Here is a 64,823-nt window from a genome sequence, read left to right as displayed (position 1 = left end):
CTGCAACCTCATTCGTAAAAATGTAAAATATGAAACGGAATTGGGTGACCCCTCTAGTATTTGGCGAAATATTTTTATAACCGATTTTACTTGATTTGTGATTAAAAAATACTCAAAATTCCTTGAAATTATCCCAAAAACAAATAAATAAAAAAGCCGGATTCCGAATCATTCTCCAATTCCCGCAAAGGTACTTTTGGGGAATTTGTGTTCCTCAAAAGTACCTTTACGTGATATGCGTTTTAGGAGTATGTTCAATTGGATTTGATGTTACAGATTATCCTGGCCCTTCTGAGCCTTTTTAAAAAGACCTAATTATTTTGAAGACAAATTTGTCATTAAATTATTACCAATAGGAATCCCGCTGCAACCCCACTCGTAAAAATGTAAAATATGAAACGGAATCGGATGACCCCACTAGTATTTGGCGAAATATTTTTACAACCCATTTTTCTTGATTGATGATTAAAAAATACTCAAAATTCCTTGAAATTCTCCCAGTCACAAACGAATAAGGAAGCCGGATTCCGAATCATTTTTCAATTCCCGCAAAGGTACTTTTGGGGAATTCGTGTTCCTCAAAATTACCTTTACGTGATATTAATTTTAAGGTTATGTTCTATTGGAAATGATGTTACAGACAATGCTGGTTTTTCTGAGCCTTTTTAAAAAGACCTAATTATTTTGAAGACAAGTTTGTCATTAAATTATTATCAATAGGAATCCCACTGCAACCTCATTCGTAAAAATGTAAAATATGAAACGGAATTGGGTGACCCCTCTAGTATTTAGCGAAATATTTTTACAACCGATTTTACTTGATTGGTGATTAAAAAATACTCAAAATTCCTTGAAATTATCCCAAACACAAATAAATAAAAAAGCCGGATTCCGAATCATTCTCCAATTCCCGCAAAGGTACTTTTGGGGAATTCGTGTTCCTCAAAAGTACCTTTACGTGATATGCGTTTTAGGAGTATGTTCAATTGGAAATGATGTTACAGATTATCCTGGCCCTTCTGAGCCTTTTTAAAAAGACCTAATTATTTTGAAGACAAATTTGTCATTAAATTATTACCAATAGGAATCCCGCTGCAACCCCACTCGTAAAAATGTAAAATATGAAACGGAATCGGATGACCCCTCTAGTATTTGGTGAAATATTTTTATAACCGATTTTACTTGATTGGTGATTAAAAAATACTCAAAATTTCTTAAAATTATCCCATTCACAAACGAATAAAAAAGTCGGATTCCGAATCATTCTTCAATTCCCGCAAAGGTACTTTTGGGGAATTCGTGTTCCTCAAAAGTACCTTTACGTGATATCAATTTTAAGGTTATGTTCTATTGGAAATGATGTTACAGACAATGCTGGCCTTTCTGAGCCTTTTTAAAAAGAACTAATTATTTTGAAGACAAAGTTGTCATTCAATGACAATAGGAATCCCGCTGCAACCCCGTTCGTAAAAATGTAAAATATGAAACAGAATCGAGTTACCCCTCTAGTATTTGGCGAAATATTTTTATAACCGATTTTACTTGATTGGTGATTAAAAAATTTTTAAAATTCCTTGAAATTATCCCAATCACAAACGAATAAACAAGCCGGATTCCGAATCATTCTTCAATTCCCGCAAAGGTACTTTTAGGGAATTCGTGTTCCTCAAAAGTACCTTTCCGTGATATCAATTTTAAGGTTATGTTCTATTGGAATTGATGTTACAGACAATGCTGGCCTTTCTGAGCCTTTTTAAAAAGACCTAATTATTTTGTAGACAAAGTTGTCATTAAATGACAATAGGAATCCCGCTGCAACCCCATTCGTAAAAATGTAAAATATGAAACGGAATCGAGTTACCCCTCTAGTATTTGGCGAAATATTTTTATAACCGATTTTACTTGATTGGTGTTTAAAAAATACTCAAAATCCCTTAAAATTATCCCAGTCACAAACGGATAAACAAGCCGGATTCCGAATCATTCTTCAATTCCCGCAAAGGTACTTTTGGGGAATTCGTGTTCCTCAAAAGTACCTTTACGTGATATCAATTTTAAGGTTACGTTCTATTGGAAATGATGTTACAGACAATGCTGGCCTTTCTGAGCCTTTTTAAAAAGAACTAATTTTTTTGAAGACAAAGTTGTCATTCAATGACAATAGGAATCCCGCTGCAACCCCATTCGTAAAAATGTAAAATATGAAACAGAATCGAGTTACCCCTCTAGTATTTGGCGAAATATTTTTATAACCGATTTTACTTGATTGGTGATTAAAAAATTTTTAAAATTCCTTGAAATTATCCCAATCACAAACGAATAAACAAGCCGGATTCCGAATCATTCTTCAATTCACGCAAAGGTACTTTTAGGGAATTCGTGTTCCTCAAAAGTACCTTTACGTGATATCAATTTTAAGGTTATGTTCTATTTAAAATGATGTTAAAGACAATGCTGGCTGTTCTGAGCCTTTTTAAAAAGACCTAATTATTTTGAAGACAAGTTTGTCATTAAATTATTATCAATAGGAATCCCGCTGCAACCCCATTCGTAAAAATGTAAAATATGAAACGGAATCGTGTGACCCCTCTAGTATTTGGCGAAATATTTTTACAACCGATTTTACTTGATTGGTGATTAAAAAATACTCAAAATTCCTTGAAATTATCGCAATCACAAACGGATAAACCATTCTTCAGTTCTCGCAAAGGTACTTTTGGGGAATTCGTGTTCTTCGAATGTACCTTTACGTGATATCAAATTTGAGGTTATGTTGTATTGGAAATGATGTTACAGAGTATGTTGCCCTTTCTGACCCTTTTTATAAAGACCTAATTATCTTGAAGACATAGTTGACAATAAATTATTATCAGCATGAATCCCGCTGCAGCCCCATTCTTAAAAATGAATGAACGAATGGGAATCTGATTGGAATAGCATAAACATAACCGACATAACCAAAAAATCTTTTTGATGTCATCTCAAGTTAAAAAATTCGGTCATTGCCAATTACGAGACAAAAAACCACAAGTGCTTTTCAATTGTTTTATTGCCAACAGACTCTGTCATTGTTCATCACGTGAAAATAGAAATTGATGTGTCTGAAAATAAAATTTTTTTCACAAATTGTTTGTTTACAATTTATGAAATTTAATCCACGGTTAATGGGTGCAGTTTACGTCCAAAGGAGTCCAGGGGTTCTTTTTTCTCAACAGTACCAGTCTGAATGTGCATTTCAACACCTTACTGTACATTATATACAATAACACACCGATACGTTTTAATTATTATTATTTAAATAAAACAAAATGCATATTTTATTTTCAGTAAACAATCAACTGCTTGTTAGAAATACTTCTCAAAACCTAAAAAATTAACATTTATTTCATCAAAGTACAAGATCGTTCCTAAAAATCTTGCCCGACTTACTCCTTCTTACAACACCTAATTAGGCCCCATATTTTAAACAAAGGATACATTACATTTCGATTCTAAATCTATAAATAGTTCATTCTCTGGAAATCAGGATCAAGCACCGATCAGGTATTCAACATCGCCGTCCTTGCAATGGCTTGCAATAAAAATATTATGGTTATTTACAAATTACTACAGCTAAAATATACAGCGTGTTTGTTTAATATTCCTCCACATTATGTTAATGCAAAATACAATCAATTTTCCCTCAATCATTTTTGCCTTAAACCTGAATTTCATTCTCTATTAAAAAAATGTTTGCAAACAACTGATTTTTTTTGCTTATGACTCACATTAAGCCGGAAGCCAAGTATCAGTTTTACAATTCTTGAGGTTATATAGGTATGTTCTACTGGAAATGATGTTACATACTAGGCTGGCCTTTCTGAGCCATTTTAAAAAGACTTAATTATTTTGAAGACAAAGTTGACATTAAATTGTTATCAACAGTAATCCCGCTGCAACCCCATTGTATAAAATGTTAAATGTGAAACGGAATCGGGTGGCCCTTCTAGTATTTGGGGAAATATTTTTTTCAACCGATTTTACTTGATTGGTGATTAAAAAATACTCAAAATTCTTTGAAATTATCCCAATCAGAAACGAATAAAAAGCCGGATTCCGGATCATTCTTCAATTCCCGCAAAGGTACTTTTGGGGAATTCGTGTTCTTCAAAAGTACCTTTACGTGATATCACTTTTAAGGTTATGTTCTATTGGAAATGATGTTACAAAGAATGCTGGCATTTCTGAGCTTTCTAAAAAAAGCCTAATATATTGTAATTAGCATGTACAACATCTCTTCGGTGCAGGCGACTTTTTTTTTTTTTTTTTTCATTGTGTGGATGACAGACAATACTTTTTTTTTTCTTTATCCTCGAACGCTACACTTCCGGATTTGCAATTTTTCAAGTTCGTACATTGTCAAAGTGAAATCCGTTAATTCAGTAATTGAATACATAGGACGCTGCAGTTCCGGATATTTTAATCATTTTACGGAAATATTCAATAAAATTCTGGAAGTACCGCGTTCACGAAGACAAAGTTAACATAAAATTATTGTCAACAAGAATTTCGCTGAAACCCAATCTTAAAATTATTAAATATGAAAGAAAATCGGGTGACCCCTAATTTAAAATATCCTTTTCAGACGACCACTGTGAAATATGACACACTTCACACGGTTTCTCCTTAGTGAAAATTGAAAATTGCAAACGATTTCAACACGAACACGAACGAACAGCCTAACCGTGTACAATGAAAAATTTGAGAAATCTGATTGGCCGACAGCTGTGTGTTTTTATATTGTACACGGGCCGATGATTAACGATGTCTATCTCCCCGCAACGGCATAATTATTTTGTCCGCAGCTCTGTCGAATGATATTTGAAGTTTGAAGGGATGCCTAATATTAGCGTTTTTTTTTTGTGGTCGTCGGAAAAATATCGTGTATACCACGTGTTGAAAATTCGATTTCACACTCGTTTGCTTAAGCCACGCGCCTACGGCTTGTGGCTCAATTCTGCAAACTCGTGTGAAATCTTTCATTTTCAACTCTTGATATACAATATACTATTCAATGGTTAATTATAAGAGAATGCATGTTTTTTGTAACAGCTATTGGCTCCCATTTGCTATTTAAATTCTTTAAAATGAGGGTTGCCAATTGCTTCCTAATGACATTTTAAGGTCAACTTTCTCATTAAAATATGTCTTCTAGAAAATAGAATTTGATCTGTCCGAAGATTGTTTTTCAAAAATTGTTTGTTTGCATTTTTTCGAAATTAATCCACCTTTTATGGGCGCACTATACATCCAACGATACTTTCAAGGAGTTCTTGTTTCTCAACAGTACCAATCTGTATCTAGGGGTTGCGCAACAAATTTCGAAAATATAATTTTATGTAAAATTTAATATTTTATAAATTGACGGGGGATGGGGTGTGGAACGTGTGCGGTGGAAGTCCTAAAATACTTTTCATTTTGTTCATGTCATCTCCAATTAAACAGTTTATAAGCGTAGTACAAAAATAAATCAAAAATGCTACATCAACGGGAGTGGTAAGAATAGCGTAAACATCGGGAAAGGCTCCATTTCAAGCGTTCCCACAGCGAAACAAAAAAATCGCGCGGGAAAGTTTTACAACTTCGGCGAAAACTGATCGTTTGATTTAATGACGCCGGCTATACAATATGTACTTATCAGGCCTGGAATGAAGATTACGTTTTTAAGATAAACAGAAAACACGATCTTAATATTACTTGAAGAGCCAATTCTATGCACTAATATTTTTGTCGAATTAATTTAATTAAAAATAAATAAATTAATCCAAACACATTAAAACACAATCTTGTCCGGGTTAATTATACAACTAGTAATACTTCTTATAATAATGAATTAATAATTAATTGAGAACGAAAGACCAACAATTCCACAATTTCAGAAGAATTGGGATAATATCAATACCAAACGAATAATTGCCAATGACTTAAACTTTAAATCACCTAGAGACTTGGCTCGTTATAAAGGCGGCCTTACACCAAGGCAACAATTGGCAACATGTTGCCTGCAACATTTTCTATTAATCTTGCCGGTGATTACTAAAAAATGTTGCGGGCAACATGTTGCCAATTGTTGCCTTGGTGTAAGGCCGCCTTTAGGCTTTGCAATGCCGAAAATCTTGGTTACATGCAATACCTTCTCCTAATATTGGTACTCTTTTAGATAACACTTCCTTCCAAGTTTGTATTCGTTTAATATTGGGTTGTAATCTTTGTACACCTCATATTTGCAAATGCACGAAAGTTGACTAAATTGGCATCCACGGTCTAAGTTGTTCAAAAAGCAGTGGTAGATTATCCTGACACACTGAAATTAATTCTATTATCAACCGGGCTTTGACTTCTATTCATGTTAATTCAACTTTAGAACCAAACGGACTGTCTCGGGATGACGGAAAACGCCCAGATGGGATTAAAGGTTTGGGACGTTACTGTTGTAGATACACTTGCAGATAGTTACGTTTTGAAAACTTCTGAAGTTTGCAAACGCAAACATAGCAAATATAGTTCAATTATTTCATCAAATTATGTATTTAAAGGTTTAGCCTTTGAAACCTTAGACCCTTGGTGCAAAGAAGCCATCGATTTCATTAATGTCATCGGAATCCGCAAAGGTACTTTTGGGGAATTCGTATTCTTCAAAAGTACCTTTACGAGATATCAATTTTAAGGTTATGTTCTATTGGAAATGATGTTACAGAGTATGTTGGCCTTTCTGAACTTTTTTATAAAGACCTAATTATCTTGAAGACAAAGTTGACATTAAATTATTAATCAGGAATCCCGCTTCAACCTCTCTAGTATTTGACGAAGTATTGCTTACAACCGATCCTACTTGATTAGTGATTAAAAAATACTAAAAATCCCTTGAAATTATCCCAATCACAAACAAATAAATCATTCTTCAGTTCTCGCAAAGGTACTTTTGGGGAATTCGTGTTCTTCAAAAGTACCTTTACGTGATATCAAATTTGAGGTTATGTTCTATTACATAGTATGTTGCCCTTTGTGAGCCTTTTTAAAAAGACCTAATTATCTTGAAGACAAAGTTGACATTAAATTATTATCAAAATTAATCCCGCTACAGCCCCATTCTTAAAAATGAATGAATGAAAGGGAATCTGATTGGAATAGCATAAACATAACCGGCATAACCAAAAATCTATTTAATGTCATCTCAAGTTAAAAAATCCGGTCAGTGCCAATTACGAGACAAAAAACCACCAGTACTTTTCAACTGTTTCATTGCCAACAGACTAAGAGGTCGATTTCAAGTTGACTTGCAACTTGTATTGTCATGGTAACGGCACAAAATTGCAAATTTGAGAAAGATGACGCATATTAGTAATTAATGTGTACGACAAAGATAGCTACACATTTGCGCTGCACCACCTATTTGACACCCTGACTTGAAATCGGGCTCTCAGTCATTGTTCATCACGTGAAAATAGAAATTGATCTGTCCGAAGATGATTTTTTTTACAAATTGTTTGTTTGCATTTTATCGAATTTAATCCACGGTTTATGGGTGCACTTTACATCGAAAGGAGTCCAGGGGTTCTTACTGTACATTATATAAAATAACACCGAGACTTTTTAATAAAAAAATAAAATAAAAATAACACCCTGGATAAAATAACACACCGATACGTTTTAATTGTTATTATTTAAATAAAACAAAATGCAAATTTTATTTTCAGTAAACAATCAACTGCTTGTAAGAAATACTGCTCAAAACCTAAAAAATTAACATTTATTTCGTCTGAGTACAAGATCGTTCCTAAAAATCTTGCCCGACTTAATCCTCCTTACAACACCTAATTAGGCCCCACATTTTAAACAAAGGCTACATTAAATTTCGATTCTAAATCTATAAATAGTTCATTCTCTCGAAACCAGGGTCAAGCACCGATCAGGTGTTCAACATCGCCGTCCTTGCAATGGCTCGCAAGGTACTTTTGGGGAATTCGTGTTCCTCAAAAGTACCTTCACGTGATATGCGTTTTAGGAGTATGTTCAATTGGAAATGATGTTACAGACTGTGCTGGCCTTTTTGATCCTTTTTAAAAATACCTAATTATCTTGAAGACAAAGTTGACATTAAATTATTATCAACAGGAATCCCGCTGCAATCTCATTCTTACAAGTGTTAAATATGAAAGGGAATCGGGTGACCCCTCTAGTATTTGGCGACAATTTTTTACAACTGATATTACTTGATTAGTGATAAAAAACACTAAAAATGCTTGAAGTTATCCCAATCACAAACGAATAAATAAGCTGGATTCCGAATCATTCTTCAATTCTCGCAAAGGTACTTTTGGGGAACTTACGTTCTTCAAAAGTACCTTTACGTGATATCAATTTTATCGTAATCACAAACGAACAAAAAAGCCGGATTCCGAATCATTCTTCAATTCTCGCAAAGGTACTTTTGGGGAATTCGTGTTTTTCAAAAGTACCTTTACGTGGTGTCAATTTTGAGGTTATATAAGTATGTTCTACTGGAAATGATGTTACAGAGTAGGTATGTCCGCCTCTCTGAGTTTTTTATAAAGACCTAATTATTTTGAATACCAAGTTGACATTAAATTATTATCAACAGGAATGCCGCTGCAACCCCATTCTTAAAAATATTAAATATGACAGGGAATCGGGTGACCCTCTAGTATTTGGGAAATGTTTTTTACAACGGATGTTAATTGATTAGTGAAAAGAAAAATACTTGAAATTATCCCAATCACAAACGAATTAAAAAGCCGGATTCCGAATCATTCTTCAATTCTCGCAAAGGTACTTTTGAGGAATTTATGTTCTTCAAAAGTACCTTTACGTCATATCAATTTTGAGGTTATATAGGTATGTTCTACTGGAAATGATGTTACAGAGTATGACGGCCTCTCTGAGCCTTTTTAAAAAGACCTAATTATCTTGAAGGCAAAGTTGACATTAAATTGTTATCAACAGGAATCCCGCAGTAACCCCATTTAAAAAAAATATTAAATATGAAATGGAATCGAGTGACTCTTCTAGTATTTGGCGAAATATTTTTTACATCCGATTTTACTTCATTAGTGATTATTAAACAGTACTAAAAATACTTGCAATTGTCCAAATCACAAACGAATTAAAAAGCACTGATTCCGAATATACCTTCGATTCTCGTAAAGGTACTTTTGGGGAATTCGTGTTCTTCAAAAGTATCTTTACGTGATATCAATTTTTTAAGGTTATGTTCTATTCGAAATGATGTTACATAAACATGAATTTATATTATTAAAAAAACAAATCTTGAAGACAAAATTGACCCTAAAATGATATTAGAAACTAGAAATTATAAATAGAAAATGGAGTCGACTAACCTTTCGTTTAAAAAGTCTTTTCAAAGTTTTTGATTCAAATCTTTTTTGTAAGTATAGACCACCTGGAGTCTCCTTGACATAGATTAAAGATTGCAAAAGTGGATAAAGTGTCTCTCAATAATTGAAATTTATTTTAATTCTTTACTTGCATTTTTTATTTTCTTTACAGTTTTCACAAAAATAATTTTTAATTTTACAAAATTTACAAAAGGAGTAGTTTTTCAAATGGTTGAATGCAAAACGACAAAAAAATATCCTTTCCCGTAAGGGAACAGAAACTCCTTGAAAGTATCATTAGATACAGTCAATGAAGATTATGTACCTAATGAAACTTTCAGGGAGTTTCTGTTTCTCAAAAGTGCCAATTCGTATGTAGAGGGTTGCGGCACAGATTAGTAAGGCAGTTATGAGGAAAACAAAATTTTTGATTAGCCATTAATGTTGTGACAGTTTTTAAGATGATTGCATCATTTTAAAAAACTTCTACGAGATTTTGGATTTTGAAAAAAAAAGTGGAGGGTCAAACTTGAAAAAAAGTTACTGTTTGTTCGTCATCTGAAATTAGACAGTTAAGGTTTGTAGTATTTTCCTTTTTTGTACATAAAAAAGTTTGGGGGTTGAAAGGGGGTGGGAGGGTATTTTCTTGTCACACTGTTAACATTAAAACTACGAATTCTTAGTGTGAACAATCAATGCTAAAAACAAAAAAATTATGGGAGCAAATTTACAAAAGGGGGTAGTTTTTCAAAGGGTTGAGCGTAAAACAACAAAAAAATATAATTGCCCTTGATAATAGAGTTTATGTATCTAATGATACTTTCAAGGAGTTACGGTTTCTCAAAAGTACCAATTCGTGTGTAGGGGGTTGCGGCACAGATTTGTAAATAAGCCAGTTATGAGCAAAACAAAATTTTTGATTAGCCATTAATGTTGTGACAGTTTTTAAGATGATCGCATCATTTTAAAAAACTTCTACGAGATTTTGGATTTTGAAAAAAAAAGTGGAGGGTGAAACTTGAAAAAAAGTTACTGTTTGTTCGTCATCTGAAATTAGACAGTTAAGGTTTGTAGTATTTTCCTTTTTTGTACATAAAAAAGTTTGTGGGTTGAAAGGGGGTGGGAGGGTATTTTCTTGTCACACTGTTAACATTAAAACTAAGAATTCTTAGTGTGAACAATCAATGCTAAAAACAAAAAAATTATGGGAGCAAATTTACAAAAGGGGGTAGTTTTTCAAAGGGTTGAGCGTAAAACAACAAAAAAATATAATTGCCCTTGATAATAGAGTTTATGTATCTAATGATACTTTCAAGGAGTTACGGTGTCTCAAAAGTACCAATTCGTGTGTAGGGGGTTGCGGCACAGATTTGTAAATAAGCCAGTTATGAGCAAAACAAAATTTTTGATTAGCCATTAGTCGTGTTGTGACAGTTTTTAAGATCATCACAACACTTTAAAAAACTTTTACGACATTTAGGAATTGTGAAAGTTAACGCAGGGGGTGAAAATAAAAAAAAATACCGTTGATCATTATCCGAAATTAGACAGTTAACGTTTGTGGTATTTTGCTTTCACAAACATAAAGAAAGGTTGGAGGGTAACTTCTTATCAAAATTGTTAACATTAGAACTAAAAATTCTTGGGGTTAACGAAAAATATTGCAAAAAAATATTGATTATTCATTGGATTTATTTCACAAAAAGAGGTAGTTTTACAAATTGTTGATTAAAACGGGAAGAAGGATATGATTGATCATGTGGAAGAACTTATTTAAAGGCAGATTTTTATTATGCCGAAATAAGAATAATAATAATAATTTATAAACATTTTGTCAATTAAAATAAGGGTTGAAAACCAGTTTTATGGCAATGAAATAGCTGTCCAAATTTGAAAATAATTTCGTAATGTATTTCACCACCTAGGGGACAATAGCCAAGTTAAACTCATTACAGTGTCGATACAGTGTTAGTTCATGTAGTGGGCAGCACATACCAATGAGATCTTGATACCTCAAAGGTACCTTTCCGTTGCATGGAATTTCGAGGAGCTCCTCGAAATTCCCAAATTCTCCTCGAAAGTACCATTCCGTGCTACAAATCTCCTCAAAAGTATCTTTCCCCATACATATTAAATATACAGGGTGATCCAATTTTTTTTTAAATGCTCTAGCAACTTTATTTTTTGCCGATTTCAATAAGGGATATATCAAATAAAAAGGCGTTTAAGGGACTATGAACTGCCATATAAAATTGATTTTTTAAAGAAGCAGTTTAAGTGGGGTGATATTTAACTTTCTTATTTTAAATTGTAACATATGTTTTTCATTACTTATTTTTAAAGTCACTATTTTTCTAAACATTGCTGTATAAAAATATTATTTGTTTTTTGAAAAGTTATGAAGAAATAAAAATGTTTAATAAATAATAATTGAGACATTTTAATGAAAAAGCGAATAAAATCAAGTTGCTTTCTACAGCATTTGTTACGCAAAGAATTTGACAAGTTGTTAAAATTGTATTTCCTCGTAATCGTGAGTAAAAATGAATACCTTTGAAGAAATGACCGACATGCTACAAGCGTATTTTGAGTGTGAAAAAAGTGCACAGGCCGCTGAATTGTCAAATTCTTTGTGTAACAAATGCTCTAGCCGACAGGTCTCACAAAGCAACTTGATTTTAATCGCTTTTTCATTATGTCATTTTTATTTCTGATTTTTTTTTTTAAACAAATAATATTTTTGTACAGCAATGTTTATAAAAATAGTGACTTTAAAAATAAGTAATGAAAAACATATGTCACTATTTAAAATAAGAAAGTTAAATATCACCCCACTTAAACTACTTCTTTAAAAAATAAATATTATATGGCAGTTCATGGTCCCTTAAACGCCTTTTCATTTGATATATCGCTTGTTAAAATCGGACAAGAAATAAAGTTGCTAGAGCATTTAAAAAAAATTGGATCACCCTGTATATTCGCAAAAATTATACACATGAATTTAGCAGTTAAATTCAGATTATTAAAGGATACACAACCACATAATATTTATAAACCAGAAAGTTGTTTGGAAAATGACAATTACAAATTATATTTTGATCGTACCGTTTTAACTGACATTCATATTCAGCATAACAGACCAGACATTATTATTTTAAATAAACAACAAAAGCAAGCATATCTTTTAGATATAGCTGTTCCAAATTCACACAATATAACATAAACATACAAGGTGATTCACGAGGAATAATGAATAGCAAATGCAATCCACAATACATTGCAACAAAAAGCCGGACATCGAAGCGGTAAATGTCCGGGTTTTTCTCCTGATGAATTGCGGGTTGCATTTTCTATTCATTACTCCTCGTGAATCACCTTGTATAATACAAAAATTAATAAATATTTAGAACTGTCCGTTGCTATGAGAAATCTTTGGTGTTAAGAAAAAAATTCGATTTTACCATTTATAATTTCAGCAACGGGAATAGTACCGGAATCTCTTTTTAAAAATTTAAAAATTTTGGACTTAGAGAACACATTGGTGGTTGAAATTCAAAAAGGTATATTATTATACTCATGTCATATCGTGAGGAAATACCTTAACATTGACACAGAACATAAAACACAAAAAAGTCAAAATGTGGAGGCGAGACGCCGTTAATTATGTTAACAAGCACTGCACTATTACTTGATAATATTATCCGCAATAGTGTATGTACTCCGGCAAAATTGCCGTGCCGCCGGGTGGTGGAGGGTTAAGAGTTAAATTACAAATAAATTTTTATTTTATTAAAAAAATCAAAGATATTGTTAAGCTTGTCAAACATTTGATGGAGTTATTGCTAACCATTATTTTGATTATTTCTCATCAACGGATAATATTGTTTCGAGTTTATTAGTTTTTATAATAATCAGCACACTCCACTACAATATTTGTTTGACATATATCTATTAAGTTATTTCAAAACATGACAGATACATCATTTTGTTAGCTATTTTATTTTACTTCTCACATTTATTATTCGTGGAGTATTACTCTTGAAATTTTGATTATTCCAGTAATGAACTAAAAATGGTTTGGACTACAATAGACGACAAAGATGAAGACGTTAATGTAAATACAAATTGTTCTACAATACCTTGTAGAAACATATTTTAAAATTTTAGATACCTGGAAGATGTGTTCCTGGTCAACAACTTGAAGCTGTCATGGCCAACACTATGTTGGATCATTTGTGCCTCCTCAACATTAGTTCTAGAGCACCAGTGGAACGTCTTTCCGGAATTATATGTGTCATCGGTGACAAACATAATTAATGCAAAAGATTTTAACATAACATGTTAGTAAATTAAAGGAGCTGCCTCACGTGAACCTGAAGTCTTAGAAAAGATGATTGAAATGGGAATGAATATTGCTTGTTTAAATTTTTCACATGGTAGTCAGCAATATCACGCGGAGGTTCTGGAGAATATAAAAACAGCTACAGCAAATTATAACAAAAAAATTAGAATGAAATGTCCTTTGGGTATTGCTTTGATCACGAAAGGACCAGAAATTAGAACAGGCTTTCCTATAGGAGTGAGTAGGTACTTTAATTCTATCGAAGATTTGCCTGACAACTAATGTGAATTAGGGTCGTCTAGAATTTAATCTTGACGAAGGAGATACCGTTCAACTGACTTCAGACGTAGAATATATCATTAAAGCGGATGACCCAAACATAGTGCATGTGAACTACGACAATCTTCATAATATACTGCAAGTAGGCAACCAAGTATACATTGATAACAAGCGCATTTTTCTTGAATGTACCTCTATCGAAGGATTGATAATAACTTGCAGAGTAATGCGAGGTGGATATTTAAGAACGCGGAAACGTGTACATCTACCAGGTATACAGGTTGACTTGCCGGCTTTATCCGACAAAGACAGGGCTGACTTGCGTTTTGCCATCGAACATGATGTCGACATGATTTTTGCGTCATATGTTCGAAGTGCTGACGCAGTCAAAGAAATTCGTGACACTCTTGGACCAGATGGAAGCAACATACTGATCATTTCACAAATCGAAAATCAACAGGGCCTAGACAACGTTGATGATATTATAAAAGCTTCTGATGGTATCATCGTGTCGAGAGGTGATTTGGGGAACGAAATGGACCAGGAAGAAGTATTTTTAGCACAAAAATCAATCATTGCTAAATGTAATAAAGTTGGTAAACCTGTCATCTGTACTACGCAGATGCTCGAATCAATGGTAAAACATCCAAGACCGACACGTGCAGAACGTTGTGATGTTGCAAATGCTGTATTAGATGGGGCAGACGGTATAATGTTAAATCATGAAACAGCGATAGGAGATTATCCTGTTAAAAGCATAAGAGATGCAGCTAGAATCTGCAAGCAAGCAGAAGCAGCTGTTTGGCAGAGACAGTTGGTTATTGATATTACTGACGAAGTAAGAATTGCAAAAATAGTATGTATATAAATAGTATATAATTAGCTATAGTTTATATCCGAAATATATGGAGTGACGTCACGCCTGAATCAAGAAGACGACATACCGTTCGTCCGTATTTGACACCAAGGCATAATTTCTGCCAATTTAAATTTAAATTAAAGTATTTTCTAATGTTGGGCTTAATCGATAAATGTACCTATTTCAATAATCGAATGAATCGAAATAATCGCTTTGAATAATCCAAATATATTCAATTTTCCTATAATTATGGATGATGCCAAGGCGATCTACATTTACCAGGCCATGACACTGACCAAAGACAGTGTGCTATGGAATGGCCTACCACAGTCTGACAACATTGCTTCACTAACATTTAGTGAAAAAAATCAAAATCCACTAAACCTGTCATTGTATTTACATTTGTCAAATATGAGTGATCTAATTTTACGACAGTTCAAAAATGCGTAATCGCATTGTAACATATACCTAGTTTAAAACCACCTTAGGGACAGAAAAATAACGGTGCTCATTACTGATAAAATTTCAGATGCTCTGCTGTGTTCCGGACTATTGAAACTGTTTGGTTATAAACTAACGCGAGGTAATATATCACAATTTGTTCTCCCCATTGCCTAAATCCCATCCCATTTCTTGTAACTTGCTTCCCAGTCTCATTTCAATATTCGTTTTTAAAACCGAAAGATTTTCTCCAGTGATTGTGTCGTCAGTATTAATTTTGATTATTTCTTCCCAAAGTATAATTTCTTCGCAAATAGAAGTTATTGGAACCGCGTTTGGCACAAGTCGCTTCATTTTGTCCCCATTCATAAATAACTGTTCCGCTAAAATCTTTAGCACAAGCATGGCTACTTTTGCGAATTCTTCACTCTTCGATTTTTAAAATCTCTTTCCAAATTGGCTTCGTTTCCTCATTTGATGGAAACTTAAATAAAAGTATTTAGCTACCTACGTAATTTGAAAAGAAGACGCATAATTTGAGTTGCAATTTGGTACGCAACACTTAAATGACATTTTTAATTCAGTTTGACGAATTTGACCAAGGACTTGTCAAAATTTATTTTAAATGTCGAATTTGTTTCAAAATTTTAGGAACACCGTAGGTCATGGAATGGCCTACCAGGGAATGTGGCAACACAGCCAGTGTCCAGGCCTGTAACTTAAGACCGCCTTGATGATGCGCATGCGCAGTTTTGCATTTATCTTACGCCGTCCCGAGTCCGACAGATGTCAATAGTTCTATGTTACTCAGATTGACGGTTTAGAGTGAGATGCATAGAGCGACCATCTTAATAGCGAACGTAGCAAAGGCAACGAACTTGTTTGACATGTGTTGAAAAGAGATAGCTACGTACACGTAGTTCGTGGTACAAACTGATACTACTGCATATATTTTGAGAATAAACTATAGGTACAGTTAATTTCAAAATTATAGAGCACATCTAACAAATTAAGAACTTGATTTATTACAGTTTTTTCCACATGTAAAGATGCCTTTTTGAAATTTGAACGTCATATTTTTTATATAGGTTAGGTAAGTTTGACAACATAAAACGTCGCTGATATTTTACAACACCATAATATTGTCTGTTTTATCCTCTGCACGGTGTTCTAGGCGATGTTATAATACTGGGCTACCCTCCGGATTGACCACCCTTCTTCTAATTTGGAAAGAATGAGCACTTTCGCGTTTTCGGTTAGATTAGGCATTTTGTTTGTCAAAATTGACATTGATCATTGACAAAAAATGTAAGTGCATTTCACAGTGTAGGAAACTAGGTGTACTCTATAATTTCGAAATTAACTATACTTAAATTTGTCTATCAACGTTAGGTAGTTATTGTATATAGCAACAATACCAACTGTAAGAAAATTTAAAAAGATGTAGAACAATACTTGATAATGATAATCCAACGACGAATTCGTTGAGGTATATTTTTTTCTATGAAATTTATAATAAACTAGGCGAAAATGAATAAGGAATTTTTCCTTTTGTGAATTTTTTATAACTATAGTTTAAAATTTGTAATGAAAAGTGTTAGAAATATCGAGCGATCAAATTAATTTGTAATCGAGTTATCCATGAATTTGAAATCGTATGTCGATTCTTGAACAAAAAACAGCTTAAAACACAGGTTAGATCTGGGCATATCAATCGAAAAGACATACGGATTCAAATCCATGGATGACTCGATTACAAATTAATTTGATCGCTCTTTATACAGGGTGATTCTGAAATAAGTTTGGAAAAAAAAACCGTAATTGGTGATAATGAAAAGAAGTTATAAACAAAAACAAAATCTTGTAAAAGTTTTTTCGTTTTCGAGATACAAATGATTGAAAATTTGGTCAAAATTTCTAGTACGCTGCTGAGTTAAAAGTAATTACCTGATTATCTTGGTAGTTTAGCAACAAACGTAACATTATTTCTTTTGATCATTTCCATAGAAACATTTACAAAACAGTGTACTTGCACCTACGACTTTATTGTGGAGTTGATGTAACAATGGTTGCTAATGAAGTGAACAAACTCGGACAAATTTTCCCTATTCATAGGCGTTGAAAATCAAGAATACAGGGTAATTTCCATCCTTTCGATTTCACCTCCAAAAGTCATTTACGCAGAATTAATTTTGTCTGAAGGATACTCCACATTTTTTTCCAAACTTATTTCAGAATCACCCTGTATGTATAAATATGCACATTAAATGTAATGTTTCAAGTATACCTATAACATTTTAAATTTATCTAGTGTTTAAGAATACGTGGGACGATTGGGGCAATTATTTTGCTTTCCAAGAAAATTGTGGCATTCCCTATTCATTTTTGTCTAAAGTCCATTCAAAAATCAAAAAACCACCACCTGTTGCTTTAGTTTGGTAAAATTTAAAAAACCCTAGGTAGATATTTTTTCATACTATGTTGGTATATCCTGTTCACGTTGGATTGAACATCAGGGGGGCAAATCGCACACATTTGGCATTAACTTTTATATGAGTTGTCATAGTAACAGGTCCGGTCATTTGCACCATTGATGTTCATTCCAACGTGTAACAATCCTTTGGGTATAAATTATGGCATTTATTTCATTCAAAATAAAATTCAATTGCTTTGAATTTCGTTCATATTGTTTTATTAGTAGTACGTTTCATTTATTTATTGATTCTTATTATTTTTACTTAAACATGCCCAGAAAAACAAGACACTTAATAAACATTTAACCTCAAAATTACAATTCTCACCAAATTGCCGATAGTAATTATAGAGGAAAATGCGACGTTGGTGGTTTTTTGATTTTTGAATGGACTTTAGTTTATTTGTGCTTAACATTAGTCTCCTACTCCCATATTGTATAAAATAATTTGATTCTGTCACGTTGTCACTCATATCGTCTAAATTTTAAATTAATGGAAACTTGTTAAAAAAAATTGCAACGCAACAGTAATAATAATAGTAATAGTACCTGTGTTATTCAATGACCGAATAATGATGGCTATTATCCGTGAGGATGATTTTGTGTCACAAGCCGCAGGCGCGTTGCGTAATTCATTCGAGCGAGTAATAGCCATTATCCGCGAATAAAATACGACTATGAAGAGAAATTGATATAGTATATTAAAATAAAAGTTGCAGAAGGCATCTATTCAAGCTCGAATTTGAACAAATGAGTGCTTGAAGGACCTTCTGCAACGAATCTTTTTATACTATTTTTTCTATTTTGCCGCTTTATATCATTTTATAAATTCCCATAATATAACACAGACATAGTATAACACAAAAATTAATAAATATTTAGAACTCTCCATTACTATGAGAAATCTTTGGAGTTTAGAAAAAAATTCTATTTTACCACTTATAATTTCAGCAACGAGAATAGTACCGCAATCTCTTTTTAAAAATTTAAAAATTCTGGATTTACGGAATACATTGGTAGTTGAAATTCAAAAAGGTATATTATTATACTCATGTCATATCGTGAGGAAATTCCTTAACATTGACACAGAACATAATACACAACAAAGTGAAGATGCGGAGGCGAGACGCCGGTAATTATGTTGATAAGCACTGCACTATTACTTGATAGTAATATCCGTAATAGTGTATGTACTCCGGCAAAATTGCCGTGCCGCCGGGTGGCGGAGGGATAGTAAAAAATAAAAAATTTAAATGTAGGAAATTTTGCGATGGTTGGTGACATTTTTTACGTGGCATAATTTTAGCCGGCTGTGAAAAAAATTAATTTAAAACGTCAGATTTTTTTTATTTTCGCATTTGATGTTTGAAAATGAATGCTGAAGAAAGTTTATCACTAAAGCCGCCGCAAATTAGGCAAATTGCACAAAAGACGTTAGAAAATTTACTGCCGGAGAAGTCAAAATCCCAGAATGAAAATTAAAACGTTTTGTTCATTGTTATTTTTTAATTTGCTTTGTTTTCTGCGAGATTTATTTTTTGACGTCTGTTAGTTGACACTTCACGCTACCAACATCAATACAGTAAATTTTACTAGTCTATTCTAACACGCCAATGACCTATTAAAGCACTCAAATGACGTCATTTGAGTGCTTTACTCATTTGTTCCTCAACTCGCCGCTACGCGGCTCGTTTCCGATTTCAAATTCGTGCTTGAATAGATGCCTTCTGCAACTTATATTTTAATATACTATTTTGTAATTTGTCTCCATTTTGATTCTCTAATAGACATATTGAGTAGTATGCATAAGAATAAGCATTTGCTTATACTATATGTTTGTCTTTTTCTATCTAATAGAGTCCATGTATTTATATCCCTCACTAATACAAGTAAAAGCATTTGCTAATGGTTTATGCATATGACCCATTAACGAACGCGACGTCAGCATCTAGAATGTCCTTATCTATACAGGCTGATTCACGTGGCCCGTTCATTAGAAACTTTCTGATTTCCCCAAATCATATTAATATTAAAATTGCTAGTTGACTATAATCGATTACTCCAACTTCAAATGAAGTATTTTCAAAATGGTGGCACTTCCGGAAATAACGGAAATCGACGCCATCTTTATTTTTTTTAATGGAAAGGCCTCATTTTGACTTCACATTTCGATTCTACGTTAAATTTTGAGTTTAGAGCGTCTTTTTGTCAGTACTTACCTGTCATTGTTTTTGACCTATGTCATCTTTTTTGTAAAAAAGCGAGGTTGCAGGGCTTCATTAACAAATTTATAACTCTTGAACCATCTGAAATAAATAATAGATTTTTTTTAGTTGAATTCCCAAAGACCTGGCCGATCTTTTCCGCCATTAGTGAAATTTTTTTAATGTTTCATACGCCTACTGAAATTTTTCAAAATTGCTAATCAAAAAATGTCAAAAACTTCATTTTTTTTTAAATGGCAACCACCATTTGTGACACTGGATATAAATGTAAAATTTAATTCTAAGCCTACTTTTATTAACATGGTGTATGCCTAAAGTGCGTCTATCGATATTTTGAAACGACTTTTTAAACACTAGTTAACATTTTGGGTCGTTTATGATGGTCTCATTACTAGGGGATTATTTACCTACCCTGTAACAAAAACTCTCGATGGTACCTGCGGATTATTGAGGTTCGGTTACTCACCACCTTTACGACAATCTTTGTTAGCGGCCAATAAACCACTGAAGGAAGCAAAAGGTCGTTTTAAAATATCGATAGACGCACTTTATTCTCAGCCGTTTTGGCGTAATCTCGATTTTTTGAGTAAAATATTGTTTTTTTTTATCAAACAATTGTTTTATTTGAATTTTTATTCAAAAATCACATGCAATAAACAGTAAATAACAACGAAATAATAAAAAATAAGCAAATTAACAAAAAAATATTTTCAATGAATTCATTTACATTAAAATATTTTTTTGTTAATTTGCTTATTTTTTTATTGTTTTGTTGTTATCTAATATTTATTGCAATGCTATTTTTGTATAAAAATTCAAATAAAATAATTGATTATAAAAAATAATATTTTATTCAAAAAATTGAAATTACGCCTAAACGGCTGCAAATAGGCATACATAATGTTAATAAAAGTGGCCTTAAAATTTAATTTTACATTTATATCTAGTATCAGAAATGGTAGTTGCCTTTTAAAAAAATTAAGTTTTCGACATTTTTTTATTATCAATTTTAAAAAATTGCAGTAGGCGTATGAAACATTAAAAAAATTATTTATTTCTGATAGTTCAGGAATTATAAATTTTTTAATGAAGCCCTGCAACCTCACTTTTTTGCAAAAAAGATAGCATAGGTCAAAAACGATGACAGATAAGTATTGACAAAAAGACGTACTAAACTCAAAAGTTAACGTAGAATCGAAATGTGAAGTCAAAATGGGGCCTTTCTATTTAAAAAAACAAAGATGGCATCGATTTCCGGTATTTCTGGAAGTGCCGCCATTTTGAAAATATTTCATTTGACCTTGGAGTAGTCGGTTATAGTCAACTACCAATTTTCATATTAATATGATTTTGGGAAATCAAAAAGTTTCTAATGAACGGGCTACGTATATTAATACGTGAAGGAAAACCTTTGTACCCCTTTTTAAGCAAATTGCGCGCACGGAGGGTTGTGAGATTTGGCATAGTTAAAGTTTATGTGGAGAAGGAGTGCAAAAAGATAAAATTTATGTATAATATACAGGGCGTCCCCAAAAAAAGAGACAAATCCATAGCTCCTTTATTTATCGGACAATTTTAATTATCTATGGACCAAATTAAATGGTTGTGAATAAGCTACAAAATAGCGTACTAAATTCATGTAAAACCCAAAGTGCTTCAAGGTTAAACTGTCAAAATATGTTTTTACAAAAAAACATTGCTCAAAAGCCTGTAGAAGGAAGGGAAACTGTTGAACAAGCGTTTTCGTGTACACCTCCCGAAATTGGAAGTGCAGCAAAAGAACTAGAATGCACACTTCCAGAGCATGGAATACTTTTCAAAAATCGTAATTATTGTACTTTTAATGTCAATATTGTGAATAATTAGTTTCTGATTTTAAGAAGGTATTACATTGATTTGGTCCAAATAAAATAATATGTAGTAGTCATAGTTGCGATTGTAGAAAAAATCTTGTGTGTGTTGCGAGCGCAAATGTACATTGTCGATTTCGACAATGTATCACTTTGCGCTCTTAATACACAAATACCTATTATCTAATCCCGTGGGATTATCTCACTAATTTTGAGTGGAATAAGAACTTCATTACCTCACGCATTTTCATTACCTCACTCAGTGAGGTAATGAGTTTCATTACCGCACTCAGTGGGATAAGTAAATTCTTATCCCACTGAGTGCGGTAATGAAACTCATTTATTTCACTGGCGAAAATTAATATATAAGATTTATTTTTTTAATTTGGGGCGGTCTTAGATAAAATTTTGTACATAACACGTGGGCTAAAGCATATTACAGGAAACTCGTGTGATTACAGATGAACTCGGGCTAACGCCCTCGTCATCTGCAATCTTCATACTCGAGTCCTGTAATATTGCTTTTATCCCACTAATTATGTAAATAACTATTTTCTAACCTTGCTCTTAAAGTTGTAGTAGTAGTAGTAGTTGTTGTTGTTGTAGTAAAGTTGTAATGATCTACCTACATTACTTCTTTCCGCCAAATATTCGAACCTGCGCAAAACGGGTACAAGAGTGGTGGTGATCGTCATCGAAGCGGAGGAACCCTACGTTGTGTTTTTCTTTTAGCGGAAAAGATTCGCAATGCAAACGATGAGGGTTATAGTTGGAAGAGTAGGTACCGCAAAATAAAACACATATGAGGGACGCAAAGTACCTTTTATTGAAAAATGCCTGTAATAACTTTGATTAAAAATGAAACGACTCCAAAATAACAGAAATTAAGTTTAACGAAGTAAAGTAAATTAACTAGCTGAAGCCATTGCAAAGACAAACAACAAAATTAAGGCGGCAACACTTAAAAACACACAGAAAACAGGTATAAATGACAGACAAAATGATACGTTCAAGTTTGCAAAACAATTAAACAAATTATAATGCAGTTATTACAGACAGGGACGAATAAAAAACCATCTTCAAAAACCGTATCCCAGGTATTACTCATATATGTGTTACAACTCGATTAATGACAAACAATGCTTTATTAGGAACTACGCGGTCAAGGTACAGCATCGGGAGTTTACGAGCTGGAGGTAACAAATTCTCGGCCACGAGGGGACTCAGAAGAATAATCTGAATCGGCATGCGACCAGCGACGTTTCTAGATACTCGGGTTAATGAACGTCGGACTATTTTACCGACCAAGAAACAGTGATAGAACCGTCTCGGGGCTGTACGATGTGCATCCCAGAGCCGCATCGAGCAAGACTTAGGTCCGCCTTCCCTAACCATCCGTTTACCGACAAACCACGAGGTCCCTAGAACCGCGACGGAGGTTCACGTCAACATCCCAGAGCCGCATCTAGCAAGACTTAGGTCCGCATCCGCTAACAGCTCTAACTAACCGTGGTCTCCACAGAAATTTACTAGACAACCCCACGACTTGAATGTCACCTAACTCCCATAGTGTCGCATCTACAATATTCTAACACGGACCCCGAAACCTAACGACACATTGAAAACCGATTTTTAATACAACAAACAAAAATTACATCACAAATATAAGTAACAACCTAAGAAACGAATACGATAATCGTTGGCTGGACTGAACTAAAAATTGCGGGTAAAGTACCGCTAGAAAATGATGGCAAAAGTGGGCACACGTGCGTCAGATGAGAGCTACTAATTTGCGAAATTAATTGATCTCCCGGGAGAAACTTAGGGGCGCAGACTTAAAATTAACAACTGGGTGCTTCTCGAGAGAAACAGCATGCAACAAAATAATATCTACCTACAAACATACCCTCTACCACGTGGTCCTGGTACGAAAACAAAGACAACGAACGAGGGATAATTTTCCCTGTGGAGATTGAAACGTCTAGTTGTTCACGGGGACACAAAATATCTACCCAGGACGGTAGCGGGATAAATTAACTGTTCAAAGCACGGTTTAAAAAGAATGGATCACTTTCCACACGGTGGGTTATTTTAGAAAACTCCAAAACAGAACTAACTACCCTCTTCACCCACGCGAGAGACGCTTCACCCCCCGCTCTATTTCCGGTCTCCCCAGAATTGCCAACCCCGTCCCTTAGTTCCTAGCCTAGCCGCTACTACCTTCACATTTGGCGCGCTATTGTAGCGGTACCGGTAAGGTACTATATCACGAAGGTATCGCCAACGGTGCGGAGATATATCTCCCTCTCTTTTAATTTCGAGCAATGTTAAGTTAATCTATTTGACACGATACAAACATCCCTGAAAATTGTGTATACTTCTATCTTTGTCACACTCACAGGATTTATCGATAATGTCCTCTCTTTTAATTTCGAGGCGAAAAATTGTGGAGCGGAATGGCGCTACCTTCTAAAGATATAGTACCTTAGGTACCGGAAAGTTAAATTTAAATTTTAAACTGTGTCACTACAAAGTAGCACTTTATCTACCCATGCGGCTAAAATGCTACTTGACTTTTTGATTTGAATAAATAAAAGCACACTTTAACATCTGCTATAGAAAAAAGTACGTTATTTGAAATGAGCGATTTGGAAGGTGATACATAGTAACGTTTTTGTGGGCACCAGTGACTCCGATGATAATGAATTAGAATTAGCATTGAATTATATTAAAGTGAAAAATGAAAATTATTTAGGTTTGTACTATTACAACCCAAAAGGCGGGCCGGCTACAAAACAGACTTCAGGTGTCCAGACTGGGGTTCGGAAGGGAGAGACACGAGAGTCAAAAAACAGCACAACATTTATTTTCGTCTTGGTTTACAGGGGCGGCTTGCCCGGTTCCTGCACCACGCAGGGTATGATTTCATTAGCACTGGTCTCTCCTTGTTTGGGCTTAGGTTGGTCGTCGCGTGGTTCAGTCGCGCCGAAAGTGGCTCGAGGGTGGACCGTACTGTTTCCGGGAATAAGTTGTAGTCGCCGGCGGAGCTCCTCCGGGCTTCACCGGGTGGTGTCTCCACGAGGTGGTGTGGATGTGGGTCGAAGCGTTCGAAGGAATCGAACGCCGTAAGAAAGAATGAAACGTGAGAAAGAAGAGTCCTGCTGGTCGCCCTGTGGGAACAGTGAAAATTTTCTACCTGCGAGAGCCGCCATTTTGGTTTCGAGGTCGTTCTTACTTGCGACGCTAGTTAGCGTCTTTTATCCATCTTTGACGTTGTCGGTTCCGATCCCTAAGTGGATCGAGAGCCTGCCTTTTCGCCGGTTATTTGATCGGTCCTTGGTCTTTCGCCTCCGGGACGTTATTTGTCGAAACGTTCGGACACTATTTTTAACTCGGCGAAAACGGTACGCGTTGTTCTTCGGTCAACCTTTGCAAGAAAAGAGAACGAGTTCTTCCGTTGCGGTTTTGCGTCGGTGCTCTCAACGTTTTTGGGGGGGGGGGGACGAGTTAGCGGGTGATTTTACCGACCGATAACATCGTCACAGTACCTATAAAGTTTCCATAGGTAGATTAATTTTTGAAATATTTCCTTGTTTATTTTTAGATGAAACTGTGGGCTTGTATAATACAGAGCACGAGTTTTTTGAGCATTTCCGTATAAGCCGCGACCATGTAATATCTGTTCACGTTGGAATGAACATCAGCGGTGCAAATGACTGACCTGTTACTATGACAACTCATATGAAAGTTAATGCCAAGTGTGTGCGACTTGCACCACCACTGATGTTCATTCCAACGTGAACAGATATTAGATGAAATTCAGACGAGATTTGTTCAAAGTGACCATTTTAAAAGACATTATGGTCAATATGGAAAATTGTCTGCAATTGGACCACACTACACTACACACTGCAGTTCGTAATCAAAAAAACTGTTTCAACATAAAATTATCACCTAGAACAGTTCAGTTCAGTCCTGTGTCAGGCATGCCCACTACCCAATCTTGAACTAATTCGAAACCGATTCGTAATCGTTCAAAATATTTATGCTGGAACAAACCTATTGTGGATAAGTATGGCAACTATGTACGAAAATTTATGTGGCAACTATGTGAGTGGGGTAGAGTTGACATTTGTACGACATTTCATAAGCGTACATTTGATTTTTTTATACCATTGCACATTGATTTGACAATTTTCAAAAATGCGCAACTATGAACTGTCGAAGAAATATCAGCTCTATCGTACCCACACAGTTGCCATATAAATTTTCGTACATAGTTGCCATACTTATCCACAATCATTTTTAATCACCCAATATACAGGGTTATTCACGTTTGATAACGAGCCTGACCTGGTAAAAATGCAACCCAAGATACACTTTACAAAGCTACAAAGCATTCATTTTTTTTTCGTATTTAAAAATTAAATCAGGAATTCAAGTAGGTATTTTATTAATTTGAAAGATATATCTGTCATTTTTTGTTCATATTTAGTATTTGAAAAGGTTTTCGAGATGTACACAAGGCAGAAAAGCGATCTCAGTATTGAACAGAGTATTGTGGGACCAAGGCATCTCAAAAGATAACAAAAAGAGAATATACAGTGAGTTTTTTTTAAGACTGGCCATAGGGTTTTACATGCTACTTTTTCAACCCCCTGTTAACTTTTGTTCCGATGAAAATATTCAAACCATTTTTGGAATAAATTTGGAAGATTTTTTAAACTATCGGATAGATTACAATTCAATATCCCAAACTGTCGAAAAAGTTGTGAAAAAAATATTTTTCAGCGCGCCGAAAGCGTCCAAAATTGGAGATCGTCAGGTGCTGGTTGAGCCGACAATGGCGCTACTCTGGCGGCCGCTCGACGTACTATTATTTCGGCGCCCTAAATAGTTATTTGTATAGCAAGGCTGCGAAATTCTACTTTGACGAACCGAGAGAAAAATTGTCGTCAAGGCCGCTTTGCGGCCGAGACAAGACAATCTCGAGGTCGTCAAAGGATTTCGTAGCCAAGGTGTACACAACATTTTGTGTGCAACCCGAAAATTTGTAATTATAAAATGAACAAGTAAAATTTCCTTCACTGTCAATAAAAATAAAGTCGGCCTACATGTCTCTATGTCGCTATGGAAACGACATAAATAAAACAATTCATTTTGAGAAAAATTGGAAAAATGTCGCAAGAAAATTACAACGTTTTTGTTCCGTCTACTTCCCCGGAGTTAAAAATTATTGCAGATTGTGCAGTGTCCAATTTAATACCAGAAAAGTCCAAACGGCAGTACGATAAGTGTTACAATGACCTTAAAGAGCGGTGTAATAAAAATAATGTGAAAACGGTGTCGGAGAATGTTGTTTTGGCTTATTTAATGGAAAAATCAAAAACTGTGAAAAGTTCAACTTTATGGAGCACATATTCAATGTTGAAGCTCACGCTGAACATACGGAATGGCACTGGTGTTACGAAGTTTCTGAAATTGGCACCTTTTTTGGAAAAAAGTCAGTTGGTTATCAGGCGAAAAAGTCTAAGGTATTGACACGAGACCAGATCGATTTGCTGTATAATCTGCCCTTTTTTAGGTCATTTTAATCATGGGAATATCAGGAGCCATGCGAAGAGACGAACTAACCAAAATGTCTATCGATGACATCAAGGATGAACATTCTGTATTAATAGTGGCCGTTCCTGACACAAAAACTGGCATAAAACGAACTTTTACTGTCACCAATCCAGAATTTGTAAGATTATACCGCAAATATGCAGCTCTTGTTCCGTGTACTAATCCAGAGTTAAAAAAAATATTATAAATTGTGCAGTGTCGCATTTGAAACCTGAAAAATCGAAACAGCAATATAAAAAATGTTACAGTGACTTTGAGACTGATGTAACAAGAAGAATGTGAAAACCGTGTCGGATAATGTTGCATTGGCTTACCTATTTACTGGAATTTATTTATTGTGGCAGGTAAATGTTAAATTCTGTTAAGATAAGTTATCACCTGCTCCCTTTTAGGTTATTCTAATCGTGGAAATATCAGATGCCGTGCGAAGAGACAAATAAACCAAAATGTCTGTTGATGCCATTCAGGATTCAGGATATGTTACTAGTTACTAGATATTTCCCTTTTTGACCGGTTAAAAATTAACCTAATTCTTCTAGATCGATAATTGGGATCTTTTTTACCGACTCGTCATTCATGAAGCGAGGAAGCGACCACTTCATTTGAAATTGGCGGGAACTTCAAACCAGATGAAAATTCTGTACTAATAGCGGCCGTTCCTGACACAAAAATCAAACTTTAACTGTACCCAATCCAGATTTTGTAAGATCACACGGCAAATATAGAGATAGATATGTTGTAATTGTGATAATAAATAAATATTGAATTGACTTTTACTTTTACGGCCGTCGTCAAGGCAACGGCTGCGAAATTCAATTTCGCGGCCTGCTCAAGGCACGCGAAGTGCTCATTTCGCGTACGGTTGCACACAAAAATATTTTTCACAACTTTTTCGACGGTTTGGGATATTAAATTGAAATCTATCCAATAGTTTAAAAAATTTCCAACTTTGTTCCAAAAATGGTTTGTATATTTTTATCGGAACAAAAGTTAACAGGGGGTTGAAAAATTAGCATGTAAAACCCTATGGCCAGTCTTAAAAAAAACTCACTGTATAATACCATCGTAAAGAGCATAGTGACATACAGCAGTGAGATATGGCCGGTAAAAATAAGATCAGAGAACATGCTCCTCACAACAGAAATGGATTTCTGGAGAAGATCAGCAGGAAGATCAAGAAGAGAATGAATAAGAAATGAAATAATTAGAGACATCGTGAAGGTTAACACCACAATTGTGGAAGACATTAAAACTAACCAACTGAGATGGTATGAGCATGTGGTACGAATGGAAAGTGAGAGACTTCCAAAACAAGTACTATTATGGACACCACAGGGTAGAAGAAGAAAAGGAAGGCCAAGACGAAGATGGACAGAAGGCATACGAGAGGAGTTGAGACAAACGGGACTCAACGAAGAACAATGTAATGACAGAAGACAGTGGAAAATGGATATCTGAAGACGCCGTAGAACGTTGTAAACCGAAAATATATATAAAAGGTTTTCGAACGATGACAAAATCAATATGATCCTACTTACCCATTACTTTTGTGATTTTAATTGCTTATTATTGTAATTAAATCATAGGTACTTTGTTGAGAGACGTATTTTTCTGTCAGAACTAGACATTCATTAGGCTGACGTTTAAAGCTGTATATGTTTTATGTGCATTATGATAATGCCGGATAATGTAATAAGGATCGAGATTGCTTTGTGAATTGTCTTTTGGGTTGCATTTTTACCTGGGCAGGCTCGTCATCTTACGTGAATAATCCTGTATTATTACATGAGCAAGAAAGAATTATTATCCGAAAGGGTTTTAACGTATCTAGTAGTGGAAAAAATAGTACATAAACCACGGTGAAGAAGTCCCTTATAGCCTTCGCGCCTTAGAACCCTCGGCACGCCTCGGGCTCTAATCTTGGCGCTCTGGCTATAGTCATAAACTTCTTCACCTTGCCCTTGGTGTATAATATACTATTACTTGCTAGTATAATAGTGTACAATAATAGGTATACAAAAAAACAATAAAACAAATTTTAAACTCAATACTTTTAATTTTTTTAATTTTTAATGTTCCTTTTGTTACCACAGCTACGTTCTTGTATTTGGTTAGGTTGCTGCAGTTGCTGCAATTATTTCTAATTTTGATTGGTCCAAGTCCGATGGATAAAAGATCCTGCCAATTTTATCCATGGCTGGGACCCAATAAGAGCTCTCTGTTAATTTGTCGGTGGATAAAATGACAATTTAGAGTAGAGCTTTCACATCAATAAAGTTGCTTTTATCTAATGATCGTAGATAAAAAAATTTACTCTGTATACTTGACTGCATTAAAATTTGCCATTGGACAGTGAGTTTTGAAATTATTATTCAACGGGCCGTAGGTAATGATTAATGAATCCTGTTAGCCAATCAAAAACACTTTAATAATAATTACAGTATTATCCAATAGAAGTACAAAAAATACATTTGATTCGCAAAAAACTGACTTTAGTTTGTTCGCCACTTTAAGAAAAATTTAACTCAAGAGATAGGATTCATGTTAATGAAAAAAAAAATTAACTAGAATCAAAATAACAACAATATTATTTTTTTTTATTAAGTAATTGCCAATTTTTATGTTAATAAAAAGTTGATTATACAGAGCGCCCAGAAATGTGGCAGCAAGTTTTTCAATTGGTCCCGCAAGATGACACTTTTTTACAGAGACCTTTTTTATGCATGGCAACGCCGCTATCTAAATTGAGATAAATAAATGTCAAGAATTGTCAAACCTAAAACATTCAAATTTAAATGTTATTGAAAATGTTCAAATTGACCACCATTATGTTCAATGCATAACTGAACCTTTCGAGCAACATCTCGACAAATTTTAGTGCACAAATCGAGGGTAAAAATTGTTTGGAAAACCTCCTTAACATATTCTTTTGAAAAAATTCAAAAATTGAATGTTGCAAGATTGAACAAATTTGGCTTTTCGAAAGTACCATCTTGTGACACTTTGTGTAAAAGTTGCTACCACATTTCTGGGCGCTCTGTATTAATTACTTGACTATCCCACCTCCACCCGGCGGCACGGCAATTTTGCCGGAGTACATACACTATTACGGATATTACTATCAAGTAATAGTGCAGTGCTTATCAACATAATTACCGGCGTCTCGCCTCCGCATTATGACTTTGTTGTGTATTATGTTCTGTGTCAATGTTAAGGAACTTCCTCACGATGTGACATGAGTATAATAATACACCTTTTTGAATTTCAACCACCAATGTGTCATCCAAATCCAGAATTTTTAAATTTTTAAAAAGAGACTGCGGTACTATTCCCGTTGCTGAAATTACAAGTGGTAAAATCGAAATTTTTTCTAAACACCAAAGATTTCTCATAGCAACGGACAGCTCCAAATATTTATTAATTTTTGTGTTATATGTCTGTGTTATATTATGTGAATTTGGAACAGCTATATCTAAAAGATATGCTTGCTTTTGTTGTTTATTTGTATTATTATTTATGCAAGTTTGCTACTTTCATATTATTTTATATTTGTTTCAGATTATTCCACCAATCATTGCGGTTCATGCTGTGGCTACTGCTGCCGTTCGAATTTCTCTGCAACTTTTAGCATCGGCAATAGTCGTGGTAACAGCATCTGTAAAATCTGCTCAGCTTTTAACCAAATATCGTCCTAAATGTCCTGTTATTGCTGTAACACGCAATGCACAAAAGGCTAGGCAAGCTCATTTATACAGAGGGATCTTGCCTTTGCAGTACAAAGGTAATTTCTGTAAATGATTCAATTTCAGTTGATAACTTGGTGATTTTTAGTTGAAAGAGCAACGGAATGGGTAAAAGATTTAAATTTACGAGTTTATTATGGTATTAATTTTGGGAGAAAAAAAGGTTCGATATAAATTTATTCGTTCAGATTTAAATCAAGTCACTGATTTAAAAAGCTTGACCTATTAATGATTTCACAAATTATCAACAGTAATATCATATGATCCAAAAGTCTTCTATCAAGTGAGCCATGACATTATTATAATTACACCATAAAATAAAAAATGTGAAATTAAAAATATCAAAGGATACGGACAGGTTAATAATAGTAGTTTATTTAACGAGTTCATGTGTAAATTTGGCTTTTTTTCGTTTCACTCGCGTTTTAAAGGCCCACGAGTGCCAAAAAATTACACAAGAACGAGTTGAATACAACGTTTTTTTGTTCGACGAGCCCCTTAAAGGCTCCAGATCGCTTAATAATCTTTAAAATTAGTTTGACGTTTCGTTTTGACAAGTTATGACATTTATCAAAATCCGTTCACACGGGAGAAAATTCTCAACTTCTGACAGTGTCGAACAAAAAACATATTTTTAATTTTCATTTAAATACGCGCCAAATATGCTGCAGCCCAACCGTTTCCACTGTTATGGCCCACTTGATAGAAAGACTTTTGGATCACTCGGTACAACGATTGGATACGAAATTGCCGGGAATTTTCGATCTCAGATACGAGTAGGTATTTGATTCGGCGACACTCACTCGTGAAAATTGTCTTAAGAAACAAATACGAGTGGTCTGAGGAGAAAATTTCCATCAATTTCGTACCCACGAGTTTGTATTCGGCATGACAATTCACCGAACGAATTTTTTTTAAACAAACGTGATTGGTCCGTACAATTTCATATATCTGATTGGTAGAGAGAATGCGAGTTGAATTGTCATATACAGGGTGTCCCCAAAAAAGAAGACGAGTCCATAACTCCGTTATTTATCGGAAGATTTTAATTATTTGTACACCAAATTAAATGGTTGTTAATAGGCTACAAAATGGCCTAATAAATTCAAGTATAGCCCCATGGGCTTCAAGGGTAAACTGTCAAAATATTTTTTTTCAAATGAGATTACATATTTTTTTTTAGTAATTCAGATAGAGATTTTTATTCTGAAAACAACAATGTATCACAAGTATACACTTAAATACCAAAAATTCACAAAAAAAAAAGTAAAAAAACGCTACTATCGTCTATGTTCCATTTTGCGCTAAACATTGGCGGCATATCTGCGCAGTCCCACATGTTATTATTTGTCATTTGTTTTTCCAGCTACCTTAATTTGGTTATTACATTGTAACGCAATGCATTTTGATAGCTTTTCACTTGGTGCTCGTCATTTGTTTCAAAAGTTAGTGTTATTTTTTTTTATGTGAAGTTATACTTGTGATACATTGTTATTTTCAGAATTAAAATCTCTATTAGAATTACTAAAAAAAAGTATGTCATCCCATTTGAAAAAAAATATTTTGACAGTTTAGTCTTGAAGCTCTTGGTACTATACGTGAATTTATTAAGCCGTTTTGTAGTCTATTAACAACCATTTAATTTGGTGTATAGATAATTAAAATAGTCCAATAAATAAGGGAGCTATGGACTCGTCTTTTTTTTTGGGGACACTCGGTATAATATACCAAGGGACAGATATACAGGGTGTGTTCGAAGTTGAGGCGTTCCTTTTAACATGTGATAGTATGCGTTGTTCTAAAGAATTTTAGCCACAATCACCTTAGTAAAATGTGTACGGCAATGAAGATACAATAAGTTAATTTGTTTGAAATTTTTGAAACCGGTCCTGCTCAAATTTGCGCTGATTTGTTAGAAATTGGAATTGACAAAAAAAAAATCAAATGAGCATGGACGTTAATCAAAACTACTGTCAAAGTTGTCATCTAATTAGTCGAAATAGCTTTATTATTAGGAAAATAATGCAACAGATATGTTGCAAATGCATGGGCAATGTTATCACGTTATCAGAATGCATCTGCAGCGTCCAGAGAGTATTGCAAAGCGATTTCCGGAAAGACACCATTCTGGGCCACGTCAGTTATTAATCTAGTACAGCGGAGAAATAGACAGGACCGGACTCAAAATTTTAGAAAACAATAAAATATACAATCAATTATCTCCTTTAATACAAACATTTTACTAAGAAAATTTAGGCTAAAATTCTTAAGAATAATGTATAGTACCTCGTGTTACAAGGAACACCTCAACTTCGAGAACACCCTGTATATACAGGGCTATAAATAGGCATACACAATGTTAATAAAAGTGACCTTAAAATTTAATTTTACATTTATGTCTAGTGTCACAAATGGTAGTTGCCATTTAAAAAAATGAAATTTTCGACATTTTTTTATTATCAAATTCAAAAATTGCAGTAGGTGTATGAAACACAAAAAAAATGTCACTAGTAGCGCAGAAGATCGGCCAAACCTTTAGAAATTCAATAAAAAAAAACAATTATTTATTTTCAATAGTTCAGGAGTTACAATTTTTTTAATAAATCCCTGCAACCCCGCTTTTTTGCGAAAAAGATGCCATAGGCCAAAAACGATGACAGATAAGTGTTGACAAAAGGACGTTCTAAACTTAAAATTTAACGTAGAATCGAAATTTGAAATCAAAATGGAACCTTTCCATAAAAAAAGATGGCGTCGATTTCCGGTATTTCCGGAATTTCCGGAAGTGCCACTATTTTGAAAATATTTTATTTGATCTTGGAGCAGTCGATTATAGTCGGCTACCAATTTTCATATGAATACGATTTTGGGAAATCAGAAAGTTTCTAACGAACGGGCTACGTGAATCACCCTGTATATTATTACGAAATACAGGGTGAGCAACAATAACTGTTTGAGTTGGCAATAAAAAATTTTACATAAAATTTTCAAGACTGAATTGTACCTATTTCGGTTTGTTTTATTGAAATTATTGACAGCTGGTATACATTTCAAATTTAAACGTCTTGATTTTTGTAATCTTTTATTAGTAAAATGGTTTTCTCGTTGGAACATGACATAAAAGTCACCAAAAATCACCAGAATTTATTGCCAACTCAATCAGTACTTGCTGCTCACACGGTACTATAGTCCAATTTTTACCCTTTTGAGGTGACGTCAGGATTTTCTTCTTCGCTTTCTCTTTACTGAAACGACAGAAACAGAAAAAAACAAAAAAAAAGGCACGTTTATTTATTGATGGTCACTTTGAGGTTATTTTATGCTCCTGTCAATTTGACAATTTTTAATTTCTTTCACTTATTACATTGATTACAAACATAACCTTTCGAAGCAATTGTCAACAAATTTGAAACATTATAGTTATTTATGATCAATTCAAATTTGTTTCTGATCCTAGCTCAAACATACGTGAAGTTACTAGATAATGACGTCATCGCAAAAGGGTAAAAATTGGACTATACAACCATCTGTGAATTTACAATGTTTGTCGTGTCTTTATCATTTTTGTATATAGCTACTCCTGCAGCTCTGCACTAACGTCGCTTAAACGTAGCAACATCAACACAATGAAAATTTGGAAGTGACCCACAGCCCACCTGACTGTTTCTCACTCGCTCGGCTAAAATCGGCTCGAATGAAGCTTTCAGTTCGGAGCGTGTGACGTGACGCGTGACGGTGATACCAATTCATGCCCGGGAATAATGTCGCGGTGCACCTTAAGACGTTTTCACTTCAAAAATACAGAGTGGCCCACAACTGCCTCCCCAGCGGAAAATCTGCTAGTGGTAACAGCAAGGGAAATGCCATAAATGATTAAATTCTTTGTTTTAGGCACCAATTTTATCCATTGATCCATAGGAATTTAAATTTTACGAGGCATTTGATTTTTCTCATTTTCAAATTCAATTCAATTCTGAAAATAACATTTTTCTTCAAACGTCCGTAAAATATGACATTGCACTGCTGCAATTGTCATGGCATCTAACGAGCAGACCTGCGTCCGTGAAGTTATTATCTCCGCTGAGGAGCGTCCGTGAAGTTATTATTTCCGCTGAGGGCGTCCGTGAAGTTATTATCTCCGCTGATGAGCGGCTGTAAAGTAAACTAGCTAAAGCATTTGAAATTCCTACCTGGTTTCTTAACATGTCTTAAATAATTTGTTATGAAGGTTTGAAGAAAAAATAGTATATGTTATTCGGAGCAAAAATAGTTTTATGTGCTTTGGCTGGTTTGTCTGCCTCACTGCGTTCGACAGCCAATCTACCAGCCGCAGCACATAAAACTTCATTTTTGCTCATAACATAATATAATATTTTTGTAATTGCTTTTTTTTCGAAAGTATCACTTACCGAATACGAACTTTTTCAAAAACTATTCAAACAAATTAGTCAGTTTTCGACATCGCAGGTAGAAGAAGCTCGGGATAAGTACGAAAGTTGTTTTGGATTATTTTATAATTTTGATTATAACGAAATTGATTAGAAAATTATTGAGAATGATTAATGAAGATTTTTGAAACGAACAAGTTCTACATGAAGCCAGTAGCTCGTGGTTAAAATTATTCCGTGTATTTCGATTACATATGCAGGTTTCCGCTGGGGAGGCAGTTGTGGGCCAGCTGTATATCGCCAATGAATGAAATAAATTTAACGTTTGCCTGTTACAGGTTTTATAAGACCAGGAGATCCTGTTGTTGTCATGACCGGTTCTAAACAAAAATCGGGGTTTGCTGACAAAATGAAAATTTTATATGTTACAAAACATATATCTCATGGAACTGAGTGTATCTGTTAGTCGTCTGTTGTATAATTATGACATTGAATAAAAGCATATTTACGAACAACAAAACCTGTAAATTAAACTAGGCAAAAATGAATAGGGAATTTTTTCATTTTTGAATTTTTTTTTAAATACAGTTTAAAATTTGTAATGAAACGTGTTAGATGTATAAATACATACCCATTAAATGTAATGTTTCAAGTACCTGTAAGATTTTAAATTTATCTAGTGTTTAAGAATACGTGGGAGGATTGGGGCAATTATTTTGCTTTCCAAGAAAAATTGTGGAATTCCCTATTCATTTTTGCCTAGTTTATTATTATTAATAATTATACAGGTGTTCCTCAAAAAGAAGGCGAGTCCATAGCTCCCTTATTTATCGGACGATTTTAATTATCTATGCACCAAATTAAATGGTTATTATGAATAGGCTACAAGATGGCCTACTAAATTTACGTATAGCCCCAAGGGCTTCAAGGTTACACTTGTAATGATCTAATACATTACTTCTTTCCGCCAAATATTCGAACCTGCGCAAAACTGATACAAGTGTGGTGGCGATCGTCAGCGAAGCGAAGGGCCCTACGTTGTGTTTTTCTTTTGGCGGAAAAGATTCGGAATGCAAACGATTAGAGTTCCAGTTGGAAGAGTATCACAAAATAAAAGACACATGTGAGGGACGCAAAATACCATTGTGTGCAACCGTACGCGAAATGAGCACTTCGCGTGCCTACAACAGGCCGCAAAATTGAATTTCGTACCCGTTGCCTTGACGACGGCCGTAAAAGTAAAAGTCATTTTTATATTTATTTATTATCACAATTACAACATATCTATCTGCATATTTCCGGTGTAATCTTACAAAATCTGGATTGGTTACAGTTAAAGTTGATTTTGTGTCAGGAACGGCCACTGTTAGTGCAGAATTTTCAGCCGGTTTGAAATTTCCGCCAATTTCAAATGAGACAGCCGCATGAGGTTGAGAAGTCGATAAGAAAGATCCCCATTATCGATCTATCATCTATATAAAACATACACATGTGAATTAGGTTAATTTTGGTTAATTTTTCACCGATCAAAAAGGGAAATATCTCGTAACATTTCCTGAATGTCATCAAGAGACATTTTGGTTTAGTTATTTGTGTCTTTGCACGGCTCCTGATATTTCCACGATTAAAATAACCTAAAAAGGAGCAGATGATACAACCTAAAGTTGACTCAAGTTGCAAAAAACCACTTGTCATTTGCAACAGCTTTTTTTTTCATATTTTTGAACCAAATAAAGGCACAAAGGGACCAGAAAATCATAGTTTGGGTTGAATATTTTCCATATAAGTACAGTTTAAAAGTAATTTCAAATGACTAATGCCATAAAAATGCTGTTGCAAATGTAAAGTGGTTTTTTGCAACTTGAGTCAACTTTAGCATAACAGAACTTAACATTTACCTTCCACAATAAATAAATTCCAATAAATAGATAAGCCAGTACAACATTATCAGACACGGTTTTCACATTCTTCTTGTTACATCAGTCTCAAAGTCACTGTAACATTTTTCATGTTGCCGTTTCGATTTTTCAAGTTTCAAATGCGACACTGCACAATTTATAATATTTTTTTAACTCTGGATGAGTACGGTTGCCTTCAAAAAAAAACGGAAACTGTCAGAAAAAGTTCTGTCAGATTTTACTAAATTTTTATGGTTTGAAACGGCCTTTTAGAGTTTAGGTTAAAAAACTGCACTTATGTGTCAGAAATACTACTGTCAAACGGACACAAATTGACATAAATTGATTTCAATTCCCGTTTTTTTTGAAGCGAACTGTACACGGAACTGAAACATCGTAATTTTCTTCGGACATTTTTGCAATTTTTCTCAAAGTGAATTGTTTTATTTATGTTGTTTCCATAGCGACATGGCGACATGCAGGCCGACTTTATTTTTATTGACAATGAAGTAAATTTTACTTGTTCATTTTATAATTACAAATTTTCGGGTTGTACACAACCTTGGCTACGAAATCCTTTGACGATCTCGAAATTGTCTTGCCTCGGCCGCAAAGCGACCTTGGCGACAATTTTTCTCTCGATTCGTCAAAGTACGATTTCGCAGCCTTGCTATACAAATAACTATCTCTGATCGTTTTCCTGACCGAAGAATTTTTTTTTCTTGCTCGAAGAAATGTTTGCGTTTGATTGCTTAATAAAGCGGCAGAAGATGAAAATTTTATTTCACGGATCTTGTTTTCGGACGAATCAAGTTTTGGTCGGCAGGGATGTTTCAACCATCGAAATTTGCATGTCTGGTCGTACGATAATCCAAGGGCTACTTATCCGCGTGCATTTCAGCGTCGATTTTCCGTAAGTTTGTGGTCAGGACTAGTGGGAGATTCAGTGGTAAGTCAAGATTGTAAAAAATAAAGAAAGCGTGTTTAGGTATTCTTTATTTTCAGATCGGATCTTTTGAATTCCCTATGCGTTTAACAGGAGCAGTGTACGCAAACTTTTTAAACATGTGTTACCCGAGGGTCGTTTGGGTGCCTGGGTGGTCTAAAACCACCCCCGCTCGTTCTTTTGCCACATTTGGTCCAACTTTCTAAAAATAGTCGACGCCGACCGGAAACGGCACGGCGCTTCTTTACCTGCCCTTGGAAGAGAAGGTTGTTTCTTTAGTGCTCCTCTCCCTTAGACAAAAGACTGCCTGACGGTCCGGGTAAACCGGCTGGTGTACGAAACGGCCATCTTCTTCGACGGGGTGCATTTGCTACCCCGGCGTTAAAACGGCATCGGTCAACAAATCTCGACACCGGCCCCGAAGATGGACTCGACAGTTCGACCGCTCCAGAGGGCCGGTGGTAACACATGGAACTGGCTCATTTACTTGAAAATATTCCATTGATTTTTCTCGTAAATCAGTGGTTCCGACATGACGGGGTACCACCCCATTTCAGTCGCAATGTGCAAGGTATTTTGAATCGAATGTATCCTAATCCTTGGATCGGACGAGGTGGTCCACGCCACTGGCCTGCACAATCTCCGGATCTCAATCCTCTGGATTTTTTCTTATGGGGGTACATGAAAAACGTTGTTTACAACCGACCCATTCATAACGAGGAGGACCTTCGAAACAGATTACAAGAAGCTTTTGTAACAATTACACCTGAAATGGTCAGGGCCTCTAAATTAAACTTACTAGGGCGTGCACAAGTGTGTCTCGAAATGAATGGTGGACATTTTGAGCATCTGTTTTAATTCTTCTTTCTTTGAATTTTGTTTGTGTTTCACTTTGTTATTATTTGCTTTCGTTCTATTAAACTCGGTTCTTTTTAGAACCACCATTTGTTGTTTGCTTTACGACTTCCGCCCAATAATAAATTTGTATTAATAGTTGCGGTCTATACGAAGACAACTTTTATTAAATGTAATGACATTATTCTTAACCTAAATTTTTTGACAGTGCAATAATGTGCTAATTTGACAATAAACTACAGTCGACCAGATATTTTGAGTAGAATGATAATATTTTTGGAAACCAAGCAACGCCCTCATTCATTCTGTTCTTCTCTAGTTTTTCCGGGCTTGACTAACGGGATTGGTGGATTTGATATGCTTCTAACTCGATTAAAAAAGCAGATAAGTAAAAAGAATCAGTCTTTCCAGTAATGTTATTGCTGTCGGCACAAGTCAGTTTCCTCTGGGGCGTGAGTTGTGCCACTCCCTGTATTATGTTAACTATTTAAATTTGCTTAAATTAGCTTCACAAATTGTGTGAAAACCAGGTTGCCAACTCAAATCTAACTCTCAAACACTCCCCTAGGAACCACGATCGAGCCTACTTTCTCTTATATACTCGTGCCACTCTAGTAGGATCTAGTCCCACCTAAGTCCCACATAGTATATGATTAAATTGTGTATGTATAATAATGCTCATGAATCACGATGATCTGGCTACAAAGGTAAAATTTCTGAGTTCCCTAGACGAAGAATTATAAATTAGTGTAGGTTATGTCCGTAGAGTTATGTTTGAACGGAGCTTGTGATGCGATGAATTCACCAATTTGACAAGAAGAGATATCGAAGATTTAGGCTCTGCTATCGTAGTAAAAGTTCAGGATACAAAAAATTACAAATCACGATCATTCACCATTTTGGGAAAGTTTTATGAAGTACATCGGATAGATTGAATAGCATTGTAGACATTACTAATATTATCGAAACTTCAAGTACCAATAACAAGGGAAGTAAAAATTACTAGTGACTTAAAATTTGAAGATTGTAACTGCAGGAAAAGAAAAATAAATAAGTGAGTTTATGTTCGATTTTTTTTTTGTGATCCGCCTGAAGATAATAATAAAATAGTATATATCATTCAGAGTAGAAGGTCTTTTTGTGCCTCGCCCAGTTGTCGGCCTCAACTGCGTTTCGGTCTTCAATCTCGGGCTAGGCACAAAAAGACTCACTTCTACTCTTAATAATATAATATAAGAATGCCTGTAATAAATTTGATTTCCGGCCGAGAAATTAACGAATCCAAAATAACGAGAATTAAGTATAACGAATTAAAGTAAATTAATTAGCTGAGGCCAGTGCAAAGCCAAACAACAATATTAACTTAAACGAACAGGAATGGGTAAATGAATTACAAGTTAAAGTTTGCACAAACAAGGAATCAAATTATTTTATCTTACAGGTGGAGTTTTTGAGCCACCTTAGAACATTGTTTTCGGTGACGGAAGTCAAATTTTAATCACAAGTGAGATAAAGTACTCACTAGTGAGTTAATTTGACAGTTGCCATTTAACTTGACATAAATCACTCACAAGTGACTAAATTTGACAGCTGTCATTTTACTTGAATGAAACTGCATTTCTTGGATTTTTGCAATAGTTGCACCTGTAAGATAAAACGTCGTATATCAGACGTGATCGAAATGCCATTATGAAACTCGTGAGAAGTGTCCCACTCGTGCGCAAGCGCACTCGACGGTCAAAATTGTAACTCTTGTATAATGATGCATTTCTATCACTTATAATATACTATTGAAGAACTACGGTGTGAGATCCACCGGATTTATAAATTATAAAGGCGACAACTAAGGCATTTTCCTTTACAAATCTTTATTAGCTTGGTATTAGTAATTACAGATACGAACAGTGGCTCTCAAACAGTGGAAACAGAGTTTAGTCAGTTTAGTTCAGCATAATAAAAAAAGCAAATTGAGAAAAATGTCACTAAGAAAAGTTGTTCATTTAACCTAGCTGTGCATCTCAGAAAAGTTTGTTACCTTAAACACCAAACATCTTGTATACCGGGTGATTCAGATTGGTATTCGCGCCCCTATATCTTTTTTATTTTAAGAAAAAAGTATTGCAAACCATATATATTTGTAAATCGCTTATGAAACTACAATAGATGACGTTGTTAAATCTTCTCTACGATGATATATATCAAAGTTAAGACAGTCAACTTTTTTTTTTAAATACATAGTACATTATACATTTCTTAGTCTATTCTTCTAAAGCTTTTTTTTCTACATTTGAATGTGTAAAAAAGTTGACACTTGCAATAGGAAAAAATCGAGAAATATGATTTAATTTATTCGAAAGTGTTATTTTCTAAAAAGAACTAGTTAGCCATGGAGACAATTGAATTTTGACATTAATAGCGTCAATTATTAATGTACCTACATTTAAATAAATAGCTATGTTATAACCTAAATACATTTAAATAAATAACTATGAATTGAATGCATACACGATGAAAATATGTAGTTGAATTTTGATAGTGCATGAATGACATGATGAGTCTTGGGAATCGTATTCGAATTATTCGAATAAATAACGCTTTCGAATAAATTAAATCATATTTTATTATTTTTCTCGATTTTTTTCTGATGTAAGTGTCAACTTTTTTTACACATTCAAATGTAGAAAAAAAAGCTTTACAAGAATAGGCTAAGAAATGTATAGTGTACTATTTAAAAAAAATAGTCTTAACTTTGACATATGTCATCGTAGAGAAGATTTGACAACATCATCTATTGTAGTTTCACAAGCGATTTACAAATATATATGGTTTGCTATACTTTTTTCTTAAAACAAAAAAATGTAGGGCCGCGAATACCAAACTGAATCACCCGGTATACATAGTTAGTTCTGCGAGCCAAGTAGTCTCATGGCTTGGTTGCATTTTCTTCTCCACTCTGCTCTATTTCTTGTTTATTAGTAGTTAAGAGAGGCCGATCCTGGCTCACAAAAGCGCGCGAAAATTTGAAATGTGTGTAGACCTGTAAAAGTGGTGGCCGATCCTGGCTCACAAAAGCGCGCGAGAATATGAAATGTGTGTAGACCTGTAAAAGTGGTGGCCGTTCCTGGCTCATTCGATTGTGTCAGTGTTTGGATTGTGTTTTGACCTGAAAAATAGTTGTCCGTTTTTGGCTTACTTCCGGCGAGCCTGTAAAATGAAGGGTCGTCCGCGGCGCACGATGTTTGATTTCATCTTGTGAAATATAAGGTCGAAGTGAAGATTTTCATTATTTTAATTGATCATTCTTTATTGTTCAGTGTGATGGAAAATATTTTCCTTCTGGATTTTTAATTAAATCATGCATACTGCAAGCAATGCATCGAACTTGTTCTATGTCTGTGTCTGTATGAAAATGGAGTCTTTTGAAAACAACCCCTACTGGAGACCGCCTTACGCCGTCACCGTCGAAATTTTATTGGAACAAATTCCGTTTCTATTCGATAGAGTAAAGCGATTTTTAAAAGACCCTCAAAACGACGACTATGTCGCAGGCTTTGTGGAGTTTTATCGAAGTTACTACATCACTGAGTGCAACAGGGGTGAAAATACAGGGACTCAAACATTCGAAGAGACTGAAGGTGCGTTAACAACGGCTCTAGAACATCGCGATTATCAAAAAACTCGTAATTTCTCGTCGGCGATTTCCCACATCTTCCAGGACAGTCTCGTGGTGGAGCAACTCCAACATCAATTCACCCCCAGTTTGGCGAAAAAAATCGATGGATTAATAGGCAACGGAGTGTTTCGCAATGCCGGTTGTTACAGAACAACAGACGCAAAACCGTCTGGATATGATTATTTTTATCTCTCGCCGACAGAAATTGAATCTGAGATGGATAAGTTGTTCAGGACGGTAAATGAAAAGATGAGGGACGAGAATGCGAAATGGTACAACGTTGCTTCGAGATTTTTTATTCGGTTTTTGTGTATACATCCGTTTTCAAATGGCAATGGAAGGACGGCGAGGATTTTGTTGTCTGCGTTGCTCGTTAAACACGCGATAATTCCTGTTTCGTTCTTTAATGTTTTAGATGGGAATCAGTTGTATTTAGGTTGTATAGATGAAGCTCATTCTTTCGGAAATTTTAAGCTGTTTAATTCGTTTCTCATTGAAAGTGTGTTCAATAGTTTGTATCGTTTTGTAAGTTCATTAGATATATGTGAGAGTAATCTTTAGTTCAATAAATACTGTGCATTAATGGTAGAGCTTCTTTACTTTCCATTTTAAAAATCTTTTGAACTTAATAAATATATTTTCGATGGCCTGAGAAAATGGATGCTCACTCATAGTACATAGTATAAGCGTTCGGGATTCCTCATGAATGTTCGGGTTTTTCGGAAAAGTGAGAGTGGGGAGAGAAGTGTTATATATTTGAGGTTTTGTTATGAGTTCATTTAGTATATCCTAGACTCACAATCGTTTCATTTTAAACAGTAATATAAATTGCAAAACATAAAATGAGTTCTTTCTTTTCACAGTTGAACGAATCATCATATCTGGTTTCTTATGTGAGTGTTAAAACGTTGAAGTGAACGAAAAAAATAAAATAATTTCTTTCAATAAAGTCAACACAAAATTTGGTGAAAAAGTGGTTGTGGAGTGTGACAATTTTAAAACTCTTCTTCCGGAACGGTATACAGAAAAATTTTCTGAAGAGCACATCAAGGACATCAACCAGCAACTTACGATTGGGAAACTTGTCTATCTGGTGAACCGAGGAGCAGTGGGAAAAACAACAAATTTAGAATTTCTGGAAGAATGAAGCGCAAAGAAAAGTTAAATGCGGTGTATAAACACAAACTATCTTTATATTTAAAATCATTGAACGAATTGTCTAGTTTGATAAATATGTATGAAATGAGAAAAACCATGGAAAATTTAAAATTAAACTAATGAATAAAATATGTTCTTCATTTATGTATCATTTTGTGTATGAATAAAAGTATAAAATGTGATTTAAGTGTTTTAATAATGATCGGTTGGTCATAGAAACAACATGCCTGTGATTGCGAAATTTACATGTCCGAAGTGTAGAGGAGAAACTGACATAGAGGGAGTTCGATGCATTGCTTGTAGCATGCATGATTTAATCAAAAGTCAAGGAGGAAAATATTTTCCATCACACTATAACATAAAGAATAAAGAATGATCAAGAAAATAAAAAATAAAAATTGTAGTCTATTTTAATTATTATATTATAAATTGTTCGGTTGGGAACAATCAATTTTCATATTGAAAAGAAATATTGTGTGAGTATGCTCATTAAAATTTGGGTGTACAACAAACCGCTATATCCATTGAGAAGGTAATGAAGAAACAAGTATGATTTAACAAGGTTGTTACCATATATTGTTTAAACGATAAAGATGAATGTCGTAAATCTGATTGGGAAATTTATGCCAGAAATCGAATGTGGTTTGGAAGAAGAATTGCAAGAATAGAAGTGATTTTAAAATCAGTGTTTGAAAAAAAATTGTTTGAGATAAAAATGTAAACTCTATAGATGCACTTGCTGCAATAATATTAAATTGTGAAGTATTTTTGTGTGCACGATACCAAAAGACATCGATTCATGTTATGTAAAACTTGCCGAAAATAGAAATCAAACCATGTAAGTTTGGAATATTTGGATTTATTTACAAAAAACAAAACATAATATGTAATAATAAAAATAATACAACATTACAATACTATGCTATCTACTATGCACTACACAAATTACTTACTTATTCTAAACTAATATCTAATTTTTCACTTAGTTGTCTCCATCCGTTAATCTGCTTCATTACTTTGTCTCTTTTTACTTTAATAATTTTTTCCCGTTTTTTCATTTCAACAATCTGCAACAATTCTTTGTCGTACTTCGCTTTTTCAGCTAATTTTCTTTATAACTCCGCACCAACTGTCTTTGCCAGTGTTCCTTGACGATTTTTATGTCACTATCACTATCACTATCTCTCGCTCCTTTGTAATGTTTTTTGACGTTTGCCCAAATCTTTCCTCTTCCAAGACCTTTTCCAGATGCTGGACGTAACGATGATGATGATGTTCCCGGCTTCACCTCGAAGTCATCATCATCGTTGTCACTCACAATTGTGTGAGCAGGTGACACCAGCTCACAGAATCGACCAAAGGAAATCTGAAAATTTCACAAAAAAATTATTAGATAAACTTAAAAATTATAGAAAAAAAGATAAATTCACACTTACATCCTAACCCAGAATTGAGGGCGACAGCTCCAAATTCATCTTTTCTAAGGAAGTTGTTGAGGCGGCGTTTGATGTGGAAGGCTACAGAATGGATATAACATTTTGTCATTATTGAAAACGAAAGAAATAAATATAAACAGATCTTACCGGAGGAACAACCGTTACATCAATTATATTCACTCTTGATTCGCACTGTTTTTTTAACGATAAATTATTGTTCTTGGGCATCTTGTTAAGAAAAACTGGATTAAAAAATAAATGCAAAGTATAAATAAGAAAAATAATGCATACTGTAACTTTTCGACCTCCTTGACTTTTCCTCGATGATTTTTTTTTTCCTCATTTGGTGTATTGTTGGTTGCCGCATTCCCTCGGATGAAATTTTGCGGAAAAATACGAAACAAAAATAATGAGAAAAGAAATATTTATGGATCCTACGTTGTGTTTTATTTTTCATTTGGTTTAATTAGGCTCTAACGAGAGGCTGTACCTTTGGAAAGTTTTCAAAGATGAAATTAAAACGATTGCGCACACTTCACTTAAATTTTATTTAACAAATAATCGAGTGTGGTGGAGTTTGGTCCCAACAAATGATAGAAATAAATAAATGAATTTAATAACAGAATTTGGTGGAAATTTGACCCAATGAGATTTGACTCGCGCCCTTCGAATTGAGATCTGACTCATGAATAAATGACTAAGCTGGGCAAATAAAGGAGTTTATGGCGCGAACAGCATTATACGAGTTTGAGAGGCGAATTATGTGATCCGATTTAGATTTGACTTGTTTCCCCAATTAAATTGAACCCGACGCGATGCCTTGGAATCTCATAGATCACCCCGGTCTACTCCGGTGGTCGAAAATAAAAGGGAAAAAAGGTTCTAACAGGGCCAAAGGGTACCTCTCTTCACCTGTCAGCTGGCCTAGTTTGGTCGCTGGCCCCCTTGGGGGTGACGCGTTTAATTTTGTGCTCTTACGCCGGACCACAGCTTATCGAGTGCGACGGACACTGGCGGTAGCTTCCCGAACTCGAGAATCCAAGACATAAATAATGAATGGAAATGTTTTATAATAATTGCATACTGGTTCCCCTTGACAAGAGCACGTTTCCCCAATCGGTAAATGCACGAAGATCACATACTTCGTGATAAAGAAATTAATATAAGATTCTAAAGAGTCACGTGGTCATCAAAAGCTCAAAGAAAATAATATAATCTTTACTTTAGAACGATAAAGAACTAAATGCTGTTTGACTAATTAAATCGCGACTACAAATAATGTACAAGAATTAGAGAAATCATTTACCTTGTGAATGTAAAGAACGTGGTCACAAAATGGCGGCTGGAAGTACTGAACGTACCCCCGGCTACTTTGGAGATCAAACCCCGAGTGAATCAAAAAAGCCTTGTTTCCCGTCCCGCCATCGGTTTTATCATTTCTGGCGCACCCCACTTTCGCAACCCCTACTTAACTAAAGTGACCAATCAGCTTGGTTCTACTTTACGCCGACCGCGACACCCTTTCGATACCTCTAGAACTTTTGAAATTACAGTTTCCGTTTTCCACCATTAATTTAAATGTTTAAGTTTAGACTTTTGTTAGGACCAGACCGAATGTACATAATTTGCTGTTGAATTAGAACTCTGAAAAAGAACACTAAATTACTGACTCTATACAATAATAAACCTTAACATCAAGAAACAAACACAATTAAAAATGGAACAAATAGAATTAAACAGGAACACTGAATTACCGACTCTATACAGTAATAAAAATCAGCACCAAGAATTAAACAGAATTAAAATAAAACAAACAGAATTAAAATGAAACAAACATAATAAACATGAAACAGAATTAAAATAGAACAAATTAACCTTATTTTGAAACCTAAATTGGGCTTGAAACGCTGTTACGTAATTGTCATGTCATGCAACTAAATTCCGTTGCTATTCTGCTACTTCTAAAAATTGTTCTACATTGGTTTGATTCCCCAAAACCGTTCTAATTAATAATTACTTGGTAAATTTCATTCTCTCTCTCTCTCACTCACACGTCTGATTTCTACGACTACCTGGCTTTACCGTTACCCGGTCCTCTGTGTTTTCTACCGACTCCCTTTCTACTTTGCTTTGTTACTTTTCTAACTAAAAGTGCAAACGGTTCTAGTTATTTTCTAGGATAAAGCGCTCTGTTTTTAATTTGCAATTCTCGCCCTTTAATTACAAATATGCCACAAATTTGAGAATGCTAAAAAAAGTAAATTAACCTAATGAACATTGATTTTGTTGTTCTCTCAATTTGAAACCTGCTAACATCAAATTCATTAATTCAATTATCCCCTGATTTTAACTGGACTCCCCAAATTGTCGAACGAGTAAATTTTGCAATGTTTCTTTTCCCATAAAAACTGTTATCTTTGTGTTGTGTTCGGACAGGACGTGTACCTGCATTTTCAAAGAAAGGTTGGCAGATTTCACTTGAGGAATGTGGTGCCGACACGGCTTCAATAAAATTTACAACTGACCAGCATTTCCGTCGCAAATGAACGGTATTTAAAATATTTCGTTGAAATTATTTTAAAATTAAAATTCCTAATTTATCGAACCTATTCGGACCGTTACAATACGTTGCAAAAGACCCTTCTTTCATGCGACAGCGGATAGGGCAATTTTTTTGAAAGAAAGGTGGGGATAGATTCTTCTCCCTCCCACTTTTCGGAGACAAAAAGTAGAAGGGATAATGTGGTGGGGAAAATCAAATTCTTATATAATAATAAAAGCTTTACAGAAGTCACTTTTATTCATCAATCATCTACCATAACATACATCCTTACAAAAATGTGTGATTACGAAGAACAAGTGGTGCAGTGCCCGTACAATAAATTTCACATGTGCTTGTTAGAGCGAATGAATATTAAACATCAGCAACGGCTCCAACAACAAAAACCCCAACAAGACCTATGGCATCCACAACAAACTGATGTCGCAGAGGAGTCGTGGGACAACGGCAATTATCCCACTTACGTTCCCAAAAAAAGAACATATGGGAGACAACAACAATCCCAACTGCAGTCGGAGGTAGAAGAAGAGTCGTGGAACAAGGATGACTATCCTACACAGCAACAACAATCTGAGGTACAAGAGGAATCTTGGGACAAGGATGATTATCCTACGCAGCAACAACAATCTGAGGTACAAGAGGAATCTTGGGACAAGGATGACTATCCTACACAGCAACAACAATCTGAGGTACAAGAGGAATCTTGGGACAAGGATGACTACCCTACACAACAACAATAACAACAATCTCAACCGCAAACTGAGGTAGAAGACGACTCGTGGGACATGGATAACTACCCTACATATGTGTCGCATAATCATTATAGGAATAGTTTTTAGTATGTAGTAATATGTTTGGTGAATAAAGGAATATTATCCATATTTGATTTCTAATAAATTTACACCTTCCCCAATTAGTAATTAGTATTAGTTCGATAAAAAAAACCTGACAATTTGAGTCCAATTTGACCAAAAACCCCGCAACATGTGAAGAGGGGAGGGCTCAAAATTCACTTTTTTTTTCTAAGTCCGAGGGTCAGAATTCGACCTTGGGACATATATCTCCGTACAGGGGGTGCCCAAATCTTTCTTCCCTTAGTTTTTGGTCGGACGGAAATGAAGATGAATTCTCACTTTCGATGCCTTAAATTTCAAAATATTGAATGTTGCTTTCGGCTGCGGAAAGTCTGTGCAGGTAACATTCTATTTTGCTCTTTCCCACTTTGACAGGTTCAAAATCTGAAATTTTGATCGCTGGAAACCTGTCTTTCGTCAGTTGGATATTCGTCAAGTTACGCCGCCCTATTCGGCGTCTCGATTCCTATATGTGGAAATTTTTTCAGATTTTTTTCTCTGAAAATAAGTTAGGGGTAGGTTTTTCAAAGTGATCCTAGCTACCCCGAGTTACATATCAAACTTCATTCCTCGAACTGAGAAATTTAAGGGGATGAAATTTTTTTATTATTTTCTTTACCGTTTAAAACTTAGTGAAAAATGGTGGCAAAATTGCTTCGCAAGTCGCGATAGCGCATTTCGACTTATGTCATCCGATGCACTTTTTGAAGGCGCACATTTTCCGTCATAATTCAAAATTCGATTGGACCTACCGTTTCCGAGATAATGACATTTTAAATTTTTACAAAAAAAAAAATCTTAGTTTTTTGCATCCTCGGATTCTCCCTAAAAAACAAAACCTTAACTGTACTGAAACGAATTTTCTTAATGTGTATGGTTCCAAAGATAATTGAGTTTTCGTAAAAGTGACATTTCTCCTGAAATAAGAGGGACAAATTTTCTTTTTTATATGCCCTCGGCTCCAACCTCGAAAAAGGAATTTTTATTGTAGTATATTGAATTTTCCTAATGTGCATGGTTCCCAAGATAATTGACTTTTCGTTATATATAATTTTTTCCTACGAGTACATTGTATGGGTCCTCAGTAAGTTAAGATTTTCCTAGGGTGAGCTTACTCAGTAACTTTTATCACTCCTTCTTTTGTTGGGATTGGTTGAGGGTTCGTAGATCATCGCAAACATTCATATAGGGTGAACACCTACAAGTGTTAAGAGTGATGTACTCGTATATATGTAGTCACACACACACAATTTAGCTATTATTTCCATTGTTTCCGTTTCATGCATTAATTAAGAACGAAATTTTTTTTTTACAGAATGGACAGTGTCACATGTTTGTGCAAGCGTTCTGTGAAAGTGATACGCACTTACATAAGTAAAATAAAATCATAGCCAGTTTGTCGCATCTAAAATATTATCGATTGAAAATCAAACAAATTAAGAAATCGTTAATAAAGTCAGGTGAAGGTGTATCGACATGTGTAAAAAGACAAGTGTGCAATGTAAAATGGAAAGATATTGAGTCATCTTTTAACAACAGAATTCGTACTGGTTTTATATCAACAGTAAACATAAAGGATCCTTTAATATTTTTGAAGAAATCGTATACATGTTTTCTGATAAAAATTAAGAAAATTCTTCAAGAATCTATGATCAAATGTAATGTAATTTTATCTGCAAATTTTATAAAACCTCAAACAGGGGAAGTTGATTTAAAAAGTTTTAGCACTAAAAACTCCCCTCTCGATTCTACTACTGATCTAAAGCGATGGTATCAAAATAACGTAACGGATAAACTCATGACAAAATTGGAAGAATTTGCTGAAAAAGATTCAGGATGGGCTTTGCATGAACTCTTGGGTTTGAAAGTCAATATTAACAAATATGATCCACTTAAAATAGGCTATTCTTCTTTTGTCTCAGTTCCGAATTATATAAAGAAAAAGCATGCAGTCATCAATGTTTGCAATGAGGATAAATATTGTTTTCTTTGGGCAGTAGTATCAGCCTTATATCCGGCTAATAAAAATGCTAATAGAAAGTCCTCGTATCCTCACTTTAAAGATGTCTTGATATATGTTGATGACCTACAGTTTCCCATTACAATAATAGTATATTAAAGTATGTGTGGATAACAAGGTCTTTAAAACACGCACGAGCCAAAAAAGTCTTGGGTATTTACGGACGAAGATTTACGAAAATTTTTCATTAATGCTCCTGACGCTAGCTTCTTGTTTTTAAAGGTATGTGTATGAATTTTCTCTAAAAAAAAGTCAGATAATGCTTTCAATTTTCAGGTTGTCACCATTTGTGGAATTTTTGGTTCGTGTAGGAGACAAGAAATGTGTGATTTGCGAATGTCTGATGTTAAAGAAGAAGGTTCTATGTTGGTGGTCAACATTCGTCCGTTAAAAACGGACAAAGGCCGGAAATTCGTTATTGTAGATGATGACGGTGGCATACCATACGTTCAGTTGTTTAAAAAGTATCTTTCTCTTCACCCAAGCAATGTTAACACCGACAGAGTATTTTTAAAATATGAATCTGGCAGATGTATTCGCCAAGTTGTAGAAATTAATACTTCCGGAAAATGTCCCTCTCTACTCGTAGTAGCGCGTTTCTTAAAGCTGCCAGACCCTGACAAATACACTGGTCATGCATTTAGGTAGTTTACAGTCATTCTATAAATAAATTAAAGATTAACAATGGTATTTTTTCAGGCGGACGTCTGCTACAATTATGGCAAATGGCGGAATGGAAATAGATAAACTTAAGCGTCAAGTTGGTTGGAAGTCTTCTACAGTAGCAGCGAGTTATATTGAAGAATCCATCACAAACAGGACGAAGGTATCAAAACTCATCGCTGGAATGGTCAGTAGTGAAAATACTAGTGTCTCAGTTGCTGCTAAGGGGGAAATAAACTACGTGTCTAGACCATCTACATCACATAATGTTACTGAAAGCCAGAAGACAAAATCTGGAGCTAATCAGATTCAGATATCTAATAATAAAAATTGTACCTTGAATTTCTACCTTAATTAGTTATGTTGTTATTTCAATAATTTATTTTCAATAAAGATAGCGATGAAGTTATAATGTTACCTATATACCTTGTTTCTTTGACAACCTTTAAAGCTAGGCGTGCTTGAATCGCCTGTTTTAGCACGCTCAGGCGTGCTTAAAACGGCGATTCTGATGCAGGTACAATAAAAAAGATATTAGAAAATTTGAAAAACTTAACAAATTAATTATCAATCTTTATTGCATAGAAAACAAAAAAGTTTTACCTTGCTCTCTTAGTTCCAATGTTGAAAGGAATGCTAAGACAATTAATTTGCTTATGTTACCGTTAAAATGTAACTCGAATACATATAGTTTGTCCGATACGGAACTACTATTTCATTTCACGTGGATAAAAAATATGTCGGCGCTATTGTCGAAACAGTTATCGGCACGTGGTCACAAAACATACAGGTGTCCCAGAACTGGCTCCCCAGAGAAAACAGGCATGTGCCGACAACAAAAGAGACCCCAAATTGACTAAAATAAATTTTGTGCTAGCTCAAATTACCGAGTTATAAAGTTTTTAATTTTACCAATCCCGGAAGCTCGTCCTCAGGTGTTACTAAAAAATCCGATCGGTTGCTAAACAACAACAAAAAATCTCTGATATCGCACAAATCAATAAAATGTTTGGGCAACTGGAATTTTGACGTTTTCCGATATAAACATTCGTTGACGTTTATCTGTCATCAACATCAAGACTTGACAATTGCAAAATTCGAAATAAAACAATAAAAATGGCGATTCTGAAAAGAACCATTTATTTAAATAGGTAACAATGTTAAAGCAGATGTTCGAAATGACCACCATTCATTTGTATGCACAATTGTGCTCTACGTAACAAACTTCTTGTATAATCTGTTTCAAAATCAAAAATCCACCACCTGTTGAATTATGTTGGCAGAAAAAAAGAAATCCCTAGAAAAAGTTTAATTTTTTGGGTTGGCCCAACCTCCCGCCAAAATTTAACTGACAACTGTTGAGTTTACTTACGTAAAACAAAATAATTATTATGTACAAAAGGTAGTAGCTACCATATCATACCTTTTGAGTGGAATAATAAAATGAGAATAAAAAAACATGATGAACTACGACCAAAACGATTGTCAACAGTTTTCTTTTATAACCCCACTTTTTTCTGACATTTGCAGACACACTAAAAAACAAAAGTTGGCGACGTTGTCGGTTGTATTTTCGAGGTAGAATGCAATGTTGGTGGATTTTTGATTTTGAAACAGATTATAGTAGCGTTAGTTATCATTTCTTCAGTAACTGAAACAAAGCCTCCTGAATTCGAAATCTCAGATCAGCCTCTGAATTTATGGGCCGCCGATAAATGATTTAGATCTGGAAACCTGGCAGGCCAATGATGCGGTCCTCCTCGACCGATCCAGCGCTGTGGATATTGGTTATCCAAAATTTCCCGAACGTTTCTGCTAAAATGTTGGAACCAGTCATTTATGCGATAAGCAAGAGATACAATTTCAAGTAAATCAGGTAGCTCCGTGCCAATGAACTGAGCATATCTTGCCCCCGTTAATCTTGCGGGGAATTGAAACGGTCCGATCTAGAGCCGGGGATTCGGAATTTTAACAAATGGAAGGATCCACCACGCTTATACTTGCCAAACGATCGCCTTATAGCCCAGTCCACAAATTAACAGAAAACCTATGTTGAAAACTTCTGGGAAATAATTCTCTTGGATTTTCCTCTGCCCAGATATGAAGGTTGTGATAATTGGAACAACCTTACCGGCAAAATAGCGACTCATCAGAAAACAGTATCCGTGACAAGAAGTGTGGAGCATCGTTTTGGTTTATTAACCATAGATAAAACTCTCGCCTCATTGGATAATCCTCTGGCAGAAGATGTTGTACTCCTGTATAGTGGTACGGATGCCTCCTATTATCAGCTGGAACTCTCTACACCGAACTCTTGGATAAACCCATTTCACGAGAAACTGTTCGAATACTCCGGGTGCCGTCTTCCTCAAAGACATTCAATACGGCTTCCTCGTGTTCGACAGTCCTTACATTTCTTGGAGTACCCCCAACTTCTTCTTCGAACTGGCTGCATCTGACCCGTTTCTCGACCCCGAGCGATTAATTTCAGGATTGTTTTATGATCCGGATGACTTTGTCTTTGTGGAAATTGTTCACGGTACAACCTTACTGTTTCACGTGCATTGTTCCCACATCGTGCAAAAGTAAGAATCATATCTACGTACTCAGAGGAAGAATACATGTTAAATGATACACTTGAATTAAATATCGCAGCGAAATTGTATAACAAATGTCAAACTGACGTAAACAATCATTCTAATAAATGTAGTGGACCAAATCTAATGGACGGAATTATAGAGATTTACGGATAAAAAGGAAACCTAGGCAAGGCAAAATTGCGATTATTCCACCTTAATGATGCTCAACTCTCATTGGTCAACTATGGAATGTCTTTTCTCGGTTATCATTTGAGATAGGACTTTTTTTCTTCAAAGTACACGTTAATATATTCGCCCTAAGGCTCCCTTTTTTCTCTGGGGATCCAGTTCTGGGACACCCTGTATATTTGTGAACGATGTTTAAATTACTTTGGAACAGTAGATTTGCTTGAAAAACATAAAAGTTTATGTCTTAATATTAATAAATATTGCGTAACGTTACCGAAGGAAACGGAAAAATATTTGTCTTTTAAAAATTATCGTTATCAGGAAAAAGTGCCTTTTGTTATCTATGCAGATTTAGAAAGTATTTTGGAGAAAGTTAAGGAGAAAGACATTTCATATGAAACCAGAAGCACACCATATCAAAAGCATACAGCGTGTAGCATAGCATATTATTTCAAATGTTCGTATGATGACTCGTTATCAAAATTTTCTATAAATCGAGGACGAGACTGCATCGAATGGTTTGTAAATGAACTAAAAAATATTGCTCACTTTTGTGATGATCAGTTTAAAACAATTATTCCCATGACAAAATTGCATGACGATGATCAAAGCAAACTGTTTCTTAGCGTTGATGTTTGTCACATTTGTAAAAAACCATTTACCGATAATGAAATAAGAGTTCGCGATCACAATCATCAAACCGGCAGATTTCGGGGAGCAGCTCATCAAAATTGCAATTTAAATTACAAGGATGTGCACGCAGTACCTGTCGTCTTTCATAATATGAGCGGATACGATGCACATTTTATTATTAGAAAATTATCTACACTACTGAAAGGAACTGTCAAATTATTGCCTATTAATAAAGAAAAATATATATCGTTTAGCATATTTGTACCAGATACAAATATTTGCCTTAGATTTATCGATTCGTTTCGTTTTATGTCACAGAGCTTGAATAAACTTTCATCCAATTTAAAAGATGAACAAAAGTTGACGTCTAAATCTAATTGTAAGAGTGTAGAAGAGTTTTGTTTGTTGAACAGAAAAGGAGTATTTCCTTATGATTACGTTGATTCTTGGGAAAAGTTAGAGGAAAAAAATTTGCCTTCCCAAAAAGATTTTTATAGTCAATTGCATGATAGTGAAATTAGTGACTTTGACTATTTTCATGCTATCAATGTGTGGAAAGTTTTTAACATCCAAACCCTCGGAGAATATTCTGATTTGTATTTGAAAACTGACGTCCTTCTACTGACTGATGTATTTGAAGCGTTTCGTCAAACTTGCATGAAAACTTACGAGCTAGATCCCTTACATTACTACACGGCACCAGGATTAACTTTTGATGCAATGTTGAAAACAACAAAAGTCTCATTAGAACTTCTTGTCGATATTGATAAAGTTCTTTTCATTGAAAAAGGAATTAGGGGAGGTGTTTCCCAATGTTCCAATAGATATGCCAAAGCAAATAATAAATATATGAAAGAACGTTATGATGTGAGTAAATATAGCACCTACTTAATGTATTTTGATGTAAATAATTTATATGGAGCAGCCATGTCTCAATGTTTACCATACGGAAATTTCGAATTCATGGAGAAATTTAATGTCGAAGAAATCCTTAATACGGCAGCTGATTCCTGCAATGGGTACATTCTGGAATGCGATTTGGACTATCCGATTCATCTGCATAATTTACATAGCGATTTACCGTTAGCACCAGAACATATGGTTCCACCAAGTTCTAGATCTAAATTAAAGAAATTACTTTTGACATTGTATCCGAAGAAGAACTACATCATTCACTACAGAAATTTGAAAGTGTATTTACAATTAGGAATTAAGTTAAGAAAAATTCATAGAGTACTAAAATTTAGTCAGTCTCCTTGGTTAAAAGAATACATAGATTTAAATACAAAATTACGACAACAATCACAAAACGAATTTGAGAAGGATTCTACAAATTGATGATTAATGCTATTTATGGTAAATGTATGGAAAACGTAAGGAAGCATAGAGATATTCGTCTAGTAACAAAATGGGATGGACAATGGGGTGTTCGTGGTCTCTTATCGAAACCGAACTTTCACAGTTCTGTTGTATTTGATGAGGATGTGGTTGTTGGAGAAATGAATAAATTAGAAATATTTATGAACAAACCTATTTATGTGGGATTTAGCATATTAGATGTATCAAAAATTTTCTTATACGACTTTCATTATGAATACGTTTTAAAAACTTTTAGATTGAACTCTAAGTTGATGTATACCGATACAGATAGCTTAATTTATCTCTTTAATGTTGATGACATATATCAGTATATTAGAAAAGATAGTCATCGCTTTGATACTTCCGACTACGATCCTAAAAATATTTATCAGATAGAGTTAAAAAATAAGAAAATTCCTGGATTAATGAAAGATGAAAACAATGGTAAAATTATGTTAGAATTTGTAGGACTTAGATCAAAAATGTACGCTTATATAGTTGAAGAGAAACTGAACACAAAACTAATAAAAAAATCAAAAGGATCTACGAGATCCTCAATTAAAACCATCACATTTGATGATTATAAAGAGTGTTTATTTTATAATAAATTATTTGAAAAAACTCAGAAACTAATTAAAAGCAAACGTCATAAGGTGTTTTCAATCAAGCAGAGAAAAGTTGTTGTGAGTTCATATGATGATAAGCGCATGCTCAGTTATGTCAGTACAGACACAAAACCGTGGGGTTATTTCTGTAAAGGGGAAGTATAAGTTTAGATTCACGCACATACAGACACCATATCGAGATATCGTTTTGTTCATTGTGCTCTTGTTTATTAAAAGAAAGATGGATTTTGCCTTGCAAATTGAACTAACAGCACAAGAGACTGCGCAAAGAGTATACAAAAATTTCTTTCAATGTGCCATTTCTCGGACCGAACCAAACAGTGCTAATAATGTTCTTACATTTTTGTTGAACAAGAAAGATTTCATTATATCAAGTGAAATTTTATTATATGCCGCACCTTATGGGAAAAAAATTGGTCTTTTCACAATGTGTCGCTTGTTAAACCGAAAAATAAATGTAGATAATTATCTCAATAAGATCGTTGATATATGCGTAAAGGCAAATTGTGAAATGTTAAGTTTAAACAAACTAGATAAACTTTTAATTGCTCATAATTTAGAACGTAATATTTCTCATAAACTACATGTTATAAAATTACTGTCTGGATTTAATCTTGTCGACGCATATCGTTTGGAGTACCCGGTGAAAAATATTTTGAAGAATAACAAGGACATCAACGCATGCATCGATGAATTCATCTGTCGAGCAGGGCACCTGGCGGACAGTCAAACCCTGGAAAAATAAATTCAAGCCTTTAGAAAACCAAACGCATGCTGCCATAATGACCTGGTTGATGAAGAACATCTCTAAAAGAAAAAATGATTCTGAAGCTATGCTGGGTTGGACATGCGGTCCGGATTCTGCGAAGTGGCCTTCGACCGATTTGAAAGATTATGAAGAAACAGTATCTTTATTGAACATGTTATCTTGAGGTTTTTGTGTGAAAAATAAAACTGTTTAAATGTATTTGATTGTGTTTTATTCATAAAATAAGTATTACATTATTCCTAAAGATAGAATACACTTAAATAAGAAAATTACATTATTGCACAGTATTTATTGAACTAAAGAAACAATATTTTTTATTGGAACATATTTGGCAATTCTGTCATGAAGAATTAGACAATATGCTGTTGTTTTGTTGGGGATAACAACGTTGGTTTCAAATTCAATTCGTATATCGATTGGACTTCTCTTTAATTCTTCCTTCTGCTTGGAACAATCGATGACTACAATCGGCGCCAATTCTTTGAACTCTTCTCGTGTGAAAATTGGTTCGGTATCTTTATAAAGAAATGAAGTTTGAAATTCTGTAAACATATCATATAGAAGTGCGTAATGATTGTTTGCATAATTTATATTTAAATTGTCATACGGATAAACCGTATCATTAAGGAATACTTTGATATTGCTTAAATTACAATGATCGAAACGACTACAATCTTTTCTTATTTGATCTTTTCTGTCAGTTTGAAGACCAAAAACTATATACTGGGGTTTTTCAATCGATGATTTAATAGCCCAAGTGTGCCTCTGAGTCTGTGACAACATGGGATATTCATGCAATTCTCTACTTCTGAAGGGGATGTATAATTCTCTTGCGCTCTTAACAACATCGAGTAATTTTAATTGTTCCTTAATAGCCACAGATATGTGTGGTACTCGCCAAGCTAATTTATGTATCAAAACTTTGGCAGATCTTGCATTAGCATCCACATCATCAAAGATTAAAGCGTTATTATCTGTATTGCTACGGACCAATACCAATTCTTGTCTGGAGTTTAGTACGATTTTTTTGAAATCTTCACACAAACCTAAAATGGTTCTGAGTGGTATGATTGCATCAAACAGTCCAGTTGTTTTATCAATTAAAGTAGATTTTGCTTTCGGAAACCAGCCACCATTTTCAAGAGCCTTACTCTGTCCCGTATTGTATGTAACGTATCCTTTCATGACGGACATAATTCCAGGATTTCTAACGCGATCAACGACATCTCCAGCTACTTCCAAACAAATTTCATTGAACAAAAATAAAATACCCATATTAACAAACCGAACGTCAGGTGATTCGATGAGCACGTTAGTCTCATTTCGCACTTCTACTTTTCCTTGTACATGCAAAGAACTGTACCAAGGTAAAGTGTATATATCTTGCTGCTGAATGGGAATTCTAATTTCATCATTGTTATTGAACGAACTTGAAGCATAAGGTGGATGAGTTCGTTTTTCTGCATATGCAATTGTTGTATCAAAAAGAGGTGACTCGTTCACGTTCAATATTTCAAAATTCATTTTCTCAATTAATTTTCACTTTAAATCCTAAACTCTCAAGGAATTTTCGATTTTCCAATGTTAAATGCTTGCTTCTCGTCAACTGACTGATCAACTTCCTCTTGTCAACTGTATTTATATATTTGCCTCCGGTTTGAGTTTTATTGAAAACGATACCCATCACATCAATCTAATGGATTCTTCTGAGATGCAGTCTCACCGTTATCACTTCTTCTCTAAAATTGACTAAATTTCCATCCTGATCTGTTATTTTAATGGTAATTTCATCAAGTTGCTTTGTGTTGATTGGTAGATAAATTACGTTCGATGGTGATTCTATTATTTTGTAACCTGACGGAACAGATGGAAAAAATTCGTGAATCACATGTACTTGTTCACCATTTTTGTATGCTCCAGCAACAATGTTGCATTCCACACATAATCCATTTATTTTAGAAATTTTGCATGGAAAGTCTGATATGTGTCTCGTGTGTGAAGTTAATCTTTTTGATTTAAAGCCTAACAAATTACCGATTGAATCTTTCTTAGTGAAATCTATATCCAATATCAACAAATTTTGCAAGTTCCTCACTCAAATAACTACTAATATCATCAATTTCATATGAACCTTCAGGAATTGTGATGTGAGATTTTTTACCATTTTGTAATGTGAAATAATAGTATGTTATATGCCAAGGTAGAGAAGACATTTTTTTAAGCCGAGGTAGTTTATTCCCCGAGAAGCGAAGCTTCGAGGGGAATAAAGAAGCGAGGCTTAAAATTGTCTTCTCTAGCGTGGTGTATATATTATTTTTTTCACTACTAGATCCGTTAAAACCCTTTCTAATAATAATTATTAATTAAATTTGTTTGTCCGATGCGACGATCCGAGTTCTCATTTTTCAACGGTTGCTATGAAAATTGAAAATCGTCTGTCTACGTTAACCAATAAAATCAAAGAAAATCTTCCGTTGCTAGGTGACGGCTGTTCATTATTGACCTTGGTTAATAATGAAAATTATTATTAACCTTGGGAGAGAAATTCTACTTCTGGGGTCGGTTCGAGAGTCAATAATGACGCCTTCTGAGACTAGTAGTGAAAAAAATTTATTATTGGTAACATCTACATTTGCAAATGAATTACATGTTCCAAAATTTATCAATCCCAAAACATATTCACTCTCGTCATCTAATAGAATAGGGGGATACAATTTATGTGAAAGAACCGAATTCGTTCCTGTTAGTGTAAACTTGTTGACATGATGCTGTCAAGAAGAAAGCCGCAAATATACTAAACAATTACAATTGTTAATTATTGTTATATAAAAACTTTAAACATAAATGTCCACAGTTCACCGCCTTGAATGACTGCAAATTTTGATGATTATAAACAATTTTAGAAGAACCTTTGCTGTTTAAATATTCAGTTAATTCTAATGGAGGTTGCAAATTTCCGAAACTATCGAAATACACTGCACGATTTCCAACTTTTTTGTAAGCTGTCCAGTGTGTCCCGTCTCCTGTTTCATCATCTAAATTTACAATGCCACATTCATTCGCACGAACTTTCAATCTGGATAAAGAATCCTTCATAAACACTCCCCTAAAATTATAAATTTTTAAAATCTTTGCATGTTTTTTCAAATCTATGTTAGTCAAGGCTCGTTTTGGCAACTTTATTGGAAGTCGTTTCTTGACTTCCAAGGTCCTAAAAAAAGACCGTATCCCTTCTTATATGGTTTTAGATATAACCCATTTCCTGATTTGTTCAAAGCAATTGCCTCCATTTTTTGGTTATGTCGTTGATTTTCTTTAAGTTGTTTTTGAGCTTCTTTAGCAGCATTAACTGCTTTAACAATTGTTGCGGCCCCACCACCTAATGATCCTAATGCACCGAGCGCAGCAAAAATTGGAATGAGTAGCACCACTTTTTAAAACTGGAATCACACGAAGCGGTGTAATTCTTCTTTTGCCTTTTGCAGATTTTATTGCTTTTACTGCAACTTTTACAGCATCACTAGAATTTTTAAATTTCTTCCCCTTCAATGCTGATCGTGCTGTTTTTGTTAAATCGTTAAAACGCAATCCTTTGCCACGTTTTAAATTTTGTCTTTTCCGTTTTTGATTTTTAGATTTACAACCCATACCAAGTTTCACTTTGGCTTTCATGATGCTGGCCACACCTAATGCTGCCGCTTTTTCTCCCAATGAAGCGTTCAAAGAATGAAATCTCTCTTTTGCCTTTCCCAATAAAACACTATCTGCTTTGTGTCTTTCTTGTAAATCCTCGTGGTTATTATAAGCTATATCGTGTTCTTTACAGGCTTCGTCTAGCTTCGATAGTTTTGTTCCGGGACCGCAATAATTGTATCCAGGAATATGAAATTCGAAAGGCAATTTGTTAATGAGCGAATTTACAACACCCTCACCGCGATATCTCTTATTGATAGTCTTTTTTGGACTGTTCACATTTGATCTCCTCAGCAACATTTATAGTTTTTTCTTTACACTCCTACTGCAAGAACCAAACTAACTTAATTCTTTAAATATGATTATCTTTATATATCCAAAACCAAGATAAAAACTTCAGTTTAGTTTCTATCAAAATGCGAATAGTACAACAACCGATCACACTCACGGTCACAAATAATGACTCAAAACATTCTGAAACTAATAAACGACACGGTGAATTATTACGATCAACAATTCGTTGTCTTCTTGTGGGACCATCTAATTGTGGAAAAACCAATACCATGATCAGTTTAATTGAACATTCTAACGGTTTACGATTTAAAAATGTCTATTCAAAATCTCTTTTTCAACCAAAATATCAATATTTAGAAAACTTGTTGAAACCCATTAAGGGTATGAATTATTTTGCTTTTAACGATTTGGAAAGCAACATACTCGTACCTTCACCATCTAAAGCAAAACGCAATTCGATATTTATTTTTGATGATGTAGCATGCGATAAACAAAATTTGATGCGAGAATACTTTAGTATGGGCCGACATAAAAACATAGATTGCTTTTACTTGTGTCAAACGTACAGTCGTATTCCTAAACAGTTAATTCGAGACAACGCAAATCTCTTAATATTATTCAAACAAGATAATTTAAATTTACGTCACATATATGAAGACAATATTAGTACGGATTTAACTTTCGATCACTTTAAGGAAATGTGTTCACTCTGTTGGAAAAATTGTTACGACTTTTTAGTTATTAATCGAGAAAGAGATATTAATGCAGGAAGATACAGAAAAGGTTTTGATTCATTTATTCAACCTCATATGTAAATGAGAATCGAATAGTACTTAGATCGCTTTGCACAACGGTATCAAATCAGTTTGATATCAACGGTTGACCGATAAAGTTACAAACGCTTAATATCGCTTTGCACACGGTTTGAAATCGGTTTGTATTCAACCGTTAATTGATAAATCGTTTTGGGTGCGCTTTAAAATACTATTGCCCCTTACACCATGAATTCGGAAAATGAATTAACAAATTCGGTAGAATTGGCTAAAAAATTAATTAAGAAAAGAGAAGAAGTAAAGCGAAAAATGAATTTATTAAAACAAGGTGAAATAAGGCAAGAAGGTGCATTTTCTCCCATCACTAAGCGTCTAAAGACAATCTCAATAACGTCAGAATTAGTAGAAAATAATCCAACTAATGTTTCACATTATGATGAAGAAACGCTAATTTCAAAACCTTCCAAAAGATTAAATTACACATTAGTTGATTTAATGAATGAATCAGTGGAACAATAGTAGTTTATTTGACGAGTTTGCGTGTAAATTGGGACTTTTTTGGCACGCGTGGGCCATTTTAAAACGCGAGTGAAACGAGCGTTTTAAAGGCCCACGAGTGCCAAAAAAGGCCCAATTTACACACGAACGAGTTGAATACAACGTTTTTTTGTTCGACGAGCCCCTTAAAGGCTCCAAATCGCTTAAAACCTTTAAAATTAGCTTGACGTTTCGTTTTGACAAGTTGTGACATTTATCAAAATTCGTTCACATAGGGAAAAATTCTCAAATTCTGACAGTGTCGAACAAAAAAAATATAGGAATGCAAGGAAAAACGCTTGACACTAATGCTTATGAGCAATACTTACAAACTTTTGATGAAGTACCGAGACAATACATTGACGCTATGAATCGAGATAGAACAAAAGAATTTGATCATAGAACAGCAATAAGGCATGATGATATTCAAGAGAAGTTTTTTGTCGGAGCTTCAGAAGTAAAATTTGTAGGATCTGATATAACGGTCAATGATAAAACCACACCGGGTCTGTATCAATTGTTGTTTAAAAACAACCCAAAAAATTATACTCAAGAAGATTTGTACACCTATAAGACAATTTTAGACAGTAGTAATGCCTGCAGAGTTAACTTTCATCCTAGCGGACAAATACAGGGATCAAGATCAAATAAGTATAAATCAATAATCGCTCCTTTATATTTTGAACAGCAAGCAATTTATAAGACACCAAAAACAGCACGAAAGAAAACATTGTGGAAAGGAATGTTTAAAGAAGTCTCCGATAAGCCGATTGACTACGTTTATTGGAATGATCAAAATGAGTTAGTTAATAGATTGAGATTATTAGTCGCATCTCAGTCAGCAGGTCATACAGGTCACTCTAACGAAATTGTTTCTGTTATTGAGGAGTTGCGTGAAGCTAACATAATCGAATAAGACATCGGAATGGTTCCACCAAAGCAAACTTCGATTAAAAAAGATTTAGTTACAGAATTACATAAGCCTGCAAGAATCAATTTTAAAAGACGTCGTGTTATTATAATAGTATATTATGCAACAAGATTTATAAACGGCACTTTAGGCACGCGTTTTATGTTAGGCACGAGCGAAGCGTAGCGGAGCGAGTGTTTAATAAACAAGTGTCTAGAGAAGTTTATAAACGAGTTGAATACTATACTTTTTCTACGACCAAATTAACAAATGGAACACACAAACGAAACAAGCAACTTTTTTATTAAAAGTTAATTTAAACATACAAACTAAATGAACATACCAAATAGGAATATATATATATACTTCTCAGGATAAAAACTGTTGGTGGCTTCAGGTCCATATTTGAAAATTACAACGAATTATTCCACTGCAATGACGTTTTCTTTCACGCCGGATGCGAAAATGATAAACGTCAAAATACCAACTTGATCTAGAGCTAAATATGTCCAAAAAATTCAAGCCGTGTTTAAAGAAACTTCGAGCTTGTTTAATATCCCGAAAACGCCCGAATGGACACCAAGTTGTGACTAATGAACAATCGTTTTTAAAGTGACGTTTTATACACAATTTGTCAGTGCAAAATGTGACACTTTAGAGAAGGAAGTAGAAAAAAGGTATTAATGAAACACTGCTAGCTGATCTTGTTGAAATGATTCCGTATGCCAAGCAAAATAAACAATTTAAATATATACTTGTAGTAATTGACTACTTTTCA

The 64,823-nt window shown here is 34.5% G+C and overlaps 2 protein-coding genes and 2 long non-coding RNA genes across 7 annotated transcripts; 3 read left to right on the top strand and 1 right to left on the bottom strand.

Annotated features, from left to right (window-relative positions):
* The first annotated feature begins 13,323 nt into the window (after positions 1 to 13,323).
* LOC138127308 (pyruvate kinase-like) lies at positions 13,324 to 36,140 on the top strand. 4 transcript variants are annotated; one of them, XM_069043275.1, is made up of 7 exons: positions 13,324 to 13,509; positions 13,563 to 13,695; positions 13,751 to 13,974; positions 14,030 to 14,854; positions 31,048 to 31,270; positions 31,321 to 31,395; positions 35,959 to 36,140. In XM_069043275.1, exons 1-7 carry the CDS (start codon positions 13,468 to 13,470, stop codon positions 36,084 to 36,086), a joined length of 1,650 nt encoding a protein of 549 aa, XP_068899376.1. In that variant the 5' UTR covers positions 13,324 to 13,467; the 3' UTR covers positions 36,087 to 36,140. The 4 variants fall into 4 exon arrangements, with proteins under 4 accessions (XP_068899376.1, XP_068899375.1, XP_068899378.1 ...); XM_069043274.1 differs by having other exon boundaries at positions 14,030 to 14,872; XM_069043277.1 differs by lacking the exons at positions 31,048 to 31,270; positions 31,321 to 31,395 and having other exon boundaries at positions 13,325 to 13,509; positions 35,959 to 36,026.
* On the top strand, positions 27,281 to 28,259 carry LOC138127310 (uncharacterized). The gene is made up of 4 exons (XR_011158185.1): positions 27,281 to 27,398; positions 27,449 to 27,833; positions 27,882 to 27,975; positions 28,029 to 28,259. It is a non-coding gene; the product is annotated as an uncharacterized lncRNA (long non-coding RNA).
* Positions 36,141 to 50,919: 14,779 nt separating the features above from the next.
* On the top strand, positions 50,920 to 52,149 carry LOC138126864 (uncharacterized). The gene is made up of 3 exons (XR_011157991.1): positions 50,920 to 51,242; positions 51,297 to 51,664; positions 51,720 to 52,149. It is a non-coding gene; the product is annotated as an uncharacterized lncRNA (long non-coding RNA).
* A 5,975-nt stretch (positions 52,150 to 58,124) lies between these two features.
* Positions 58,125 to 63,494, bottom strand: LOC138127318 (uncharacterized). Its single transcript, XM_069043293.1, has one exon. It carries the CDS (start codon positions 59,360 to 59,362, stop codon positions 58,127 to 58,129), a length of 1,236 nt encoding a protein of 411 aa, XP_068899394.1. The 5' UTR covers positions 59,363 to 63,494; the 3' UTR covers positions 58,125 to 58,126.
* Between the last annotated feature and the right edge of the window lie 1,329 nt (positions 63,495 to 64,823).

This window comes from Tenebrio molitor, chromosome 3, assembly GCF_963966145.1.
Source record: "Tenebrio molitor chromosome 3, icTenMoli1.1, whole genome shotgun sequence".
Classification (NCBI taxonomy): Eukaryota; Metazoa; Arthropoda; class Insecta; order Coleoptera; family Tenebrionidae; genus Tenebrio; species Tenebrio molitor.
This window is presented reverse-complemented; position numbering and strand designations above follow the sequence as displayed.

Excerpts from the sequence above, each read along its gene's own strand:
- LOC138127308 (XM_069043274.1), top strand. The coding sequence starts at position 13,468 with ATGGTTTGGACTACAATAGACGACAAAGATGAAGACGTTAAT. Across the intron at positions 13,696-13,750 it reads CGGAATTATATGTGTCATCG|GAGCTGCCTCACGTGAACCT; the intron begins GTGACAAACATA and ends AGTAAATTAAAG. Across the intron at positions 14,873-31,047 it reads AAGTAAGAATTGCAAAAATA|ATTATTCCACCAATCATTGC; the intron begins GTATGTATATAA and ends TATTTGTTTCAG.
- LOC138127318 (XM_069043293.1), bottom strand. The coding sequence starts at position 59,362 with ATGAATTTTGAAATATTGAACGTGAACGAGTCACCTCTTTTTGATACA.